The sequence below is a fragment of the Bufo gargarizans genome, chromosome 2 (assembly GCF_014858855.1).
Source record: "Bufo gargarizans isolate SCDJY-AF-19 chromosome 2, ASM1485885v1, whole genome shotgun sequence".
Lineage (NCBI taxonomy): Eukaryota > Metazoa > Chordata > Amphibia > Anura > Bufonidae > Bufo > Bufo gargarizans.
Window position 1 is genome coordinate 61,722,324 of NC_058081.1, and position 72,089 is coordinate 61,794,412.

Here is a 72,089-nt window from a genome sequence, read left to right on the forward strand (position 1 = left end):
GAGCATCGGACCGGTACAGAGGCCTGGAGCCCGGATAGAACGCCTGAACCTCTGGTTCTACTGCCCCGAACTTACACAGATCCAGGCCATGCTGGGATTAGCAGTGCTGCAGGGATCATGGTGCGACATCTGGGACCCCCCCCCCCAAGTGTTGGGATCTTGTCATGAAGGACAATGTGAAGTTTATATCTGGTCATGTGACAACACGATCCTTACACAGGAGTAATAGGGATTGGAATGGCAAGTGTGTTAGGCCTCATGCACACGACCGTTGTGTGCATCCGCGTCCGTTCCGTCATTTTTCACAGTTTAGCGGAGGTCTCATTCATTTCTACGGAGCTGTGAAAAAAAAAAAACAGATAGTCCTCCGTTTTTTCTCCGCGTCCGTGATTTCAGTCCATCCAAAAAATATAACCCGTCCTATTCTTGTCAGTGGAAAACGGAGGATGGACCCATTCAAGTCAATGGGTCCGTCAAAAAAAAAAAAAAACGGATGCACAACTGGTATGTCATCAGTGTCCGTTTTTTTCTACAAGACCTTGGTGCAATAAAATTACACTTTTCATTAACCTTCCTTTTTTTTCCCCTGTCAGACAAAAAAAAAAAAGAAAGACACAAGGAAACACAACTGTGTTAATGAAAAGTGTAATCCGTCCCCCATTTTCCCCTGACAAGAATAGGACAGGTTATATTTTTTTGACGGACTGGAATCACGGACGCAGAGAAAAAACAGAGGACTATCTGTTTTTTTTCACAGCTCCATATAAATGAATGGAACCTCTGCTAAACTGTGAAAAATGACGGAACAGACGCGGGTGCACACAATGGTCGTGTGCATGAGGCCTTAAAGGAATATTCCCACCACTTTCTGACTGGTAGAGGTGTCACCTCTGGGGCCCTCAGGATCCGGAGAATGAGGGGCTGCAGCGCTGGCATCGTGCTCTGTCTCCTATACAGTCTTTCCCTGCATTGAAGCTCTCCCGGTCGCCACCTCCCCCCCCCCCACATGGAGCCTGCTGCAGTGTCCTGCACAGCGTGTGGCCAGAAGTGCTGCCCTGCAGGGAAACCGTAGAAGCTGACACAGCATTAAAGGGCTACATCACAATAACGTATCCCCCATCCATAGAATTGGCCCCCTCCGCTCACTAGATGGGGACCAATACACACATGCGCGCTGCCGCTCTATTCAACTTTATGGAGCTGCCAAAGACAGCCAATCGCTTGCACTTAGCGGGGGCCCTAGCGGTCGGACGTCCACCAATCAGGATAAGGGATAAGCTGTTGTAGTGGAACATCCCCTGTAAACAGCACCACGGTTCGTTCATTCTCAGAATCGTGGGGTTTCCAGAGGATGGACCTCCACTGATCAAAAAAGTGATGGTGTATCCTAGCAATGTGTCATGGCAATACCCCTTTAAATATGACACTTCCTATTTCTAGGACTTTTCCTGAATCTTGCAAATGAGAAGTTTTTCACAATCGATATCTACGACCAGCAATTGGGGGCAGCTTCGTAATATGCATCTCATCCAGATGTTCTGTGTCGGCGCCGCAGATACCAGAGAAAGTCGTGGACGCCTAATTCTTATTGTACAGCAAACAAGACATTAGGACTTGTCTCCTGAATCTGACCGAGCGGCCTACAGGAGGGCAGGCTCAGGAAGACAGTAGCTCCGGATCTGAAGAGCTGTACATGGGGCAGATTCAGTGGTCAGCCCTCCTGACCTGTCTGCGGCATGCGGCAGGTCATTTAAGGATTCAACCAGGCAGAGAAAAGGAAGCCCAAGATTGTTCAATAAAGTCTCAAGTAAACGACTCGCCTCAACATGCTCAAGATTACAGGAAAAGAGGTCCTCCTCCACCCACCAATCCCTGACGCCATGAAGAATGAGATGCAGCCTGAGATATCCAGGTTCTTGCATTCCGCATAAACTAACACTTTTCTTAGAACTCCACACTAGGCACTCCTCTGTTATTCCTCCTCGGACACTACTATTCCCATTGTGAATAGAGTCCCTACACGTTATCCGCTCTGATTAGACCGTTTCAGAGCGAATAGAGAAACATTCCCATTAATTCTGCCGAGGTTTTTTTTTTTTTGGTTTTCATATTACATGTTCACTGTGCGCTAAAACTGACATGACGTCCGTATTCTGCAGCTCAATAGGATTGCGGCGATACCAAACTTGTATAGTTTTTATTTTGTTTTATTACTTTAACCCCTTCGTGACCACGCACATTTTTTTTCAAAATTGCATTCCAAGAGCTATAACTTTTTAGTTTTTTTCATCAATATACCTTTACGAGGCCTTATTTTTTGCAGGACGAGTTATAGTTTTTAATGCATCATTCATTTGGGTACATGTAATCATTGATTAACACCAGCTTTGTTTACGTCAGTAAAAAGGGCGTATTGGTGGTCACTAAGGGGTTAAAAAAAAATTACACATTTTCTGTGCATCGCCATAATTTTTTTGAATCTCCATCCACAGAGCTGTATGAGGGACGAACTGTAGTTTTTATTGGTACCATGTTTAGGGTACATACTACTTTTTGATCACTGTTAATTCAATTTTTTGGGGGGGGACAAAAAAAATTATTAGAAAATTGCATATTTTTATTTTTTTTCCCCATTACGGTGTTCACCGCACAGAAAAAAATATTTTTATACTGTACAGTTCAGACATTTTAAAACACAGCACTACCTCTTCTCTGTATATTTTTATATGTAAATCAGGGAAAGGGGGTGATTTGAACTTTTTATATTTTTTTTTACTTTTTACTCAATTTTTATCCCCCTTAGGGGGCTATAACCTCAGATCGTCTGATCTCTTGTCCCATAGGCCATAACAGAAAACTATGATGGTCTATGAGATTCCTTGTGCAATTTACCATAACAAGCCTGGGAACCTTCAGAAGACCCAGAACATCATGGGAACCGATCGGAGCCCCGCAACTGTTCCTGCAGAGGCTCCTATTGGAGCCAGAGGGAGTCCCTTCCCTGTGCTTAACCTCACAGATTCTGGGATGGCTATTGACCATGGCACCTGAGGGGTTCAGTGACCAGTTTCAATGTCATCACCGATCCCGGTCATTGCAGCCGGGTGCCAGCTGTATTATACAGCCGGTACCCGTCATGTATAGAGCAGGCTCAGCGCAGGGGTTGTCTGAGATTTGGATAATGATAGCCTATCCTCAGCATAGGTCGTCATCAGTATCTGATGAGTGAGGGTTCAACTCCCAGCACCCCATCGATGAGCCGTTTGAAGAAGCGGTCATACTCTGGTGAGTGCCGCAGCCTCGGATTCATCAGACACATTGCCTAGGAGCACCTCAGTCCCATTCAAGTTAATGGTCCTGAGCTGCAATACCAAGTACAGCCACTAGACAATGTACTTGCTGTGCGCTTGGTACACTGCGAGGAGGCCACGACACTCACTACAGCGCCACAGTCTCTTCAATTGCTCATCAGAGGGAGTGGCAGGAGCCAGACCCCCACCGATAAGATATTTGTGACCTATCCTGAAGATACCAAAAAAAAAAAAAACTTTAAAACACAGTTTATACATACATTTTCAAGAGGAATAACAGAGGAATTCCACAAAGCAGAGCTCTAAGAAAACAGTTTCATATTTTTAGTTATTTTATGGGGAATACAGGTAATTACTAAGACAGACATGTCGGGAAAGAGGACACATCCTCTATAAAAGGGGCAATAGATGAATTCATATATTTGAAATTAGGATTCAGTGATCAAGATAAAATATTCTTTTTTTTGTTTTTAAAAAAAAAGTCCCTCTTTTTTGGCCAGAAATATGAAGGTCATTTGCCACTGCCAAAGCTTATTCAGTGTGAGAAGAGATGACTAGCACCAAAGGCGAAGCCTGTGCCAAATGACAAGACTTGTGATTAGTGCCCCAGATTGTGCTGGGATTTCCTGCTGTGATAGAATGCCTCCGTATGTGAGGCAAAAAAAAATCACCCATGCACTGAAAAAGGTAAAAATCCATATAAAAAATAATCATGCTGCGGAAAGAAAATCTGCACTGCATCTCCACGTGGACCTGTTAAGATCTCATCCACCTTGCGGTGAACGTAAAACGATGCAGATTTTCTCTGCACATCCGCAACATATCTGCTACATGTGTACCTACCCTTAGCGGCAGAAGGAGCTGCATCAACTACTGCCATGGCTGCTGTAGATACATCCACAGGCTTCGCCTATAGCTCAGACTAAGAGCTAAGTAGTCCCTATTCCATGCAGGTACAGTTTCAAGTTCACAAATCCTTTCATCATAAAATACACTATAAAAATAAATCAATAAGAAATAAATCCCCCGAGCCTTTGCACACACTCCGATAGTTCCTACGTGGTACGCACTCCGAGAATTTCATTCATTCATTATCAGAAGCCTGGCATTCAGCACGGCCTTACAGTGCACCAGAGGCATTTGTAGAGGATCCCACAGCTCAGACGTTAGGTCCACTGGGTGACGACCGCTCAGGCCGTACCGCAGGTCCTAGAGGAGAGCTCTTCTTTACTGACACATCCATATTCTCGCTTGCAATCTGTAAAGTGACACGTAGACGTCCTCGGTTCTTCTTACACTCCATTGGCGCTGGCTTTTGCCTGTAGGAACAAACAGTAAGATCAGTGTCCCGAAAGATCCCAGGACACGGCAGTAGACCAAGATTAAAAGGGTTGTCCAAGATACCGATAATTAAAAATCTCCAGCAAGCCCTCCCCCACCAATTTTCTAAGATAAAAAAAATCATGTTTTACTTAAAGGGTTGTCTCATTTTAGCAAATGACATTTATCATGTAGAGCAGTTAATACCAGGCACTTACTAATGTATTGTCATTGTCCATATTGCCTCCTTTGCTGGCTGGATTCATTTTTCCATCATATTATACACTGCTTGTATCCAGGGGTTATGATCACCCCTCAAATCAGGCAGCGGCGGTCGTGCTTGTAAACTATAGGAAAAAGCACTGGCTTCTCTGGTGCCCGGGACCATGGGAGCAGATCCCGTCCCAGCCACCGCGTATCTGCCCTGCAGCGTTCTCTGTAATCCCTGGATACAAGCAGTGTATAATGTGATGGAAAAATTAATCCAGCCAGCAAAGGAGGCAATATGGACAATGACAATACATTAGTAAGAGGCTTGTAGTAAGTTTCTCTACATGATAAATGCTATTTGCTGAAGTGAGACAACCCCTTTAACTCCTTCTCCAGCGCAGTTTTCTGTGGTGCTGGTCCGGTCGTCCTGCCACTAGAGAACGTCACTGGAAAAATTTGTGAATATAACATGATTTTAAAAATGTATTTTAGGTAACTGGGGGACTTATCAGAGATTTTTTAATCATCATGGACAACCCTTTTAGCACAACCAATAAACAGCAGTCACTATGAATCCACCAGAAACTAGTGACATCACTGGTGACTTGAAATGTGGACTTCTAGGGCAATACACAGGGTCACCTAAGTGTCCTAAAGGGGGATTTCCATCTCAGACCTTGGCGAGACATCTCTAGGATAGGACATCTGTGTCAGGATAGCGGATCCCGGAGGTGGGGCCTGCACCTATCTCCAGAACAGAGCCACTGATGTGAAGGAGAGCACACCGCACAAGCGTAGCAGCTTCATTGCTATAGGAGTTCTGAAAACAGCCAAGTGCTGGCTCTGATGTTTCCGTGGCAGTGAGTGGAGAAGTGGCCACGCATGTGTGGCATGCTCTCCATTCACTACTGCGGGACTTCCAAAAATAGCCGTGCGTGGCTATTTCAGAACTCTCATAGCAATGAATGGAGAGCACACTGTGCAAGCGCTGTGAGCTCTCCTTCCCTTTTGGGGGCACCATTCTGGAGACTCGCACCTATCTGACACTGATGGCATATCCTAGCGATGTCTCACCAATGCCTGGGGTGGGAATATCCCTTTAGAGGATGCAGTATGGGACCCTTTCATACACAAGTACGTGTTTCTATTGCAAGCCACTGATATACAGGGTAGTCATCCACCAGGTGGCGCTAGAGTGTCAGCTTCAGTCCTCCTGAATAAGTTGTGACACAACTGTACGTCCACTGCAATAAGCCTCATGTGCTGTTGTCAGAGCCGGAAGATTACACAGAGATGTCGGCACCGCTTATCTCTTCCGGCAGAACCACTCTATTGCACATAACAGTTCTGGAAAGTTACTTTTACTGTGCCAACTGCTGACGGAGGTACATCCTCGCTTTAAACCAAGATAAAATAAGAGGTTTTTTTCAGCAGCTGCAGTTCGTCTTCTACAGTTCTGCATCCCATCCCATCAGAGAGGAGACCCTTGTATTCTGTGCAGGCGCTGAATAGCAAATGGATGCATCTAGCGCTGAGAAACCTGAGCAAGCGGCTGCTGCCACCTTACAGGCCGTGGATGCGGAGGGTGACAAATAAGTTTGGATTACCTGATGTCGGGGCAGCTGGGGGTCAGTATACAGCCCTGTATGCTTGTAATGCCATTTTGAAAAGTTAAATTAGAAATTGGCCAGCCCCTTTAAAGTGGTTTTCCAAGTGTTTCATACTGATGACCTAAACTCAAAACTGGTCATCGGTATCTGATCGATGGGGGTCCCACACCTGGCACCCCCAGGATCAGCTTGTTACCCTAGGCCAGTGACGTCACGGTCATCGTCGCAGTGCAGTTCCATTCAAGTGAATGAGTTGCACACCTACAATCCAATGAATGGTGCTGTGTGTGTAAGGAGGACTGGGCTTCTTCAAACAGCTGATTGGTGGGGGTGCTAGGAGTCGGACCCCCACTTATCAGATACTGATGACTTATCCTGAGGAGTCATCAGCATAAAACACTCTGAAAACCCCTTTGAGAGGTTTTCCACCTGGGACAATACCTCATTTTTAGAAGAGTCCCTTGGCAATAAGCAGCGCGCACAGTTTCACCCTGCCAGTGAAAAAGCAGTAAGTGTTCAGCTTTCCTTCAGCATCACCACAGGGGTTATCCCATCACAGACAATGGGGGCATATCGCTAGGAAATGCCCCCATTGTCTGGTAGGTGCAGGTGCCAACTCTGGGACCCGCACCTACACAGAGAACAGAGTGGGGTGTCTGGAGGACCCGGGTTTCCCGGAGTCCGGCCACCACCAAGCGCTCTCCCCATTCAAGTGAATGGGAGTGCACTGTGCTAGCGTGGCCACCGCTCCCATTCATTTCTATGGGGCCAACGTAAATAGCCGAGCCAGCGCTCGGCTATTTTCGGCGGCTCCATAAAAATGAATAGAGATCGGCTGGGCATGCGCAGTCACGCGCCGCCACGTTCTCGGTGTAGGACCCGCACCTATAAGACAATGGGGGCATATCCTAGCATATCCTTTAAGCATTACACAGTGTCCATTCACATCAATGAGCCATTCGTGCAAGGCCTCATGCACATGACCGTATTTTTGGTCCATGTCCAATCCACATATTTTGCGGATCACACACACAAACCTATTCATTTCTAAGGCCCCCCCGCGTATTTGTGCGCGCGTTTGTGTAATTGACTGCAGTGTTGTCCAATGAGTCTATGGCCAAAACGTGCGACAAACGCCCCAAAAAAAGCTCAAGAACTTGTTTATGCGTCGGGCGTTTTACAGCGCGTTCAAACGCGCTGTAAAACGCTCAAGTGTGAACCAGGGCCATAGGGAAGCATTGGTTTTCACCCGTTGAGCGTTTTACAGCGCGTTTGAACGCGCTGTAAAACGCTCAGGTGTGAACTTAGGGTAAGAGTTGAGGATCCTGAGCAGAGGCCTCTATTAACTCATATAGCATATAAGACACAGGGTTTTCCAACAGCCCCTTAAAGGGAACCCGTCACCTCCAAAAACCATCTGAAGCCGCCAGCAGTACCTGAGAGTAGCCAGCCGTGTGTTTCTGACGATTGTTTTGTTACTGAAGGCAGATGTGGCAAAAGCTCTAAAAACGTCCCTTTATCCCCTGCCCGGCGCGCTTCGCCACACATGCTTGAAGTCCAGGGGGCAGCGGCCTCCTTGCCTCAAGTCACGGTAAACGCGCCCCCTTCCCTGCCCCTTCGCTGTGACTGACGGCGCTTATGCAGAGAGTTTGGCAAATCCAGCCAAACTGCCGGCTGTCAGTCACAGCGAAGGGGCAGGGAAGGGGGCGCGTTTACCGTGACTTGAGGCAAGGAGGCCGCTGCCCCCTGGACTTCAAGCAGGTGCGAAGAAGCGCGCCGGCAGGGGATAAAGGGACGTTTTTAGTACTTTTGCTGCATCTGCCTTCAGGAAGAAAGGCATCATCAGAAACATGCTGCTGGCTACACGCAGGTACTGCTGGCGGCTTCAGATGGTTTTGGGAGGTGACAGGTTCCCTTCAAACAGTGTCTCCATCACAAAGCTCGACATTACAGTAAACGCACGGCAGTGGAAGCTCTGAGACAGAGTTCCCCTTTAACAGAATCACACAGACATAAATCCCTAATGCTTTATTGGTACAACTTACACTTTCTTTGGCCTGGAGTGTAGGGTCCTGGATGAGGGTTTTTGGTGTAATGTTCTCCGCCTGTAGGATCAGTAGAAACAATAAGAAATGCAGTTACCGGCTATAGCTGCATCACATCACCAATACAGCCAAATGATGGCACCAAGGCAAGCGATTGTGGCCTGCCATCTACAGTGACAGGGTCAGCAGCACATCTAGGCCTCTTTCTGGGAAAGCTGGGTGGCAAAATCAGTTGGATCTGTAACGGCCACCATACTGATTGCCACCTAACCTCAAGAAATAAGACAGACGTTTCAGACTAGAACAGTGGACAGCAACCTTCGGCCCTCCAGCTGTTTTGAAACTACAATTCCCAGCATGCTCCATTCACTTCTATTGGAGTTCTGAGACAAACACAGCAAGTGTGCATGCTGGGAGTTGTAGTTTCACAACAGCTGGAGTGCCGGAGGTTGCCTACCCCTGGACTAGAAGATGCACACTTTAGTAATAAAAAAATAAAAATAAAATCAGAGCTCTGCCCAATCATACAGGGCTGTTCTCGATACTGATCTATATAAGACAAGACCGAGGATTAGGCCACCAGACACTACCCCATCTGTATCCTAAACCTCAAGGGATTTAAATATTAAAAGGGGTATTCCAGCAGAATAAAAAGGTCTGGAATTCTGTAAAAAAAAAAAATATATAGATATACAGTGGGATGCGAAAGTTTGGGCAACCTTGTTAATCGTTATGATTTTCCTGTATAAATCGTTGGTTGTTACGATAAAAAATGTCAGTTAAATATATCATATAGGAGACGCACACAGTGATATTTGAGAAGTGAAATGACGTTTATTGGATTTACAGAAAGTGTGCTATAATTGTTTAAACAAAATTAGGCAGGTGCATAGATTTGGGCACCACAAAAAAAGAAATTAAATCAATATTTAGTAGATCCTCCTTTTGCAGAAATTACAGCCTCTAAACGCTTCCTGTAGGTTCCAATGAGAGTCTGGATTCTGGTTGAAGGTATTTTGGACCATTCCTCTTTACAAAACGTCTTTAGTTCATTCAGGTTTGATGGCTTCCGATCATGGACAGCTCTCTAAGTCACACCACAGATTTTCAGTTATATTCAGGTCTGGGGACTGAGATGGCCATTCCAGAACGTTGTACTTCGTGTTCCTCTGCATAAATGCCTTAGTGGATTTTGAGCAGTGTTTAGGGTCATTGTCTTGTTGAAAGATCCAGCCCCGGCGCAGCTTCAGCTTTGTCACTGATTCCTGGACATTGGTCTCCAGAATCTCCAGAACCTCCATGCATCACGCCCCTTGTTATGGCCAAATAACTCAATTTTAGTTTCATCAGTCCACAGCACCTTATTCCAAAATGAAGCTGGCTTGTCCAAATGTGCTTTAGCCCACCTCAAGTGGCACTTTTTGTGCTGTGGGCGTAGAAAAGGCTTCCTCTGCATCACTCTCGCATACAGCATCTTCTTGTGTAAAGTGCGCCGAACGGTTGAACGATGCACAGTGACTCCATCTGCAGCAAGATGATGTTGTAGGTCTTTGGTGCTGGTCTGTGGGTTGACTCTGACTGTTCTCACCATTCGTCGCTTCTGTCTATCCGAGGTTTTTCTTGGTCTGCCACTTCGAGCCTTAACTTGAACTGAGCCTGTGGTCTTCCATTTCCCCAATATGTTCCTAACTGTGGAAACAGACGGCGGAAATCTCTGAGACAGCTTCTGTATCCTTCCCCTAAACCATGATGGTGAACAATCTTTGTCTTCAGGCCATTTGAGAGTTGTTTTGAGACCCCCATGTTGCTACTCTTCAGAGAAAATTAAAAGAGGAAGGAAACTTACAATTGACCCCCCTAAATACTCTTTCTCATAATTGGATTCACCTGTGTATGTAGGTCAGGGGTCACAGAGCTTACCAAGCCAATTTGAGTTCCAATAATTAGTTCTAAAGGTTTTGGAATCAATAAAATGACAACAACAACAGTGCCCAAATTTATGCACCTGCCTGATTGTGTTTAAACAATTATAGCACACTTTCTGTAAATCCAATAAACTTCATTTCACTTCTCAGATATCACTGTGTGTGTCTCCTATATGATATATTTAACTGACATTTCTTATTGTAACAACCAACGATTTATACAGGAAAATCATGACGATTAACAAGGTTGCCCAAACTTTCGCATCCCACTGTATTATATCCAACCAGTGATTAGTTGCCTTGCTGTGTCAGGACAGGAAGAGCACCGGAAACCGGCTGTGCAGGCGACACGTGAGGATGGGTACGGATTTTCAAAGAAAAATATACTTTTTACTTAGTTTTTTATGTTACCTGTTAAAGGGTTGGCCACTTGCTGGCTACTTGTGACCAATGTGTGTAAGATAACTATATAACACTTGTTAATATCTTCGTTCATGTTCTATGCAGTTTTCTTTATTTCATGAGTCATGTCCCCTTGTTGGGCAGATCTTCTCCTGTCCATAAGACGGCCGCTGATGGAGGGTCATGTGACCAGGCAAATCACCCCTCCGGGTGATGTCTCCTGCATTCAAACACACTGGACAGGGAAGAAATCATTGACGCTATTTGCCTGGTCACGTGACCCTCCATCAGCGGCCATCTTATGGACAGGACCTCTGTGTGGGCAGCACACAAGACTTGGTAAAGGGGCATACCTTATGAACTATAGAAAATGGGGAATCATTTCAACTAAGGCTATATTCGTAAGTGCCATATAACCATCTTCTATAAATACTGGGCAATAGTAACCAAAAAGTGGCCATCCCCTTTAATAGAATTATTTAGGAATCGGACATCACGAGAGACTGTGGCCCAGATTTAATAAATAGAAGACTTAAAGGGGTTGTTTCACGTCAGCAAATAGCATTTAGGCTACTTTCACACTTGCGCTTTCCCTTTCCGCTATTGACATCTGTTATAGGATCTCAATAGCGGAAGAAAAACGCTTCAGTTTTGTCCCCATTCCTTGTCAATGGGGACAAAACTGAACAGAACAGTGCACTAGAATGCATTCCGTTCCGTTTGGTTGCGTCCTCATCGCGGACAGAAAAACGCTGCAAGCTGCGTTTTTTCTGTCCAGCATGGGATGCGGAGCAAGACGGATCCGTCATGACACACAATGCAAGTCAATGGTACCAGATCCGTTTTCTAGGACACAAAAAAAAAAAAACGGATCTGGCGCCCATTGACTTACAATGGTTTTAGTGACGGATCAGTCATGGCTATTTTAGGGATAGTGACAGAAGTGTTTTTGCTGAACCCTGCCGGATCCAGCAAAAACGGTAGTGTGAAAGTAGCCTCATTATGTAGAGGAAGTTACAAGGCACTTACTAATTTACTGTTATTATCTATATTGCATCCGTTTCTGGCTAGACTCACTTTCCCATCACATTATACACTGCTCGTTTCCATGGTTATGACCACCCTGCAGCAGTGGTCGTGCTTGCACACTATAGGAAAAAGCACCGGCCTATGTGCAGTCCCACGCGGTCCCAGCCACCAGAGAGGACGGCACTTTTTCCTATATTGTGCAAGCACGACCACCGCTGCTGGATTGCAGGGTGGTCGTAACCATGTGAAATGAGCAGTGTATAATGTGATGGAAAAATGAATCCAGCCAGTAAAGGAAACAATATGGACAATCACAATACATTAGGAGGTGCCTGGTATTAACTTTCTCTACACAATAAATGCTATTTGCTGAAGTGAGACAACCCGTTTAAGCCTCCTTCACACCTCAGCGAGTCACGGACATGTGTTTTCCATGTTCTCCTCAGACCCACTGATTTCAATGTGTTCATTTACACATCACAGATTTTCCACTGACTGTGGGTTGGTTGAAAAACCAGGGAGACCATGCGTTTATGAGTCTGTGGAAACTACTGACACAGCACAGGTGGCATCTGTGTTCTGCTGGCGATTTTCACGGACCATTGGTAGGAGATGCTCTGTTTTTAGCCTAACAGGGTCCATGTAATATGGATGATACACGAAGGGCAAAAAACACACAAGGACCAAAAACTGGCCATTTTTTCCACAGATTTTATCAAGAACACAAGAGCTTGAAAGAGGCCTTAGAGCGGCGCTCTGGGCCTGCACAGATCTATCACAGGGGCTCAGGCTGGATGGGGAATCTGCGTAGAAATCCTAGATGTGCCAAATTCTGCCAAACTGCACCAGCTTTTCAGACACATTCTAGGCGCACACACATTAGTAAATCTGGGCCCGTATTTGCTGCTTTTCTTAATGAGGGTAAAAGGCCTTTATGTCGTCAGCTATAAATTACCGACAAAACCAGATACAAAAGCTTGACTTTGCGTCACGGTATACAAGGCGATGGTGTATAAGAAGGAATAAGTAAAGGTAATGTGTAAGGCCTGGTAGCGGTCTTACCCCTCACACTGTTCATTACCTGCACGTCTTGTAAGACGGGCGCTGGGTCCGTTAACGTCTCTTTGGAGTCTGGATGCGGTGCTGATGGAGAGCTGCTCTTTGGTGCCTGTGAGAGGCATAAGACATATGTACCATGGATAACAATGGGCAAATATCCTTATACGGGGTTATATACAGGGACGCTGTATCATCTGCACACCCTCAATACAGTAACATATAAACTTTATATTTCCTATGCTTGTCATGCTCTATAGCTGCCCATACATGTGCGTGGGGAGCTCCCGTCTCTCCCCGACAGATGATGATGATGGAGGCAAGGATTGGGCGATCCTTTTGTTTTCCCAGGAGACAAGCCACCACCAGAAGTGTCTCCCCATAGCATACACAGACACGTTCAGCTTAGGGACGCCGGTAGGCATAGCAGTCGGCTGAACGATCAGCTATTGAATGTGTATGCCCAGCTTTACCCTTTGTATCTTAAGGCCTCTTTACACTGCCTAATGTATGGGCAGATTATCGGTAATGGGGGTTCATGTGAACGCTCATTGGCGATAATCTGCCGGTGTAAAGGTGCCGCCGATTACCCGATGAACAAGTGAAACAGTCATTCGTATGGTGAAAGAATATTAGGCGTTATTAGGACGAGCGATAGCATTAGCGATGATTCCTCCCCATACCGTGGAGGAGATCGCTGCATGTAAATGGAGTGGTCTCATTCACCGACGAGCAGGCGATTGTCAGGAGGGAACACTCCCTTCCCGACAAGTTGAGAAGTGTAAAGGGGCCTTAAGGCATGCACGGAAAATGAAGTACTTTCTGCTCCATAGTCACTTATTTTAGAGTGACACGTCTGACACAGATCCTGCACCGCCCAGGCCGACCTTCTGTTCATCCATTAGAAAGATACTCCTCTTTCTTCTCAGATCTTGTATGAAAGATAAAGCCCAGACAGCCTGGGAGTGACGGGATCCTGCTTATGTCATCGCAGCTTGCGCAGGGTTAAGGTGGATTTACACAGCCCGATTTTCTGGCAGATTATCAGTTCCTGCGAACGCTCCTTCCAGACAATCTGGCCATCTAAACGAACAAGCGTTTCACTCGATCCTGTTGTTCGAGCAGGCACCTCAATCATCGTTTCTGGGCAGCAGATTGTGCCATCCATACAGTGATCTGCTGCCGAGAAACAATGATTCTGTATGGGGATGAGGGACTGCAATAGCGATCCCTCATCCTCATACTGTGGAGGAGATCGCTGCATGTAAATGCAGCGGTCTCCTTCGCTTAACAAGCAGCCGACTGTCGGGAAGAAACGCTTCCTATCTGAGGTAACCAATCGGCGGTAACCTCGTGCTGTGTAAACCCACCTTTAGAGACAGGCAGACACGAGCTGGCCCGCCCTCAGGCTGAGAAAGGCAGCTGCAGCATCTGATGTGAACAAGACCCTGAGAAATGCGTGGAAATTGGTGGTGATGACCTGCAGGCACCCAGCATACTGAGGACCAGACCTGCAGATCATGCAGTTTCCCAAGTTATTCTGCAAACTGGAAACATGCCTTAGGGCTCATGCACACGACCACATGTATTTTGCGCTCTGCAAAAAATACGAATGACATCCATGTGCATTCCGTATTTTGCAGAAGGGAACAGCTGACCCTTCATAGAACAGTCCTTTCCTTGTCCTGTAATGCGGACAATAATATGACATGTTCTATTCTTTAGCGAAACGGACATACGGAGCAACTTCTGTCTTTTTTGCGGACCCACTGAAATGAATGGTTCCGCATATGGTCCGCAAAAAATGGAACGGACACGGAAAGAAAATACGTTCGTGTGTATGAGCCCATACGGCGAGAATATTGTCCGACACTAGAGATGACATCTTGCAGACACAAACATGGTAGTATGAGCTTGGTATTATTAAGACAGGCAGGTGTGCCAATGTCTGTGCCCCTCGTTTTCCGTAATTAAGCCCTAAGCAGTGTAGTCATGACAACAATCATCCCCCGATACCATGATGCGCACTTGTGTGTAATCTGCGGAGATCTCCCCTAATAACCATCCGGAGCAGGTGCTTTCAGAGAGAGGGGCGGCAAGATGTTTTTCCTTAATCCTTTAAATGAGAGCAGTGTTTGCAAAGGCTTAAAGGTATAATTAAAGGACAAACCTAGAGCTGGAGATCAGCCAGGCTTGTCAGCGCGCACAATGGCCGTCTCATACCGCACAAAGAAAGGGGGTTTTCCTTATTGCTAGCACTCAGCATGCAGGTGCCATTTTCTATTGCTGTAATATAGGCATTCCAGCTGTTGCAATAGTCCGACTCCCATCATCCCACATCAGTCTGAAGCCATACATACACTGTGCATAGGCTGGGAAAGGTTAGAACTGCAGAGAGGGCGATTTGGGAAGCAGTAAGGCCCTACTAAACTGGACAACCCCTCTGGGTTACAAAAATCTATTGGACACCTTTGGCTCCCAAGTCTAAAAATGTAAGCGTGAACTTATACTTTCTGGTTTCATTGGTGACCACTTTAGTTGCCTTTTGGCACCCTGATGAGGCTAGCTATGGCTTTCCACGCCCAGCGGTATGCCCTTTAAGCCATGCTCCAGTGCAACAGGGAGAGAAATTATGATCATGATGAGATTCTCATTTTTGAGCCCCCCCCCCCCCCCTCCTTTACTTGAAACTGGCTGACCTGTTACATGTGCGCTCAGCAGCTGAAGACATCTGTGTTGGTCCCATCTTCATATGTGCTCGCATTGTGTGAAAAATGATGTTTTAATATATGCAAATGAGCCTCTAGGAGCAACGGGGGCGTTACCGATACACCTAGAGGCTCAGCTCTCTCTGCAACTGCTGCGCCCACTGCTGCACTTTGACAGGGCCAGGCACGATGATGTTTTTACTTCTCAGCCCTGCCAATCAAAGTAGAGAGAGCAGAGCCTCTGAGTGTACCGGCAACACCCCCATTGCTCCTAGGGGCTCAGTTGCAGTAAAAACATCATCATGTCTGGCCTGTCAATCAATGTGCAATGGGAGTGCCAGTTGCAGAGAGAGCAGAGCCTCTAGGTGTAATGGTAACGCCCCCGTTGCTCCTAGAGGCTCATTTGCATATATTAAAACATTTTTCTCAGCAATGCGGACACATAGGAACATGGGACCAACACAGATGCCTTCAGCTGCTAAGTGCACACGTAACAGGTCAGCCAGTGTCATAGGTACAAATCTGATGGCAGATGCTCTTTAAAAGAGATCTGTCAGCAGTTTCATGCTGTCTTGTCTCTGGGCTACAGAAACTGGTGACAGAAACCCTGACTGAAACATAGAGGGGAGGGGGTCACTTTTTTTGTCATCTTCTTAAATTCCCTGGCGAAGCAGCTCCAGTGGGACTTGAGCAGTGTACTCCTCACAGTTCCCCTGCCCTCCCGCGGATGACTGATAGATTTCTTCATGTACTACGTATAGGGAGCAAGCTGCCAATCAGCTGAGAGTAGGTTGGGCAGCTGGGAGCTCATGAATACGAGGACCCCTGAGCGCATACATTGTATTCAGTGGTCCCGCTGGAGCTGCTCAATACTGATGATTAGAGAGGGAGAGAAAAAAGGTAAGTGACCCTGACTTTTGTGGAAAGTTACTGGCACCAGTTTATGCTACCTTCGGACAAGGCAGCATAAAACTGCTGACAGATTCCCTTCAGGCCACCATCACACATTTTTGGTGGGCTTGTAAGAAACACCATAAGATTTATGTTTGTTTTTTTTAACACATCTGTACTGTGTTTCACAGACATCAGCTAATATCTGAAGGTGGTGTCCCCCCTCACCGACGGCTCAAAAAAATGCAGCAAAAAAAAAAAAAATTATGTTAAAAGAAAAACAGAAAATAAAAATATAAAACTTCTTAAAAAGCTTCAACTGAGCGTTGCTAAGGAGAATCGGTCTTTAGCCTAACAAGTCAGGCAGGGCGATGGGCAGTGATCGGACACATTTACATAGTCCGGGACTGGAGTAGTGATAGGAAGCACCTGGAAACATCTCTGGATGTTACACGCAGGTGTCTTCAGTGCGCAGTAATAGCTGAAGACACTCTCCTCAACAGTGCGGTCAGAGCTCTGCTAAGACGACTTTTTACACCAACATCTTTCCCTAATGAATTACGTTACAAAAATACACTATATAAGGGTCCATTCAGACGTCCGTAAGTGTTTTGCGGTCTGCAAATTGTGGATCCGCAAAACACGGATACCAGCCATGTATGTTCCGCATTTTGCAGACCGCACATGGCCGGCGATTGCGGAGAAGAATAGGACATGCTCTATCCTTTTGGTGGAGCCGTGGAACGAAACTACGTCCCTATTAAAATTAATGGGTCCGCACCCGTCCCGCAAAATTGCGGAACAGACGCGGAGCCAGAATTACGGACCTGTGAATAGACCCTGACACTGAAACAACAGTTACACTTTAAGGAGTCCAAGTGCCAAGATCAGCAAGTCGCGTAGCAGCAGTAAATCAGTCATGGTCGCCCTTCCTGCGAGATCACACGGACACAATTGTTGGTGAAACAACTGCACGTATTCCCTTGTGGTTTTGCCTTGGTTTTCTGCTGTTCTACTCCCACAAAATGTTAAGACCTTCTCACAAAGTTGAGGGGCTAACTCACCTCCACGGTCTGTTTCACGGGCAGAATGGGCTTGGGCTTGACATCGGTCAGATACAGGGCTCTGGAGAGCAGCAGGAGAGACGGAGGAACATTCTCCGTTAAATGGAGATCCAGCCACTGGGAAAGAACAGGAGATGTTAATGGTGGTACCATGCAGCGTGCAGGACTGCGCCACTGCTGGGGACGTCAGACAGAAGTCAATACCTGCTTGATCTGATCTCGGAGCTGTTCTTCTGTGAGACCCAGAGACCTCATACCTCGCGTCCTGCTGGCGGCCTGAAGCTCGGCTACAGTCAGGTTGCCCACTCCTTCTTTTGAGATCATCTTAAGAGAAAAGAAACATCTGTAAAACCAATGAATGTTCTTCTAAACTACATCTAAGAGTCCCAGAATTCATGCATATCCTCTGCTAAAGTCAATAGGGCACATTTTCGGCTGCATTTGTCAGTGGCTAGGAGGTAGGTCGCTGCAGAAGAAAACCGTTTTGACTGCAATGGTACAGCAAGCAAGTTCATCTCCTACGTCCTAGGGGCTGTCTAGGATTAGGAAAAAGATGGCTGCTTTCTTCCAGAAACAGCATCACACCTGTCCGCAGGTTGTGTGTGGTACTGCAGTTTCAGCTTCAGTGGACAAGTGTGGTGCCATTTTTGGAGGAAAGCACCCATGTTTATCTCTAATCTTTGACAACCCCTTTAACCCCTTAAGGACCGAGGACGTACCGGTACGCCCTATTTCCCGAGTCCTTAAGGACCGAGGACGTACCGGTACGTCCTGACTTAAAATCTGCATTCCGGCGCCGCGGGGGTTAATCGGAACGGGACGCCGGCTGAAATCATTCAGCCGGCATCCCGTAACAATGCAGGGGGGGGTCATTTGACCCCCCCGTGTCGGCGATCGCAGCAAACCGCAGGTCAATTCAGACCTGCGGTTTGCTGCGCTTTTTGCCGTTTCTGATCCCCGCGGTCCCTGACCGCGGGGATCAGAAACTTCAGAGTGCCTAAAATCAATATTGCGCACCCCCCCCTGCACCCCTGCATGATTTGATGGCGGCGGGTGGTGCAGGGGGGGTGTCGCAGGCAGTGGGGGCGTTGCGGGAGGCGGGCGGTGCGGCAGGCGGGATCGCGATCCCCCGCCCGCCTCCCATTGCATAATCGTTGGCGTCTAGTGGGTTATACCAGGGTGCCAGCACATTGCTGGCACCCTGGTATAAACGGCTGACATCGGTGATGCGATGTCAGCCGTTTAACCCTTTCCATGCAGCGGTCCGTACGGACCGCTGTATGGAAAAGGTTAACAGCGCAAGGAGCTCCCTCCCTCTCCGATCGGGGGGCTGCTGTGCCTTTGCAGCCCCCCGATGGGAGAGGGAGAGAGCCCCCAGAGAGCCCCCCGAAGCCCCGTCCTCACCCTTCCCCGTCTGCGAAGTTGTGACAGACGGGGAAGGTTCCCATGGCAACAGGACGCCTGCTCAGGCGTCCTGCTGTCCATGGTGCTGAACAGATCTGTGCTGAAAGCATAGATCTGTTCAGTGTAAGTAAAATACAGTGCAGAAACCTATATAGTTTCTGTACTGTATTTTACAGACATCAGACCCACTGGATCTTCAAGAACCAAGTGGGTCTGGGTCCAATTTTTTTTAAAAAAAGTGAAAAAAGTTAAGATAAAATAAAAAAACATTTATCACTGAATAAAAATAAAAATAAAAAAATACACTACACATATTAGGTATCGCCGCGTCCGTAACGACCTGATCTATAAAACGGTCATGTTACTTTCCCCGCACGGTGAACGCCATAAAAAAAAAAAAAAAAAACTATGAGAAAATTGAAATTTTGCCCACCTTACTTCCCAAAAAAGGTAATAAAAGTGATCCAAAAAGTCGCATGTACGCCAAAATAGTACCAATAAAACCGTCATCTCATCCCGCAAAAAATGAGACCCTACTCAAGATAATCGCCCAAAAACTGAAAAAACTATGGCTCTTAGACTATGGAAACACTAAAACATGATTTTTTTTGTTTCAAAAATAAAATAATTGTGTAAAACTTTTATAAATAAAAATAAAGTATACATATTAGGTATCGCCGCGTCCGTATCGACCGGCTCTATAAAATTATCACATGACCTAACCCCTCAGGTGAGCACCGTAAAAAAAAAAGAAAAAAAAAGTGTAAAAAAAGCAATTTTTTGCCATCTTACGTCACAAAAAGTGTAATAGCAAGCGATCAAAAAGTCATATGCACCCCAAAATAGTGCCAATCAAACCGTCATCTCATCCCGCAAAAAATTAGACCCTACTCAAGATAATCGCCCAAAAACTGTAAAAACTATGGCTCTTAGACTATGGAGACACTAAACAATTTTTTGGTTTTAAAAATGAAGTTATTGTATAAAACTTACATAAATAAAAAAAATTGTATACATATTAGGTATCGCCGCGTCCGTGACAACCTGCTCTATAAAATTACCACATGATCTAACCTGTCAGATGAATGTTGTAAATAACAAAAAAAAAACGTGCCAAAAAAGCTATTTCTTGTTACCTTGCCGCACAAAAAGTGTAATATAGAGCAACCAAAAATCATATGTACCCTAAACTAGTACCAACAATACTGCCACCCTATTCCGTACTTTCTAAAATGGGGTCACTTTTTTGGAGTTTCTACTCTAGGGGTGCATCAGGGGGGCTTCAAATGGGACATGGTGTCAAAAAAACTGTCCAGCAAAATCTGCCTTCCAAAAACCGTATGGCATTCCTTTCCTTCTGCGCCCTGCCGTGTGCCCGTACAGCAGTTTACGACCACATATGGGGTGTTTCTGTAAACTACAGAATCAGGGCCATAAATAATGAGTTTTGTTTGGCTGTTAACCCTTGCTTTGTAACTGGAAAAAAAATATTAAAATGGAAAATCTGCCAAAAAAGTGAAATTTTGAAATTGTATCTCTATTTTCCATTAAATCTTGTGCAACACCTAAAGGGTTGACAAAGTTTGTAAAATCAGTTTTGAATACCTTGAGGGGTGTAGTTTCTTAGATGGGGTCACTTTTTTGGAGTTTCTACTCTAGGGGTGCATCAGGGGGGCTTCAAATGGGACATGGTGTCAAAAAAACTGTCCAGCAAAATCTGCCTTCCAAAAACCGTATGGCATTCCTTTCCTTCTGCGCCCTACTGTGTGCCCGTACAGCAATTTACGACCACATATGGGGTGTTTCTGTAAACTACAGAATCAGGGCCATAAATAATGAGTTTTGTTTGGCTGTTAACCCTTGCTTTGTAACTGGAAAAAAAATATTAAAATGGAAAATCTGCCAAAAAAGTGAAATTTTGAAATTGTATCTCTATTTTCCATTAAATCTTGTGCAACACCTAAAGGGTTGACAAAGTTTGTAAAATCAGTTTTGAATACCTTGAGGGGTGTAGTTTCTTAGATGGGGTCACTTTTTTGGAGTTTCTACTCTAGGGGTGCATCAGGGGGGCTTCAAATGGGACATGGTGTCAAAAAAACTGTCCAGCAAAATCTGGCTTCCAAAAACCATACGGCGCACCTTTTACTCTACGCCCCGCTGTGTGGCCGTACAGTAGTTTACGGCCACATTTGGGGTGTTTCTGTAAACAGCAGAGTCAGGGCAATAAAGATACAGTCTTGTTTGGCTGTTAACCCTTGCTTTGTTAGTGGAAAAAATGGGTTAAAATGGAAAATTAGGCAAAAAAATGAAATTCTCAAATTTCATCCCAATTTGCCAATAACTCTTGTGCAACACCTAAAGGGTTAACGAAGTTTGTAAAATCAGTTTTGAATACCTTGAGGGGTATAGTTTCTTAGATGGGGTCACTTTATGGAGTTTCTACTCTAGGGGTGCATCAGGGGGCTTCAAATGGGACATGGTGTCAAAAAAACTGTCCAGCAAAATCTGGCTTCCAAAAACCATACGGCGCACCTTTCACTCTACGCCCCGCTGTGTGGCCGTACAGTAGTTTACGGACACATATTGGGTGTTTCTGTAAACAGCAGAGTCAGGGCAATAAAGATACAGTCTTGTTTGGCTGTTAACCCTTGCTTTGTTAGTGGAAAAAATGGGTTAAAATGGAAAATTAGGCAAAAAAATGAAATTCTCAAATTTCATCCCAATTTGCCAATAACTCTTGTGCAACACCTAAAGGGTTAACGGAGTTTGTAAAATCAGTTTTGAATACCTTGAGGGGTGTAGTTTATAGAATGGGGTCATTTTTGGGCGGTTTCTATTATGTAAGCCTCGCAAAGTGACTTCAGAGCTGTAGTGGTCCCTAAAAATTGGGTTTTTGTAAATTTCTGAAAAATTTCAAGATTTGCTTCTAAACTTCTAAGCCTTGTAACATCCCCAAAAAATAAAATATCATTCCCAAAATAATTCAAACATGAAGTAGACATATGGGGAATGTTAAGTCATCACAATTTTTGGGGGTATTACTATGTATTACAGAAGTAGAGAAACTGAAACTTTGAAATTTGCTAATTTTTCAAAATTTTTGGTAAATTAGGTATTTTATTATGCAAAAAAATTAATTTTTTTGACTTTATTTTACCAGTGTCATGAAGTACAATATGTGACGAAAAAACAATCTCAGAATGGCCTGGATAAGTCAAAGCGTTTTAAAGTTATCAGCACTTAAAGTGACACTGGTCAGATTTGCAAAAAATGGCCTGGTCCTTAAGGTGAAAATGAGCCCGGTCCTTAAGGGGTTAAGCCGCACCCTTAACAAGTTTGGTACTAAAAACAAAAGTTTTTCAGGGTGCCAGGTTTTTAGTAGGGTATTCTCTTCATTGGTTTGCAGGAACTAAAAACAGGCGATTTGAAGGAGAAGAGACAAAATGTGATGCAAGATCACTGCATAAAAAAAATATATTTGTTGTTAGACTTAAAGGGGTTTTCCAACCCCATGAAATGTTGCCAAACCCCTGCTGATGCTTCCATGGGTCTCTATTTACTGGGCTCCGGAGATGACATGTCAAGCCGACATTGCTCACACTAGCTGCGTTGCATGGTGCAGAAGAAAGCCACCACATGCGTGTGCGTTCCCCTTGTGAGCAGAGAATTAAAGGGGTTGTGTCATCTCATACATTGGGGGCATATCGCTTATGCCCCCTATCTCTGGGACCCGTACCTATCTCTAAGACGGAGCCTGCAAAGAGAAGGAAAGCGGACTACGCATGTGCGCCCATCCTTCATTCATTTCTATAGGACTCCGGAAAACAGCCAAGCACTGGCTTGGCTATTTCCGCCAGCCACATAGAAGTGAATAGAGTGGTGGCCGTTCTTGCACGGTGCACTTCTTATTTAATTCTATGGGACTTCCGAAAATAGCTCAGCGCGCTGCTTGGCTATTTTTAGCACTCCCATATATATGAATGGAGGGTGGCCGCGCATGCGTAGTCCACTCTCCTTCTCTTTGCAGGGCCCAGTTTTAGGGATAGCTGCAGGTCCCTATCAGACATATCCTAGCAATATGCCCCCAATGTATGAGATGGGCCAACCCCTTTCATTTCGGATCTGAACATGTGCCAGTCCTGCTTTAACTTCCGGTATCATTGAAGAGAGAACCAGCGCAGGTGCAAAACAGAAGTGGATTCTCTGCCCACACAAGGGAAGACCTGCTCATGCGCCTGTCAGTAAGACTTTGTAGCAAACCAACGATCCGACAGCTGGCTTCACAAGACACTTGGTAGGTATAGTAAGGTTCAGAGGACACTTACCTCGTCATCGGCCTTTATGGATCGAAGCTTCATCAGCAGCTGGAACCGTAATAAGTTATTGGTGCCAATTGGTGGCAGCTCAAGCAGTCGGCACAGCGCCGCCAGCTGGGACCTCTCCAGGTGCTCCAGGGTCAGCTCGTCCTCAAACAGCTTAGAGAAGCGCACAATCTCTTGCGTGGTGGGCTGCTCGCCTGTGACTCGCACCTGGAACAACACAACTCTGGTATTGGAAAATTGACTTTAATGGCATTAAGCTGCAATACCAGACACAGCCCGAGGCAAAAGTGGCGCTATTTAAAAAAATAAAATAAATCCCTTTTATCTCAAAGAACTCCTGACATATATACATTATATACATTTTAGACATCACTGTATTCCTCGTGAAATAATTCTGCAGCTTAGAGCTCCGTGTTGTGCCATTCCTCCGTTATCCCCTAGAAATGTATGAATAAATTCACAACTTGCTGTTACCAGTTAGGAGTCGCTACCTACAAAGTCTGCAAAACCATTGCGGACTCCCCCCTCAGACATGTCGTCCATTTATTCCCCAGGAGGAATAACAGAGGAAAACATCAAAGCAGAGTCCCAAGAATAGATGCTGCGGCATTCTTATTTCATGGAGAATACAAGCTCTTACTAAACCAGATATGTCAGTAGAGGTGACCCGTCCTCTTTAACCTCTTCACCCCTGGAGGATTTTTAGTTTTTGCATTTTCATTCTTCAACTCCCTGCCTTTATGGGGCCATAACCTTTTTTTTTTTTTTTCCCCCCCATTCACATCGATGTATGAAGAAGTATTTTTTGCAGGACAAGTTGTACTTTCTAATGGCACCATTTACTATCACATACAATGTAGCTGGAAAAAGAAGTCCAAATAGGATGGAATTAAAAAAAAAAACAAAAAAAAAAAAAAGCCACTTCGACACAGTTTTAAGGTTTTTGTGTTTATGGCGTTCCCTATGTGGTAAAACTGACCTGTTACCTGCATTCTCTGGGTCGGTAGGATTACAACGATATCACATATGTATATATAGTTTTATCAAGTGTTTTAATACTGAAATAAAGTGAAAAAAAAAAAATATATATGAGCCATATTCTGACCCCCCATAACCTTTTTTGCAATTATGTGTACGGAGCTGTTTTTTGTGGGGCGATATGTAGTTCATCAATAACATTTAGGGGTGCATATGACTTTTTAATCACTTTATTTTTTTTTTCCATCTCGCCATATGGGATAAATAATTTCAATATATGGGTGTTTTTGCACGCAGTGATCCCCATGATGTTTAGTTTCTATTTTTTCTTATCTATTTTTAGATTTTCACACTTTTTAAAAGTTCCCACAGGGAACTTGTACATGTAATGATGAGATTGCTTCTCTCTTAGACTCCAATGCATTAGCACTGGAGTCTGAGAATTCCACCATGTTCCTATGGAGCCCTAGGACACAGGAACATTTTTGCAGCAGCCTCGGATCACTCAGCAGGACCGAGGCTACTGCACACAGTATCTGGTTCCCCCCGATCTCCGCTAGGGGGAGCCATTGCAGGCCTGGGAGGGCACGCTCCTGGGTTTTTCAGCTCCCAGATGCTGTGGTCAAATTTGACCACAGCATCTGAGGGGATAAATGACATTAGCCCCGGGTGTCTGCTGTTTAAAACAGCAATGGCGCCCACTGCTCTGACGAGTGGGATCCATCTTTAAAGACCGCCCAGCTCCGTAAATTACTGCTTTGCTCAAAGCATGACAAACCTGCTGGACGTAGGAAGAAAACTGCTGCTGTCTGTCCCCTCCGGTCTCTGCCTTGTTCCTTCGGGCCATCTCCGAGATCGTCTCCTGAAGAAACTTGGCCATCTCCAATTTGGCTCCCAGCTTCTTTTTCATCTTCTCCTCCTGATAAAAGTGCACAAGCCCCGAGAGATCACAATGAGATCACCATCCACAATGTACTGATATTATCCAATACGTAAGATGCAGCTCCAGCCTAAAGGCTCATGCACACAGCTGTATGTAATTTGCGGTCTGCAAAACACGGATCCGCAAAAAAATAAAAATAAAATAAAAAAATGACATCCATGTTGCATCTGTTTTTTTTTTTGCAGATCCATTGTAACAATGCCTGTCCTTGTCCGCAAAACGGACAAGAATAGGACATACTAAATTTTTTTGCGGAACGGACTTGCGGACATACCGATCTCATTTCCAGTCATTTCCAGTTTTTTTTGCTGCCCCATTGAAATGAATGGTTCCGCATAACGGAACGCACAAAAAATACATTCGTGTGCATTAGCCCCAAGACTGGCCATACAGCTATTCTTTCCCAACCGCCCACATGCGTGCAGTCTCAGAGACAGCGGCATACGCCACCGTCCCGACTATCGCCCTGTGTATTAGCCCTAGTTCTACTACTACAGTACCTTCAGCTCCTATACAAGCTGGGAACATTTCAACCAACCTTTTTCGACTCTGTTTCGAAGGTGGAAGGTAACATCTCAGGGAAGAGCTTCAGAAATACCGGCAGCAGAAACTCCATGAACGGGACTATAACAAAGACCATGAACGGAACCAGCCGGAACAGGTCAGCGCATGTCCGCATTAACTGGAGGACACAAGAAACACCCGGCACATAGTGTCAGAAGATGTGGACAACGCGTTTCTAGACATTGCTAAAGTACAAGGAAATTCAGCAAAGATTATTATTATTATTACAACTATCCAGAAATCAAAAGCTTTAAAGAGGACCTGTCACCGCTCCTGACACGCCTGTTTTAATAGCTACATACATTGTAATAACAATTCTGGAGCATCTATTCTCATGGCTTTATGTTGTACCATTCCTCTATTATTTCTATTAGAAGTCATGAATGAATTACTAGCAGTCTGCAGTAAGGGAACAGAGGGGCGGTAACCAGTTGGGGGGGGTGTACCTGCACAGACTCACTCTATCCAATCAGTGCTGCCATTGTCAGACTGTGCAGAAATAGCTGAAGATAACGCTTGAATTGTTATTTGGGGCGGTTTTGTAGACCACGTATTAACCTACCCGTCTTCTCTCCCTCCTGGTGAGGATCTGGCCATGGAGCAGCCTCCACACCATGCGAGCAGCCACTTTGGTGTCTATCCAGAGCAGACGAAACCCATGGTAAAAGTGTTTGATCTCATCCACCACTCTCTGGCCTAGAGACTTGGGGATCACCTGAGGTGACTTCTCAGGCACTTCGGTGGGAGGTGTCGATGGCGGTACGTTCTGCAGCTGTAACACTGAGGTGTGGAAATGCCGGTTGTTGATGGTTGGGTACATGAAATTTGTATGAGTCGCGCATCTCGCCATGGGGGGCAGGTGCCCATTTTGGTGATGGGATAAGGTGGAGAAGAGTGGACAGCTGTTCTTCTGAAGGACAAGACGGCAACTCCTGTAAACGATGGATCACATCAGTAAAAATACACCAGACCTCAGTTTATGTAAAAATGTCTTAGTTCTAGGGACTGGCGGAAGCTACAGGCCCAAAGCATGAAGCTGCACTACTGAAATTAACCAGCGTCGGTCATCAAAATCTGTGAAGTACAGAATTCTCATCAGAATCTTGAACTTCATCATATCACCATCTAATCCCAAACTGACTCGTCTACAGTACACAACGTCTCCATGACTAGGATGAGTTTTCTGAAGTCAGAATCAATCAGTAGTGCAGCCCCAGGCTTTAGGCCTGTATCTTCAAGTGATTAGATTATGTATAGAAACGGTTTTCACAAGGACACTGAAGGGTACCTCCAGTTATAAACAAGTTTCCAGAAGAAGAAACTCTGTAATATATCTTATTAAAGAACAATGCTTCCCCCGAGCTTCTTTCCTCCTCTTTCCCTTCACCCAGCCTTGTATCTCTTGTAGCACCCTCTCCATCTCCAGGTTCACATACAAAAGTCTATGTAAAGAGGAGGAGGAGGGAGGCGAGGAGGCTACTGCCAGCTACTAAGTAATTTAAAACCTCACTCTGAACAGTCTTATCTTACTAGATATAGTAGAGTCAAAAGTGCTGCAGAGCTAAGAACTGCAGTTTGTGTGACTCTCATTTCTCCCATCCTCTTCTTTCTCCCATAGACGTCAATATTAATAGCAGGAAAGAACAAAGCAGCCTGATAAAAGCAGATAGAAGCCTTTTTCTTTAATAGTATAGTATATATTACAAAGTTTCTTATATTCACATGCACTATTCATTGATGAAAAGCTGGTTTATAACTGGACGTATCATTTTATCACCCCTTTATGACCAAAAGTTTTGTTTTCATTGTCGCATTCCAAGAGCTGTAACTTTTATTTTTCCCTCTTCCGAGCGCTTCCGATCCGTGCCTCCGTTTCGCCAAAAGATACTAAATGTTCTATCTTTTGCCGTATCTTTCAGATCGCGGACACCTTGAAGTCAATGGGTCCGCATCCGCACCACAGAGTGCACAAGGCTGGTGCCCGTGCATTGCAGACCGCAGTTTGCGGTCCGCGGCACAGGCACAGAGCACTTACCTCTGTCTGAAAGGACCTAGCACTCAGAGAAGCTGCACTCCCCCTGCATGCAGAGCCTGCCACAGTGTCTAGGACAGGGATGTCAAAATGGCAGCCCTCCAGCTGTTTCAGAACTACAACTCCCACCATGCCCTGAAAGCTGTAGCCTGTCCTGGCACGATGGAAGTTGTAGTTTCACAACAACTGGAGGGCCATGAGTTTGACACACCTGGTCTAGATGAGGTGTGTCAACAAGATGGAGGTCGAACCAAAGATCAGGAGACTGTTGGGGAAGTTTTAGGACTGCGCACCAAAGGTCCTGGACTGAAGTAGTCAGAGAGTACGTAGTGTGGTCTAGACAGAGAGATGGCAGGAAGAGGGAGATTGCCAGAATAGGGGGTGAGGGGAGCATGTCACAGCCAGCAGGGGCTGGAGGAACAGAGAAGCCAAGAGATAGCAGGCCATAGTCAGGAGGGACAAGGTGGAGAGCACAAGTTGGCCTTTGTGAGCAGCATGCCCTGTACTGAATGAGTTGGAATCCCACCGGTCATACAAGAAGATGGCAGCGTCTTTTGCATTGTGATCAGTCACCATCTAGGGATCTGTGCGAGTGGTGACGTCTTACCGGGATCTGAGAGAAGCCAGAACGACACTGCAGCTGTACGAAGCCATCACTTTACTTCAGACCTGTAGAGATAAAAAGAAACAGCGTTACCGCCTGAGAGAGATCACCACTATGTCACCACTACAGCCCCCCCACCGGTAGTCACCCAGCTTTCCCAGACTTCTGCATATTTCTCCCGTACAACAGCCGGTAGTGACGCCAGCAGGAGCTTTGGGTGAGATAAGCAGCCGCCAGATCCATGTGGTGTCGCTGATCTCCAGTGAGATGTACTTGTAAACCCAGTGAATGTAGCACGGATGCTCGGAATCAGCTAGTCAGAAAGCAAACCGTCCGTACATTTGAGGATAGCAGCACCCCGAGGTCAGGGGATCACTGAAAACAGTACATCAAAGGGACTAATGCCCCAAATGAAAATGTCCTGTTGGTGGTTGCCCTAACCTCCACACCCCCAGTGATGCCACCAGCATCTTCAGTGACGTAACCAGCATCCCCCAGCGACGTCCCCAGTGCCCCCCAGCGACGTAACCAGCATCGCCCATCCCCCAGCGACATTACTAGCGAGGTCACCAGCAACCTCCAGAGACGTCACCAGCGTTCCCCAGAGACGTCACCAACGTCCCCCATCCCCAAGGAACGTAACCAGCATCCCCCAGCAACACCACCAGCATCCCCCAGCAACACCACCAGCATCCCCCAGCGACATCACCGGCGTCCCCCAGCGACGTCAAGGGACCTCCCCCATCCCCCAGCGACGTCACCAGTGTCTCCCAGCGACGTCACCAGCGCCTCCGCAGCGACGTTACCGGCGTCCCCCAGCGACGTCACCGGACCTCCCCCATAAGTGTCACCAGCGTCCCCCAGCGATGTCATCGGACCTCCCCCATCGACGATCCCCGGGTCCCCCAGCGACGTCACCAGGATCCTCCAGCGACGTCACCAGGGTCCCCCAGCGACGTCACCAGCGTCCCCCAGCGACGTCACCAGCGTCCCCCAGCGACGTCACCAGCGTCCCCCAGCGACGTCACCAGCGTCCCCCAGCGACGTCACCGGACCTCCCCCATAAATGTCACCAGCGTCCCCCAGCAACGTCACCAGCGTCCCCAAGCGATGTCATCGGACCTCCCCCATCAATGTCACCAGCGTCCCCCAGCGACGTCACCAGGGTCCCCCAGCGACGTCACCAGGGTCCCCCAGCGACGTCACCAGCGTCCCCCAGCGACGTCACCAGCGTCCCCCAGCGACGTCACCAGCGTCCCCCAGCGACGTCACCAGCGTCCCCCAGCGACGTCACCAGCGTCCCCCAGCGACGTCACCAGCGTCCCCCAGCGACGTCACCAGCGTCCCCCAGCGAAGTCACCAGCGTCCCCCAGCGACGTCACCAGGGTTCCCCAGCGACGTCACCAGCGTCCCCCAGCGAAGTCACCAGTGTCCCCCAGCGAAGTCACCAGGGTCCCCCAGCGACATCACCAGCGTCCCCCAGCGACCCCCAGCGACGTCACCAGCGTCCCCCAGCGACGTCACCAGCGTCCCCCAGCGACGTCACCAGCGTCCCCCAGCGACGTCACCCCTCTTTTTGACCCAAGTCGCTCTTTGCTCCTTAAATGTCCCTCTTTTTGATCTGAGGTATAGATTTGTATTATGACATCCACAATATTGACCCAGAAAGTGTTTCTCCAGTTCCTCTCTGTGTATTAGACCCATCTTTTATATTATTTATTGAAGGTGGGATTTTAGGAATTTCTATATTCAGAATATGTTTGTGCTATTTCGTAAGAGAAAACTATTGAAGTGTATGGATATGCAGGAAAAATGGGTCTTTCACACAATGAACCATAAGTGTAACTCTTTGACCATCCCAAAAGTTGTGAGGTCATGTTACCAGCACCCCCCACCCCCCCAATAACATCACCAGCACCCCCAGTGACGTCACCTTCTGAGAACTGGAAGCAACCCCTTAAAAAAGACGACCTGGTAACATCTACAAGATCACCATTATGCTGTACATACCTCACCAGGTCTGTAGTCCATGCCCCGGACGAATCTTCCTCCGGTTACGTCTTCCCTTGCAGTCCCCGGTGTCCCCTGACTGCACTTCCCCGGTCTCCCCCTTCACCTCTCCCTATCACCTCCTACACGACCGGGCCACAGTCATCAACAACCAGGCCACCGGCAGACGCGTCTCAGCCAATAGGAAAGCGCGCAGCGCCTCCACAACCTCTTTTGCGGACCAATCGCTGATGAGCGGGGGCGGGGCGTACAGCTCTCAGTGAGTAGTTGTTAGGTGATAGTCTGAACCCAGGACGTCAGCTCTCTTGCCCTTAATAGAAGCAGCTTCGGTGTCTGATCTGCGCATGCTCAGAAAGGGCAGCGCTACTGTGTATAGGAAATTGCTGGTAAAATAGACTTCCAATGTATTATCAGCTCCAATTATGGGTTAAGGACGTGTAATCACAGGGTTAAAACTGTCATGTATTAATATAACATTAATAATATAATAATAATAATAATAATAATAATAATAAATAGAATGATGCCACACTACTAAATGTATGGATGATTCAAACCCCAATATGTAAAGCATAGTAGACACTGTATACATGTTTTTATATATAATATCAATATCTATAGCTAAAAAATATTATTATTTTCTTTTGGGGGGGGGGGGGTTACAGCAAAAAAAAAACTAACTAAAAAAAAAAAAAAGCCAAATACTTGGAGCATCTGGCTGGACCATGGTTGATCAGAATTCTGGAAAGGAAATTTGTGTGGATATCCTGCCAGTGGTTACTGGAAAGCTAGCTCATATCATAGCAAAGTATATAACCATACAGTCCACAAATAACACCACTAGGGATGAGCGGACCTGTGAATGTTTGGGATCATCGGGTTCGGCTGAACTTCGGGTTACAGTTCGGGTTCGGGACCCGAACTTGACCCAAACTCAAACCTGAACCTGAACCCCATTAAATTCAATGGGGACCCGAACTTTGGGGCACTAAAATGGCTGTAAAATAGACATAGTAAGGGCTAGAGGGCTGCAAAAGGAAGCAACATCGGGGTAAGAGCAGGACAGTTGCCCTGCAAACAAATGTGGATAAGGAAATGACTTCTAATAACATAAAATAGAAAGAAAAAAAAATCTTGAACTAAGAGGCGGCGTATGAGTATAACAATGGTTAGGTGCGGGCGGTATCCATGATTAGCTCATTTTAATGACTGTGAGCTTGTCCACATTGGCTGTGGACAGGCGGCTGCGCTTGTCTATGATACTTGTCTGTGGACAAGCTGCTGAACACACGTTCAGATAATACACTGGCTGCAGGGCAGGACAGCACCTCCAAGGCATAAAAGGCAAGCTCAGGCCATGTGCCCAATTTGGAGACCCAGAAGCTGAATGGGGCAGACCCATAAGTCAGTACGTGTAGGCGTGTGCACATATAATGCTCCACCATGTTGCTGAAATGCTGCCTCCTGCTAAGACGTTTCGTATCAGCTGGTGGTGCTGGTTGTTGTGGCGTGCTGACAGCTTTTCCACATTTCGGCCATGCTAACCCTGCCTTCTGAGGTGCTGGCGGTGCCCCAGCTGAGTTGGCGACTTCTTCCTCCTCCTCTGCCTTTGCCTTGTGCTTCCACTGAGCCCCCGCTGTCAGGTGGGAATGCCACCACCAGCGTGTCTACCAGCGTGTGCTTGTACCCGCGCATCTTCCGATCACGCTCCAGTGACGGAATTAAGGACGGTACGTTGTCCTTGTAACGGGCCACCCAGTAATCAGCACTGGATAGAATGTGGGCAACTCGGAAGTCGTTGCGGAGACACTGCAGCATGTAGTCGCTCATGTGTGCTAGGCTGCCCAGAGGCAACGACAAGCTGTCCTCTGTGGGAGGTGCATCGTCCGTGTCCTCTGTATCCCCCCAGCCACACACCAGTGATGCCCATAAGCTCCCTTGGGGGCCACCCTGCTGTGAACACGGTTTCTCCTCCTCATCCTGCAGAACTGTGCCCTGGCTGGACAGTTGTGTACCTGGCCTCTGTTGGTGCAGAAACCCACCCTCCGGGCCACTTGTGAATGACTGGCCTGATAACCGTGGAAATGATCCCTCTTCCTCCTCCTCCTCTTCCTCCTGGTCCACATCCTCTTCCATCATCGCCCAAAGTGTTTTTCAAGGAGACATAGACGTGGCATTGTAATGCTGAAGACTGCGTCATCGTCACTGGCCATGTTGGTGGAGTACTCGAAACAGCGCAACAGGGCACACAGGTCTCGCATGGAGGCCCAGTCATTGGTGGTGAAGTGGTGCTGTTCTGTAGTGCGACTGACCCGTGCGTGCTGCAGCTGAAACTCCACTATGGCCTGCTGCTGCTCGCACAGTCTGTCCAGCATGTGCAAGGTGGAGTTCCACCTGATGGGCACGTCGCATATGAGGCGGTGAGTGGGAAGGCCGAAGTTACGCTGCAGCGCAGACAGGCGAGCAGCAACAGGGTGAGAACGCCAGAAGCGCGCACAGACGGCCCGCACATTCTGCAGCAGCTCTGACATATTGCAGCATCTGACATATGTGTGTAAAAAGGGACACTTTAAATATCTGTGTATTTACAATGTATGGTATTTCCTATTATCAGGCTGGCATTATCATTGCACCCATTTGCCCCTAGGTGGTGCTGGTGCCACATCATATTTATAGCTTGGGGTGTGTCTAGAGCAGGGTAGTGTATTGTAGTGAGAGAGGAAAGTAAGTGTATGGAGGAGAGAAACAGGCCTTATCCACTATGTAGCTGCAAAACTAAGAGTAGTTACAGCAGCTTAGCACTGGACAGTAAGTCTACGTCTAAATATAAAGCAAGCCTAGTGAAGGTTAGAGCCGAGTCTGGCCTATGGACTGCACAAGCACAAGTGACCAAGAGAAACTTTCCAAATTCCTGGACACAGCCGGATGACCAAGGCGCCAAGTTGTCCTTATTCACGAGAAGCCTTCCGGGATATAGTGAACCTGAATACTTTAGGAGAGCATCCTGCAAATAATGTCGCAGAGAGTTTGCCTGCCACGAAACACCCTTATTGGATAGCTCGAGATAAGTAGAAAACCGTATATTTTGTACCTGAATGCTATGGAAAGTGAACTTAAAGTAAATCTAATTATTCTTCGCCTAGAGAACTCCCTAACTGACAATTGCCTAAACCTGATAAAAGGAATACTATTGAACCTATTTCTGAGTCATCATCACTCATGCCATACAAATTAACTGTATCTGTACTGACTACCTGAAGACAATTGATTCAGCAAATGTTCAACTGTTTGATTACAACCGACTCCTCATCATTTCTACTACTACACTCAACATTTGTACTTTACGGTGCTGGCGTCACCAACACAGGGGCCCAGCCACCAAAGCACCTTAAGCATCTATACCCTCAAGGGCACCTCTACTTCCATCTGGCTGGTGTTCCCTGCAATAAAGAGTGCCCTGGAGGATTTAGTGCTGTCCTTCCCTCCACTGCACTGCCGGCCCAGAGAGGCTCTGCTAACCGTGAGTAAATGAACTACTACCCCCATCTCCCCTCTGTAACTTATGTGTTGCCCCTGCGGTCCGGTACGTCGCAAGATATGGCGTCACGAACAGGATACAAAATCCTCTGGGCCTTATGAGAATAAGCCCCACTTGTTTACGTGAGAGACTTTATATGTGCATTAATACAGTGGAAACTGTAAACATCTTTATTGAGCCGCAAAAGTGTTTCTGTGGATTACAAACTGCATGGGAATAACATACAAGAACCCCTTTAAAGAATCGCAGTGTCAAAAGTGAGAAAAACTTTTATTTTTGTGTCACTATCACTGTTCGCTGTAAGTGAATAGACTGTCGTTCTTAAACCTAAAATGGCCGCCGGAGGCCTTCTTAATCAATTTGCCGCACCATTACTTTGAGCTACACCCTCCGCTGGAGCAGGAAAGTTTGTTGAGAAGTGAGACCAGCAGCATGGCCGAACAGGACACAGAGCAAGTACCGGAGGCAGCGCAAAATGTTCCGTCTGCGCTCCCTGTACCGGAGGCTAGCAGTGGCAATTCTTGCCGCTCCCCTGATGGTTATCTGTCCGACTTCAGCTGCGGCCCGGAGTAAAGGGGTGCTGCAGGCCCGCATCCAAACAGTGTGGGAACAATACTGGAGAGAAAGAGGAGAGGATCCGCCGTGTCGACTGCCCACCTATTGCACAGGTCAGTCGCTTATAACGGCGCCCGCTACTAATGATCGCCGAAAGGTCCAGTCAGGACCAGGTTGTGCCCCCTTTCATATGGCCAGCAGTACCACATGCCGAAATTTGGGCCAAACTGTCTGCAGAAATCAGGTTTGCTAGGCTCACGTGCACCCACTCGTGTAAGAAATGTAATGAGGGGATTGCGAGAAAACTTTTGGAGGCACCAGTGGAAAACTTCCCGTTCCCGATTAGGAAGCTGGGCCGGGTCCTTTCATTTTGTAAACTAAAAGGTTTTGGATTCATCAGGGATCTGGACCATGGCTGTGATTATTACGTGAACCGCCGGTCAGTTAAGCGCAAAGACTTGCCCAGCCATTTGCACAGTTTGTATGCGGGCGAGATAGTAGAGTTTACCACAGAAGAGGGCACCCGTGGGACTTATGCTACTTGCGTTACACGGCCCAGGCCAGAAACTGAATCATGGGAACCTGCAGAGGACTCCGATTCGGAAGATGATGAGGAACCCGCACTCCCTGCTGCCCCCAATTGCCCGGACGGCAAGTATGTACCGCATTCTACGCCAAGTCAGAACCAGTACATCACTGGCTTTGCAGGAACTAATATTTTATGGCAGCCCGCCATTGCCACGCGGGACCCAGACGTCCGCTCTACAGTGAAACAGCGACTCCCTAAGGCCAAACCAGAGTCAGCACTTGCAGAAAGAACAGTGCGAGAGTGTACCCAACTTTTGCAGCAATTTACTCTGCAACCCCGCCAGGAGACTCCTGTCCACCCTTCAGAATCCAGGCCAAATGCTCAGCCATCCACAGCAGTCATTTCGTCTCTGGTACCAAAACCTACAGCTGCAGTTGAACCAGCTCCAGTTGAAAAACCTGAACTTGGGCCGGAGCCCAGTATCTTTTAACAGGAGAGAGAAAGATCTTCCGTATTTGATGAGGTGAGAAGACACCTAAATCTTCCACTTACTCCTACCAAGTGCTTGACCGAGGGAATGTCTGAGTGTCCTTCCCCGGATTCATGGAAGTCTGTATCACCCCTGGACACTGATATCCCATTCAGTCCAGACCCTTGTACCTAAATAGGTCGGTTGGCCAATATTACAAATGGAGCAGGAGCACTGTTGAGGGTTCTAACAAAGGACTCCCGCTTACTGCAATATCCCAGTTGCACCTTGTTTTGTGCCTTTTATTTCCCTTTTTACCCCCTTCTCAGGTTGTCGGAGACTTTAAATAAAGTTTTATGCAACGTTCAAGGAACTGTACCCAGAAAAACTTTCTTCTGTGCCTTATCTTATGCATCGCACATGCTCTTATAAATCAGAAACTTTTGCACTTTAACCCTTTGGATTAAACATTATTTATATCCCAAATCAGGGATGGACTTTGTCTCAGGACTATTCAATGGACTGTATTGCCCCAAATGTGAGATCACCGCTAGTGATGATCGAGCATGCTCGGCCAAACAACAGTTCACTCGAGCATCGCGTGGTAGGGACATTGCGGTGTTGGGTCGAATACCGCGTGTGCTCGAGCCCCATGCTCGAGTCTCCTCCCCGTACGTTTGTTGGCTACTACTCACTGTAATGCCGTAGCCATGTTGGTTACTGTCATTACAGTGATTGGCTGGCCGGAACGCGTCATCGGGTGCTATAAAGTGGTTTACGTGGACACATGGTTCGGCCAGTCTTAGTCAGGGAGAGCTGTGCTGTAGAAGGGACAGATAGTGTAGAGAATTGCATTTTATTCTTTGGTTAGGCAGGGTTAGTGTTAGAGACCCAAAAGTCCTTTTAAGGACTATTGTTGTGTCTGTCAGCAATATATATTTTTAGCGCAACCTGTGCTAAATTGCGTGCGATTAGATACCCAAAAGTCCTTTTAAGGACTATTCTTGTACAAACCGGATTCCAAAAAAGATGGCAAATGTCAATATTTTATTTGTAATAGAACGTAGATGACAGATCAAACGTTTAATCCGAGTAAATGTATCATTTTAAAGGAAAAATACGTTGATAAAAATTTTCACGGTGTCAACAAATCCCCAAAAAGTTGGGACAAGTAGCAATAAGAGGCTGGAAAAAGTAAATTTGAGCATAACGAAGAGCTGGAAGACCAATTAACACTAATTAGGTCAGTTGGCAACATGATTGGGTATAAAAAGAGCTTCTCAGAGTGGCAGTGTCTCGCAGAAGCCAAGATGGGTAGAGGATCACCAATTCCGACAATGTTGTGCAGAAAGATAGTGGAGCAATATGAGAAAGGTGTTACCCAGCGAAAAATTGCAAAGACTTTGCATCTATCATCATCAACTGTGCATAACATCATCCAAAGATTCAGAGAATCTGGAACAATCTCTGTGCGTAAGGGTCAAGGCCGTAAAACCATACTGGATGCCCGTGATCTCCGGGCCCTTAAACGACACTGCACCACAAACAGGAATGCTACTGTAAAGGAAATCACAGAATGGGCTCAGGAATACTTCCAGAAACCATTGCCAGTGAACACAATCCACCGTGCCGTTGCCAGCTGAAACTCTACAGTGCAAAGAAGAAGCCATTTCTAAGCAAGATCCACAAGCTCAGGCGTTTTCACTGGGCCAGGGATCATTTAAAATGGAGTGTGGCAAAATGGAAGACTGGTCTGTGGTCAGACGAGTCACGATTCGAAGTTCTTTTTGGAAATCTGGGACGCCATGTCATCCGGACCAAAGAGGACAAGGACAACCCAAGTTGTTATCAACGCTCAGTTCAGAAGCCTGCATCTCTGATGGTATAGAGGTTGCATGAGTGCGTGTGGCATGGGCAGCTTGCATGTCTGGAAAGGCACCATCAATGCAGAAAAATATATTCAGGTTCTAGAACAACATATGCTCCCATCCAGACGTCATCTCTTTCAGGGAAGACCCGGCATTTTTCAACAAGATAATGCCAGACCACATTCTGCATCAATCACAACATCATGGCTGCGTAGGAGAAGGATCCGGGTACTGAAATGGCCAGTCTGCAGTCCAGATCTTTCACCTATAGAGAACATTTGGCGCATCATAAAGAGGAAGGTGCAAGAAAGAAGGCCCAAGACGATTGAACAGTTAGAGGCCTGTATTAGACAAGAATGGGAGAGCATTCCTATTTCTAAACTTGAGAAACTGGTCTCCTCGGTCCCCAGACGTCTGTTGAGTGTCGTAAGAAGGGGAGATGCCACACAGTGGTGAAAAAGGCCTTGTCCCAACTGTCATGTTACATGATATTATTTTTTATTATGTACTGTCTCTTTAATGCCTATCTAGTTTGTCTCTTGTGGCATTCCTTAGTTTGCATGCTGCTCAGTCTCCTCCCCCTCTTTGCTGTATCAGCCATTTTAATGCTGTAATTCATCTGACCTGTGTCTATTCTCTATACCTGCATGGAAGAATCGTTCTTTTACCTGTTGTAACTTGCATTCTACGGATCATACGACGAATAAACATCGCCAGATCTTCTTTCATGTGAGTTGGGACTGAGTAAGCTATCTGGAAAGGTGATTTGGGATGAATAATCTCTTCAGGGCAATGAGCTCCATGTGCTACTGAAAACCACATTCATAGCCTTTGCAGCCGATTCAGAATAGTAAAAGAACGTATCCAGCAGCCTGCACAGAGATAACTGCGTCACAGGACAGATCAAAGTGAAGTGTAACTGTGTGTATTGCACGAGAATTCTGCATACAACCCCAGCACAGCTTGTTACAGCTCCTCACAGTATACAGACACTCTTCACTGCTACAGTCAAGCCTGTGTACTGCAGGCCATCATGAGTGGAAAGGGCTCAGTGTGTGATGAAACACCACAGCATGCTTCACACAGAGAAAGTCAGGATGAGGACCCAGAGTTCACTGCATCGACCAAACGCTCTGTGAAACCCACTTGGAAGGTTAAAGAGAACTATGAATCCATGAGAACTGAACTAGCAACCAGTTTGAAGCAGATTTGGGATAAAATCCTCACCCACATTGATGTGATTTCATGTCCCAGCCATGAGGTACTGCAACTAGAGGGCGCCATAAAGCATCTCTCTGCTTCATACGAACTGTACCAGACTACAAGCAACAAATATAAAACTATTCTGCAAAGCATCAACACTGAGGAGTCCTTAGAGCAACTTAACAATGCCCAGCTTCTTAATGAGGAAAGAGAAAGCTTTATCCAGCGAACTAAAGCAAAGGCAGAAGCAAAATTAATGCTGCCACGGGACACTGTATCTCACAAATCTGTATCCACCAGACGTTCTAAAGGTTCCTCTAGATCCCGAAGTTCAAAGCACTCAACGCTTAGTGAACAGCTAATGAATGCCCGCGCCGAAGCAGAGGCTATCAAGGTACGGGCCGCATATGCAAAAAAAAGAGCAGATATGGAGACCGAGGTTGCAGTAATGGAAGCCGAGGCAGCGCATCAAAAGGCAGCAATAGAAGCTCAAACGGCACGTCAAAGGGCAGCAATTGAAGCTTTAAAGGAACAGAGCAACTACGAGGCAGCTGCAGCAAAACTAAAGGTTTTGGAACAAGCTATCGGTGCAGATGAAAATGCTAGCGAAAGGGTCAGCGTCAAGGCAGATGTAGCAGATCCTTTTGAACGCACTAAGAACTATGTTCTAAACCACAGCAGTGAACACTCAATTACCTCCACGTTTCACGGCAACGCAAGGACTTCACCACATCATCAGGTAAAAGCCGTTCCAGCCACTTCCTACATGCAAACCCACCCCAGTGCAGCTCCCGACTGTCATGCTGATCCCGCATATGTCACAAAACGGCACACTAAGCCGCAAGCAAGTCGCCAGCCTCCTGCTAACAGTACTGTTCCAGACCTTCACCCAACAATTCAGCTGAATGCCCTTGCTGCACCATATCTTCCCACGTCTCTTTGCAACGATACCATAAACAATGCGATCCACAACAATCAACCAGCAACCTCCTATGTAAAGTCAGAGGCAACCGATACAACAGAGGTAGTAAAGTACTTACTTCGACATGAGCTCGCCAAGTCAGGCCTAGTAAACTTCGACGACCATCCTGAAAATTATAGAAGCTGAAAGCCGCTTTCAAAACTACATTAGGCGGTATCGGTTTTACTGCCGATCGTGAGCTGGATCTGCTGATCGGGTTGCTTGGCCCACAGTCAACAGAACGTGTCAAGAGCCTCAGGTCAGTTTACATCGACAATCCAACTGCAGGTCTCACCGCAGCATGGGAGCGTCTAGAACAGACTTACGGTAGTCCTGAAGCCATAGAGAATGCATTGCTCAAACGATTGGAAAATTTCCCAAGGATATCTGGTAAGGACAATATAGAGTTCCAGAGACTCAGCGACCTTCTTCTCGAAGTCCAGCTTGCCAAAACTGACCCTAAGCTACCTGGCCTCAGTTACCTGGACACTGCTCGAGGAGTTAACCCTATCATTTGCAAGCTTCCGCATGGCCTACAAGAAAAGTGGATCCAAGTTGGGTCATCATACAAACGGGAAAACAAGGTTTCCTTTCCCCCGTTCTCCTACTTCTGCAATTTCGTCAGGAACATTGCTGACACCAAGAACGATCCTAGTTTTGCATTCAACGAGTTCAATACTCCCTCACCTAAAGGTGACAACCTACATACTAGCTACAGGAACCGCAGAGGTCCCGTGTCCGTTAGGAAGACAGACATTATTCCCACTCCCGCCCCAAACAAGAGCGGCAAGATCGAAAACCCAAACCGATTATGTCCCATCCACAAGAAGCCTCATCCCCTCAAAAAATGTATCGGTTTCAGAAAGAAGCCCCTACAAGAACGAAAGGAACTCCTAAAGACTTTTGGGGTATGTTATAGATGCTGTGCTTCCACCGATCACTTTGCCAAGGAATGTAAAACTCCTATCAAGTGCATAGAGTGCGGTTCCGAGGACCATGTGCAAGCACTCCATCCCCTTGAGTCCAATCCTTCACAACATGCAGACCTTCCTCCTGGGCAGAACCACAGCGGGAAGAGTACAGATCACGTACCTAATTCCACCATGGTATTTTCTTCGTGCACTGAAGTCTGTGGGGAAGACCACTGTGACAAATCTTGCGCTAAAATATGCCTAGTGAATATTCATCACAAGGATCAGCCAGAAAAGACTTTAAGGGTGTATGCTATCTTAGACGATCAAAGCAATCGATCGCTTGCACGATCCGAACTGTTCGATCTATTTTGCACAAAAGGAGAGGTTCACCCTTACACCTTAGGCACTTGTAGTGGAACTACAGAGGTTTTTGGAAGAAGGGCTCATGGATTTATTGTGTCCTCCCTAGAAAATAACCTACAATTACCCTTACCTACACTTGTAGAGTGTAACCAGATACCAGCCAACAAAGAAGAAATACCTACACCAGAAGTTGCCTTCTACCACCCTCATCTAAGGTCAATAGCCAGTGAAAACCCACCACTTGACAAAGATGCTAAAATCCTTCTTCTGCTGGGAAGAGATATTCTAAGGATCCACAAGGTACACAGGCAGGTCAGCGGACCTCCAGAGGCCCCATTCGCCCAGTACCTGGACTTAGGCTGGGTCATCATAGGCAACGTCTGTATAGGCAAAATGAAAAGGCCTACTAACATTTCTTCATTCAAGACAAATGTATTGCCAAATGGTCGTAATACTCACTTTGAGCCATGCCCACATCACTACTGGGTGAAGGAGAAGGTAACTAGCTGCAAGTTGCAACATCGCAACACAAACCTTTCCCCCACCTACGATGACAGCTTTGGTTCTACAGTTTTCAATGTAAGCAGTGAAGACGACAAGTTGGCTCCTTCGGCAGAAGACAAAGAATTCCTTAAAGTAATGGACAATGAGTTCTTTCAGGAAGATTCCAATAGCTGGGTAGCACCCCTACCCTTTCGCCTCCCGAGAGAGAAGCTACCAAACAATCTACATCAAGCAGTCAAAAGATTCTCCTCCTTAAAGCGTACCTTAAGCAGGAAGCCAGAGATGGAAAGACATTTTGTGGACTTCATACAGAATATCTTTGACAGGGGTCATGCCGAACCCGCACCCCCATTGAAAGAAGGAGAAGAATGCTGGTACCTCCCTTCCTTCGGTGTGTATCACCCACGAAAGCCAGACCAAATCAGAGTTGTCTTTGACTCCAGTGCCCAACATGAAGGCTTCTCACTTAACGACATGCTCCTCACAGGGCCTAACTTGAACAACAACCTCATTGGAGTCCTAATTCGCTTTCGTCAAGAACCTGTAGCGGTGATGGCCGACATTCAACAAATGTTCCACTGCTTCATCGTCAAGGAAGATAACAGGAATTACCTCAGGTTTCTATGGCACAAGGACAACGACATCAACAAAGAGGTAATTGATTACCGAATGAGGGTACATGTCTTTGGGAACAGCCCTTCCCCAGCTGTAGCAATCTATGGACTAAAAAAGACAGCTCAGCTTGGAGAAGCTGAGTATGGATCCGATGCTCGTCAATTTGTTGAAAGGAACTTTTACGTAGATGACGGGCTCAAATCCTTTCCTACTGCTAAAGAAGCAATTAATCTTCTTACCAGAACAAAAGAGATGCTAGCTGTAGCAAACTTGAGACTTCACAAAATTATATCTAACAGCCAAGAGCTAATGAATGCATTTCACCCTGAGGACTATGCTGCCAGTGTGAAAGACCTTGACCTTGGGTCAGACGCACCCCCTATGCAGAGAAGTCTAGGTCTGCTGTGGAACATCAAAGTAGACACATTCGCCTTCCAGGTGTCAACCTGTGACAAACCCTTCACCAAGAGAGGAGTCTTGTCCGTAGTGAACAGCATCTACGACCCACTGGGATTTATAGCCCCAGTCACCATCCAAGGTAAGATGTTATTAAGACAGCTTACTACTGATAACATAGATTGGGACACTCCGTTACCTATTGAGAAACAACGAAGATGGGAGAAATGGAGAGGTTCTCTGAAGACATTAGAACAGCTCCAAATTCCACGTTGCTATGCCCCAGTCTCCATCTCAGCCGCTGTCCAGAGGGAAATCCATATTTTCTCTGATGCATCAGTTGAAGCTATAGCTGCAGTGGCCTATTTGAAGACCTCAGGAGTTAATGGAGACATACACTGCAACTTTGTTCTAGGCAAGACGAAGCTAACACCAAAACCCGCACATACCATACCCAGACTTGAACTTTGTGCAGCTGTGCTAGCAGTGGAAATAGCTGAAGTCATAAAGAGTGAAATGGACATTAACATTGATTCCTTCACATTTTACACAGACAGCAAGATAGTGCTTGGTTACATTTACAACCAAACTAAACAATTTTACGTGTACGTCAGCAATAGAGTAGAACGTATCAGAAGGTTCTCCTTGCCAAAGCAATGGCATCATATTCCCACTGACCTTAATCCTGCCGATTGTGGGACAAGAGCTATATCTCCAGTAGCTCTCCTCGACTGCTTGTGGCTGTCGCCTCCAAGATTTCTTTCTGAAAACTCCTACTCAATTCCCACGGACACTACCTATGAACTGGTACATCCTGACGATGATAAAGAAATCAGGTCTATGTACACCACACTGTGTACCTCTGCGAGTTCAGAACAAAAACTAAAGTCGCATCGTTTTGAACGTTTCTCAACCTGGTCATCAGCTGTTAGGACCATTGCTTATTTGATACACATTGCCCATTGTTTTAAATGGAGCTCAACTTCAGAATGTCATGGCTGGCATATCTGTACCAACCTCCCTACTGCAACGGAAATTGAAAAGGCGGAAAGGGTAATCATTCGCTGTGTACAACAAGAAGTGTACAGGGAAGAGTTGCACAGATTCAAAGGTGGAATACCTCTATCAAAGGGTAGTTCACTATTTAATCTGAACCCTGTAGTCGATGACAATCAGTTGCTACGAGTTGGAGGCCGAATAGAGAAATCTGACCTGTGCAGCAAGGAACAAAACCCCGTCATCATACCAGGTCAGCACCACATTGCCACTCTTCTAATACGGCACCATCACGAACTAATACAGCACCAAGGCCGACAATTTACAGAAGGTGCTATCAGGTCAGCTGGCTTGTGGATTGTTGGAATGAAGAGATGTGTTTCTTCCCTGCTTTTTAAATGCGTCAAGTGTCGCAAGTTAAGAGGTAGACACCAACTACAACAAATGGCAAGCCTGCCATTTGATCGCCTGAGTACAGACCCACCTTTCACCTACGTTGGAGTTGATGTATTTGGTCCATGGACTGTGGTAACTCGTAGGACTCGCGGTGGAGCAGCCAATAGCAAGAGGTGGGCCGTGTTGTTTACCTGTCTCAGCGTACGAGCTGTACATATCGAGGTGATCGAGTCAATGGATTCGTCTTGTTTCATCAACGCTTTACGAAGATTCTTCTCCATCCGAGGACCTGTCAAACAACTAAGATCCGACTGTGGTACCAACTTCGTTGGAGCCTGTAAAGAACTTCAACTAGACAATTTCTTAGCAAACAATGGATGTACTTGGCTGTTTAATTCACCACATTCTTCGCATATGGGAGGATCCTGGGAGCGAATGATTGGAATCGCTCGAAGAATTCTCGATTCCATGTTGCAGGACCACAAGTCTTCACTATTGACTCACGAGACTTTGAGTACCTTTCTCTCAGAAGTATCCGCCATCATTAATGCAAGGCCTCTAGTACCAGTATCTTCCGATCCTGATGCTCCAATGATCCTTACCCCAGCCACACTCCTTACTCAGAAGGTTGGAACTACCGTGATATCTTCTGCCGAGATTGACCCGAAGGATATCTATAGGCGTCAATGGAAACGGGTGCAACACCTAGCCAATGTGTTTTGGCACCGCTGGAGAATGGAGTACCTGCATACCCTTCAAAGCCGTTCCAAATGGCAAACACCCAAGCCTAACCTCAAAGTAGGAGACCTTGTTCTTCTGAAAGATAAAGAAGTCTGTCGCAATGAGTGGCCTATGGGTCTTGTAACAGGCGTAATGCCCAGCGATGACGGAAAGGTTCGAAAGGTTGAAGTTAAGATAACTAAAGGAGGTTCTGCTCGGACTTTCTCACGACCAATCACGGAATTGGTGCTTCTTCTCCCAAGTGAGTGACTTAGGCAGGAGTACCGGCTATACCTGTTATGGCGGGGAGAATATCACTATCACTATTGACTGTGCTACTGTTGAAGTCCCACCATTACAAACGATAGACCGCAGGACTCAAGCCATCTGTTTTTTGGACGTCATGTTTCATTGTTCATTTACTGCATACCTTCTTGTGTTTGCGGGTATCTCGTATCTATGGTTTACACACCAGTTTTACCTTTAACGTTTCTTCCCCTACAGGTTCAAGTTGGACTTATCTTTATATATGTAATAGACTTTGAAATCTAAAGATTTCAGGCGGGGAGTGTCATGTTACATGATATTATTTTTTATTATGTACTGTCTCTTTAATGCCTATCTAGTTTGTCTCTTGTGGCATTCCTTAGTTTGCATGCTGCTCAGTCTCCTCCCCCTCTTTGCTGTATCAGCCATTTTAATGCTGTAATTCATCTGACCTGTGTCTATTCTCTATACCTGCATGGAAGAATCGTTCTTTTACCTGTTGTAACTTGCATTCTACGGATCATACGACGAATAAACATCGCCAGATCTTGTTTCATGTGAGTTGGGACTGAGTAAGCTATCTGGAAAGGTGATTTGGGATGAATAATCTCTTCAGGGCAATGAGCTCCATGTGCTACTGAAAACCACATTCATAGCCTTTGCAGCCGATTCAGAATACCAACCTTTTTGGGATTTGTTGACACCATGAAATCCTGATTCAACATATTTTTCCCTTAAAATGGTAGATTTTCTCAGTTTAAACTTTTGTTCCGTGATTTATGTTCTATTCTGAATAAAATATTAGAAGTTGGCACCTCCACATCATTGCATTCAGTTTTTATTCACGATTTGTATAGTGTCCCAACTTTTTTGGAATCCGGTTTGTATCTGGAAGCAATATATATTATTAGCGCAACCTGCGCTAAATAGCTTGCAATTATTTGGCCGCTGCAGATAGCGACGTTATCTGCGCTACATCTCCCGTGTAACGTGTGCACAGCCTAAAAATATCTGTGACATCCAGTGTACTTTTTCCGTAGACGGTGTCCACTGTGGACAGTTACATTACCTGCGCTACATCTCCTATATAACGTTTGCGCATCCTAAAAATATGTGTGACATCCAGTGTACTTTTTCCATAGACTCTGCGGACAGTGAAATTACCTGCGCTACATTTCCTGTATAACATGGGTGCATCCTAAAAATATCTGTGACATCCAATGTACTTTTTCTGTAGACGCTGCAGACAGCAACATTATCTACCCTGCATCTCCTGTTTAACGTGTGCGCATACTAAAAATATCTGTGACATCCAGTGTACTTTTTACGTAGACGGTATCCGCTGCGGATGGTTATATTACCTGCGCTACATCTCCTGTATAACGTTTGCACATCCTAAATATCAGTGACATTCAGTTTAATATTTTTGCACATACACTTACAAAACCTGCTCTACTGTACGTGTGACATACACTGAACAAAAATATAAACGCACCACTTATGGTTTTGCTCCCATTTTGCATGAGCTGAACTGAAAGATCTGAAACATTTTCTACATACACAAAAGACCCATTACTCTCAAATATTGTTCACAAATCTGTCTAAATCTGTGTTAGTGAGCACTTCTCCCACCTCACAGGTGTGGCATATCAAGGTACTGATTAGACAGCATGAATATTGCACAGGTGTGCCTTAGACTGCCCACAATGAAAGACCACTCTGAAATGTGCACAGTTTTACCTTATTGGGGGAGGGGGGTCAGAAAACCAGTCAGTATCTGGTGTGCTCACCATTTGCCTCACGCAGTGAAACACATCTCCGTCGCATAGAGTTGATCAGGTTGTTGATTGTGGCCTGTGGAATGTTGGTCCGCTCCTCTTCAATAACTGTGCGAAGTTGCAGAATATTGTCAGGAACTGGAACACGCTGTCGTATACGCCGATCCAGAGCATCCCAAACATGCTCAATGGGTGACATGTCTGGTGAGTATGCTGGCCATGCAAGAACTGGGATGTTTTCAGCTTCCAGCAATTGCGTACAGATCCTTGCAATATGGCGCTGTGCATTATCATGCTGCAACATGAGGTGATGGTCAGGGATGAATGGCACAACCATGGGCCTCATGATTTCGTCACGGTATCTCTGTGCATTCAAAATGCCATCAACAGTGTTTGTTGTCCATAACATACGCCTGCCCATACCACAACCCCACCGCCACCATGGGCCACTCGATCCACAACATTGACGTCAGCAAACTGCTTACCCACACGACGCCACACACGCTGTCTGCCATCTGCCCTGAACAGTGAAAACCGTAACTCATCTGTGAACAGAACACCTCGCTAACATGCCAGACGCCATCGAATGTGAGCATTTGCCCACTCAAGTCGGTTACGACGACGAACTGCAGTCAGGTCCAGACTCTGATGAGAACGACGATGAGCTTCTGTGAGATGGTTTCTGACAGTTTTCTCAGAAATTCTTTAATTATTCAAACCGATTGTTGCTGCAGCTATCCGGGTGGCTGGTCTCAGATGATCATGGAGATGAACATGCTGGATGTGGAGGTCCTGGGCTGGTGAGGTTGGTTACACGTGGTCAGCGGTTTGAGGCCAGTTTGATGTACTGCCAAATTTTCTGAAACGCCTTTGGACACAGCTTATGGTAGAGAAATGAGCATTCATTGCATGGGCAACAGCTCTGGTAGACATTCCTGCAGTCAGCATGCCAATTGCACGCTCCCTCAAACATTGCGACATCTGTGGCATGGTGCTGTGTGATCAAACTGCACATTTCAGAGTGGTCTTTTATTGTGGGCAGTCTAAGGCACACCTGTGCAATCTTCATTCTGTCTAATCAGCACCTTGATATGTTACACCTGTGAGCTGGGATGGATTATCTCGGCAAAGGAGAAGTGCCTACTAACACATTTGGGAACAATATTTGAGAGTAATGGGTCTTTTGTGTATGTAGAAAATGTTTCAAATCTTTAAATTCAGCTCATGCAAAATGGGAGCTGTCACTGCCAGTTCTGTAAGAAGATCTGTTAGATGTTCTTCTCTACCTGCATGACGTTCTTTGTTTTGGTTTCACTTTGTCATCTCCTTTCCTTCTCCCAGTTGTCACCTATTTACACTAATTGTCTCCCTTTATATTCCCTCCCATACTGCCTCACTTTGCGGTTTATACTTCTTCCTGGATTGTGTTCACTGCTCGAGGCTGCTTCTGCTGATTCCTCAGATAAGTCTGTTTCCTTTATTTGTGTTTCCGTGCTGGCTTGATTCTAGGTAACCCTGACTCCGTCCGTATTAAGTGCAGGGAGCCGGTGGTCGTGTCCCCTCACTAATATAGGGTTTTCAGGTGTCACATAGTATTAGTTACGTGGACATGCAATCGTCTACCATAAAGACCTTTGCATGGGCATAGCAGTCAGGGAGAGCTCTAGGGGTTTGATAGGGCTCACCCATATGCTCCTTAGTTTGGGATCAAGCCAGTCGGATGTTTATTTATAAGTTCCAGCTTTCTGCAACACCATCCGTGACATTATAAACCGCCATAACCGTCTTAAGCATGGATCCGGTTTCAGCCTTGATTGACCGCATGCAGGGTCTTTCGCTGGAGGTAGCAGATCTCCGTAAAACTGTGTCTCAGTTTCAGGTGACCGGTTCTGCTGGCGTTCATGGAGTTTGTTCCGAGCCTAAGATCTCGCTTCCGGATACGTTCTCCGGGGGTAGTGAGAATTTTGTTTGCTTTAGAGGGGCTTGCAAACTCCATTTTCGCCTACTTCCCCATTCCTCTGGTGATGAGGAGCAGAGGGTGTGGATCATCATCTCGCTGCTCAGGGATAACGCTCAGTCTTGGGCCTTTTTGCTGCCGGTCAGGGCACGGCCCCTCCGATCGGTGGATGAATTTGTTGTAGCCCTGGGGCAGATATATGATGATCTGGATCGTATTGCTGAATCTAAACTGCGATTTTTGTAGATAGTGGAGCAGCTGTCAATCTCATTGATAATCAATTTTCAGGGGTCACATAGTATTAGGTACGTGGGCATGCAATCGTCTACCATAAAGACCTTTGCATGGGCATAGCAGTCAGGGAGAGCCCTAGGGGTTTGATAGGGCTCACCCATATGCTCCTTAGTTTGGGATCAAGCCAGTCGGATGTTTATTTATAAGTTCCAGCTTTCTGCAACACCATCCGTGACAGGGAGCAAAACTGAAAGTGTCGCGTTTATATTTCGGTTCAGTGTACTTGCAAGCATATATACCATTTAATATGCAGAAGGTGATCAGTAAGGGACTGGGAAGTGGCCGTGCTGCTGATGGTGCACGAAGAGGCCGTGGCCCTGGGCGCAGTGAAACTGTGCCTGCTGCCAGAGCACAAGAGACACACTCATCCACAATACCTAGCTTCATGTCCCAGTTTTCAGGGCGGCGCAGAACACCACTCTCGAAGTCACACCAGTGCGACCAGGTGGTCGGTTGGATTGCAGCAGATAATGCTTCCAGTCGGTTAAGCACCACCCTGTCTTCCACAAAGTCCAGTCTCAGTAGCCAAGAGTCTGGTCAACAGAATCCTCACCCTGATCCCCCTTCCTCCCACCATGGAGAGTCTTGGCAAACAAGTGATCCCACACTCGGATATTCGGAGGACCTCTTTTCATCGTCATTCCTTAATTTCGACCTCTCGCCAAGCCCGCTTGAAGAAGGACATGAGGAGATTGTGTGCACTGATGCCCAAACTCTTGAGCATCCACAGTCACAAGAAGATGACGGTGGGGAACGGCATTTAGTGTTTCACGAGGTGGATGATGATGATGAGACACAGTTGCCAATAAGTCAACAGCAATTAGTGTCTTAAGAGGTTGATCATGAGGAGGAGACACAGTTGTCAATAAGTGAGGTTGTTATAAGGTCAACAAGTCAGGAGAATAACCAGAGTGAGGAAGTGGAAGAGGAGGTGGTGGACGATGAAATCACTGACCCAACCTGGGAAGGTGGCAAGCCAAGCAAGGACAGCAGTACAGAGGGGGAGGAATCTGCAGCACCGCAACAGGCTGGAAGAGGCAGTGGGGTGGCAAAAGGGAGAAGGCGGGCAACACCAAACAGGCCCACAACTGTTCCCCGGAGCACAACCTTGTGGAACTCTCCCTTGCCAAGTGCTAGGTGCCCTGCAGTCTAGCGCTTTTTTGAGGAAAAGTGCAGACGATAAAAGAATTGTCATTTGCAACCTGTGCCATACCAAAATGAGCAGGGGGCGTCAACACTAGCAACCTCACCACCACCAGCATGATCCGCCACATGGCATCAAAGCACCCTAATAGGTGGGTCGAATGCCTGGGTCCACAATCAGTGTCTGCAGGTCACACCACTGCCTCCTCTTACCCTGTGTTACATGCTGACCAATCCCCTGTCCAAGACGCAGGCTCAGATGCCTCCTGCACTGCTCCTGGACCTTTACAAGCACCATCATCTAGCACTTCTGTGTCCCAGTGCAGCGTACAGATGTCCATACCCCAGGCTTTTGAACGAAAGTGCAAATACCCAGCCACCCACCTACAGGCCATAGCACTTAATGCGCACCTTTCCAAATTACTGGCCCTGGAAATGTTTCCTTTTAGGCTTGTGGACACTGAGGCTTTCCACAGTCTGATGGCAGCGGCGGTCCCTCAATACTCAGTCCCCAGCCGCCACTATTTTTCCCGGTGTGCCGTCCCCGCCTTACACCAGCATGTGTCCCGTAACATCACCTGTGCCCTGACCAACGTAGTTATTGGGAAGGTCCACATAACTATGGAAACATGGACAAGTGATTGTGGCCATAGACGCTATATTTCCCTTACGGCACACTGGGTGAATGTTGTGGAGACCGGGAGCGAGTCGTACCCTGGGATGGCACAGGTGCTACCGACGCCAAGGGTTGCGGGCCCTACATCCATCAGGGTTTCCACCGCCACCTACGTTAGTGGTTCCAAACCCCCCTTCTCCTCCTCCACTTCCACCTCTGAATTATCATCTTGCAGCACCAGTCAGCCATCAGTCAGTAGCTGGAAGCAGTGTAGCACTGCCATGGGGAAGCGGCAACATGCCGTGCTTAAAATAATATGTTTACGTGACAAACAGCACACCGCCTAAGAGCTGTGGCAGGGTATAAGGGACCAGACTGAGCTGTGGCTCTCGCCACTCAACCTACAACCAGGCATGGTTGTGTTTGATAATGGCCGTAACTTGGTGGTGGCTTTGGAGCTCGGCAAGCTCTGACACATCTCATGCCTAGCCCACGTGTTCAACTTACTGGTTCAGCGGTTTCTCAAAACCTACCCTAAGTTGCCTGAGCTACTGGTAAAGGTGCGCCGTGTGTGTGCCCATTTCCAAAAGTCATCTACAGCTGCTGCCGGTCTGGCAACGCTGCAGCAGCGATTGCAATTGCCAGCTCCCCAACTGTTGTGCGTAGTGAGCACGCACTAGAACTCCGCGTTCCACATGTTGGCCAGGCTTTGTGAGCAGCAGAGGGCAGCTGCAACATGGTCGTCGCATTTCCAGTCAGCTTCCGCTCTTCACAAGCGACGAGTGGGCATGGATGTCTGACCTCTGTGAGGTTTTACACAAAATTTTAGGAATCAACACAGATGGGGAGCTGCGATGCCGCTATTATCAGTGTAACCATCCCACTTCTGTGTCTACTGAAACGCTCGCTGCTCACAATGAAGGAGGATGCTTTGCATGTGGAAGAGGTGGAAATGGGGGAAGACAGTACACAAGGTCATAGCCAGACCACCCTCCATTCGTCTTCTCAGCGTGAATTGGATGATGATAAAGAGTAGGAGGAGCAGTAGACAGTTGCCTCCGCTACAGAGGGTAGAACCCACAGCAGGTTTATTCCATCTGTTCAGCGTGTATAGGCCGAAGAGGTGGAAGAGGATGAGGAGATTGAGAGTCATCCTCCTGATGAGGACAGTGAAGTCTCGTTTGTTGAGACTCTGGCACACATATTATGCTGCCTTTCCCGTGACGCTCTCGTTATATGCATTTTGGCCAACACTGATTACTGGTTGTTCACCCTTCTTGACACCCGCTACAAAGAGAACTTCTCATCTCTCATTCCTGTGGTGGAGAGGACTAGCAAAATGGTGCAATACCAGAAGGTCCTTGTGGAAAAATTGCCCCAAAAGTTTCCAGCTGACAACAGAGTACGTAGTTCCTTGGGCAACCAGCACCCAGCCAGCAACCTTACCCTGATGCGCGGCCTAGTGTCACAAGAAGAGAAAAGTTTTGGAAGATGGTGAAGGAGTACATAGCAGACCGTGTCAGCGCCCTCAATGATCCCTCTGTGCATAGGCGTGCGCACAGGGTGTGCCGGGTGTGCCTGGGCACACCCTAATCACACCCCTGTGCTCCGCCTCCTGCACTGCCAGCCGCCCCGCACTAGTGTCCGACCGCACAGCTGCTTCATCATAGACTAGACATACTAGTCTACATACTGCTGGATCGGATGCTGGTCTCATCTGTAGTGTAATCCATCCAGTCCAGACTCCACACCCACTGCTCCGCTGTGCTGTGCTCCGCCTCCTGGTCTCAGTCTCCCGGCGTCGTAACGTCACTCACTCCGACGTCACGCGCCTGCTCCGCCTGCTTCTAAAGTGGGAGGAGCATGCACGTGCGGCGTGACGGAGCGAGTGACGTCACGTTATGCTGCTGCCGGCTGCCTATTTTGAATGTGAAGAGCGGGAGCCTGCCTGCCCGCGCCCAGTGTGCCTAACTGCCCATGCCCAGTAGGCCAGTAGTGAATGGATTCTGATCTTCTTTTGTGCCCTGCCAGCAGTCTGCCACAGTAAAAAGAAAAAGTCAGGAGAGGAGTCCTGACTTTCCCCGGTAAGTTAGTGAAGTGTCAAGTGATAGATAAGGATTATGGATTATTAGATAGTAGTATACATACTAGTACATACTTTGCACAAGTTTATTATTTACAACTTAAAGGGAACCTGTCACCAAAAAATCGCTTATTAAGCTGTTAATACTATAAACAGCTTAATAAGCAATTTTTTTGGTGACAGGTTCCCTTTAAGTTGTAAATAATAAACTTGTGCAAAGTATGTACTAGTATGTAGTACCTTATAGTGCTGCAGAGTAGTTTCCTAATGCCTTTTTCTTCGTTTAGCCGCATTTAGCCTCCTTGAGAAATCAATGTTTTATTCAGTCGCTGCCCCGTGCTTCAAGTCAGGTTTGAAGTCAAGGGGGCAGCGGCCTAGGCGTCTCGAATGCTGCTCTCCCCACCTCCCGCCGCCCTTATTGACATGCCGGATCTCAGTGCCGGGACCATGCTCCCAGCCCGCATGCGCAGTAAAGGGCTGCTGTAGCGCGATCCCGGCTCGTACACTCAGCCGGCTTCAGTTTCGCTACTGCGCATGCGCCCGGCATCTTCTGTAACTGCGCTAGTATGTAAGGCTGGCATGCACAGTAGCGAAACTGAAGCCGGCTGAGTGTACGAGCCAGAGACGGGATCGCGCTACAGGCTACAGCAGCCCTTTACTGCGCATGCGGGCTGGGAGCGCAGTCCTGGCACTGAGATCCGGCGTGTCAATAAAGGCGGCGGGAGGCGGGGAGAGCAGGATTGGAGACGCCTAGGCCGCTGCCCCCTTGACTTCAAACCTGACTTGAAGCACGGGGCAGCAGCTGAATAAAACATTGATTTCTCAAGGAGGCTAAATGCGGCTAAACGAAGAAAAAGTGCATTAGGAAAGTACTCTGCAGCACTATAAGGTACTATTAACAGCTTAATAAGCAATTTTTTTGGGGACAGGTTCCCTTTAAGCTCACTTACATAAGGAACACAGGGTCCGTCTTACAATAGTTGCCGGCCTCCACCCCCTGTTGGGGGTCAGTCACTGTCAGGGACACTGTTATGGGGGGGGGGGGGTAGATATCTGTGGATTATAATGACACATATAGCACAAGATGCTGGCGCTGCTATATATGTGTGTCATCCAAACATCCACAGATCCCCCCGGCCCCCCATAACAGTGTCATCCACAGATCCCCCGGCCCCCCATAACAGTGTCATCCACAGATCCCCCCACATCTGTGTCAGATTCCACACAGATGATCATGCTCCCACGCGCGCGTGGCGTGTGTTTGTGCTTTAGGGTGCACACCCTAATGCAATAGGCTGCGCACGCCTATGCCTCTGTGCCTTACAACTACTAGGTGTCCAAGCTGGACACGTGGCACAAACTGGCGCTCTATGCCTTGGAGGTGCTGGCCTGCCCTGCCACCAGAGTTTTGTCAGAGCGGGTATTTATCGCTGCTGGGGGTATAATAACTGATAAGCGCATCCGACTGTCAACTGAAAATGCTGACCGGTTGACTCTTATAAAAATAAACAAGGCCTGGATTAACCCTGACTTCTCTACTTCACCAGAGGAAAGCGGCTGAACATAAAGGCACTTTAAATGTGGCTTTTATGGTGTATTGAATACACTGTATTCCCATGCACCCCTTCCACCACAAAAAAGGGTATATGGTTCAATCTTCCTTTTCTCCTCCTCCTCCATCATATCAACGTGCTTATTAGGCTGCCCTCGCTCTTAAGGTTTTAGAGGGTCAGATCAGCAGCAGACCCTCACCCCTAATTTTTTCCATGGTCAGATCAGCAGCAGGCCCCCGCCCCTAATGTTTTTGAGGGTCACCAGCAGGCTCTTGCTCCTAATGTTTTTGAGGGTCACCAGCAGGCCATCAATCATAATTTTTCAATTGTGTGTATGATGCCCTCCTTTATGTGTAATAAAGTGTGTATTGGAGTGTCGGTTCCTTGTAATTTTTGGCAGCCTCATTTAATTGTACCACAATGTGAATGAGGCCCTCCTTTATGTGATATACAGGTTGTATCGGTGCCTCTTCCTTGTAATTTTTGGCAGCACTTGCACTTTATATACAAGTAAATATACAGGAAAGAATGTTTCCTAACAATTTTTCCTCTAAAATCGATTTTATCTTCGGTTTGGTTCGTATTATTGTCAGTCTGTAAAAGTGGCGTACTACTCGGACAACATCGTTCCCAGCAGCTACCTTGGAGTCCAAGATGCATCCAGACATCCTCCCCATGCTGTTCCAGAACCATTTCAGTGGTGTTTCCATCAATTTCTGACCTTTTCCTATGGACCAGACACCCTCCCCTCTTCAGAGCAGGGGGTGCTTGGCTTAATGAGTGGGTTCTCCCATTGATTTCCATTGTTCTCAGGTGCTCAGTTACTCCTACTAACAACACTCATTTTATTGCAAGTGAGCCAGGATCCAGGAGTCCAGCCGTACCCAGGTAGGAGACACCGTTGACATTACACAGAGACACTATCCCCCTCTGGCATTCCTCACCTGGTACGTGAGTTACTACATCTTAAAGGGCCCTGCAACAGTACCCTGTGCACATTGCAATTGGCGTCACGAACAACTCATAGACTTATATACATCTAGCCTGACCCACTGCATATTTGGCCACCGTACCAGTGTCCTGCTCATTGCACTACTGTCACTCCAGAAGGGGAGGAAGAGGCCGAGACCGCAGCAGAAGAGGAAGCAGGATAATCCAGAGACCTTTTGTGGTTTTTGAGATGTCTACTCCACTGCAGCTCGTGCTTTTCATTTAGATGCCGGATCACGCAGGTGGTGCTCAGGTTTAGAACATTTATGCCTCGCTTCAGGCTCTGATTGCACAGCGTCTTGTCGTCAGCTTATTGTCTGAAGAACTGCCACGCCAGGGAACTCCTTGGAGCTGGCTTTGGTGTGCTCAATCAATGGGTGCGGTGGGCAGTAGCAGAGATACTGGCTAGGGGATGACCACTCTGCTTTTGCACCCTGCTCCCTCTTTTGCTGTCCGTCTGGTGCTGTGTGACCACCACCTCTTCCTCCTCACTCGCATGACCTTGATTCCATGTGGGGTCTAGGACCTCATCATCCTCCACATCATCTTTCATCCACTCTTCACCCCTGCCCTCCTTGCCGGTCTGCACACTGCAGAAAGCCGCAACAGTTGGCACCTGTGTTTCGTCATCATCAGAGACGTGCTGCGGTGATGCTCCCATATCCACATCTTGAAACATAAGTGGTTGGGCATCAGTGCACTAAATCTCTTCCACTTCTGGGGCAGGGCTAGGTGGATGGCCCACGGAAACCCTGCCAGCAGAGTCATCAAAAAGCATAAGAGACTGCTACATGACTTGGGGCTCAGACTGTTTGGCTGATTTGCAAGGGGGTGAGGTGAAAGACAGATGCCCATGGGCTGCAGGTGCCAACTCTGGGGTTTCAGCAGTGACCGGGTGGGAGACAATGTGAAGGAACTGGAGGCACTGTCAGCCACCCAATCTACTACCGCCTCTACTTGTTCTGGCCTCACCATTCATAAACCGGTATTCGGGCCTACAAAATGACGCTGAACGTCTTGTCGCCTACGTTCACCTGAGGAAGGCGTTTCATTTGGGCGTGTAGCTGGCACAGATCGACGTAATCCTCTGCCTGTAACTGGAACTTCAACAACACCAGCAGCACCACGACCAGGGCCATGTCCCTTATTTGATGCTGCAAAGAAAAAGGGGGTCAGTCAGCACGTCCCAATGCGCAGGGGCACGTTGCTATGGCTGAGAACAACACTGTAAAACAAAACATGCAATGCAACAGCTCTCTGCAAACCAAATGAAGTACAAAAATGCATAATAATTGCTAATGCTATACTTATAAATTAGAGATGCTTGGCAAATCATTTTGAGACCGTCTGCCGCACGTCAAGGTGTTCTCTGTAAGACGGGTTCCTAACACTAATTATACCTGTTATGTGCCATGATGGCTACCATACAATTCAGGGAGTGTAGGTTCCACATGCATGCTGGGCCTTTTTTCATTTCTGTCATCTTTGGTGCCAAAATGGCCTCCATTATATCCAAGGAATGCAGGTACCAACATGCTCTCCTCATTCTTTGAGGTCACCCACCGAACCGAACTAACAGACAGATTAACTATATTAACCACTTCAGCCCCGCTAGCTGAAACCCCCTTCATGACCAGACCACTTTTTACACTTCGGCACTACACTACTTTCACCGTTTATTGCTCGGTCATGCAACTTACCACCCAAATGAATTTTACCTCCTTTTCTTCTCACTAATGGAGCTTTAATTTGGTGGTATTTTATTGCTGCTGACATTTTTACTTTTTTTGTTATTAATCAAAATGTAACGATTTTTTGCAAAAAAATGACATTTTTCACTTTCAGCTGTAAAATTTTGCCAAAAAAACGACATCCATATATAAATTTTTCACCAAATTTATTGTTCTACATGTCTTTGATAAAAAAAAAATGTTTGGGCAAAAAAAAAAATGGTTTGGGTAAAAGTTATAGCGTTTACACACTATGGTACAAAAATGTGAATTTCCGCTTTTTGAAGCAGCTCTGACTTTCTGAGCACCTGTCATGATTCCTGAGGTTCTACAATGCCCAAACAGTAGAAAAAAACCACAAATGACCCCATTTCGGAAAGTAGACACCCTAAGGTATTCGCTGATGGGCATAGTGAGTTCATAGAACTTTTTATTTTTTGTCACAAGTTAGCGGAAAATGATGATGATTTTTTTATTTATTTTTTTCTTACAAAGTCTCATATTCCACTAACTTGCGGCAAAAAATAAAAAATTCTAGGAACTCACCATGCCCCTCACGGAATACCTTGGGGTGTCTTCTTTTTGTTGCCAAGGTGGGCAAAGGGGCACATATTCCAAAGTGCACCTTTCGGATTTCACCGGTCATTTTTTACAGATTTTGATTGCAAGGTACTTCTCACACATTTAGGCCCCTAAATTGCCAGGGCAGTATAACTACCCCACAAGTGACCCCATTTTGGAAAGAAGACACCCCAAGGTATTCCGTGAGGGGCACGGCGAGTTCCTAGAATTTATTTTTTTTTGTCACAAGTTAGCGGAAAATTATGATTTTTTTTTTTCTCTTTTTTCCTTACAAAGTCTCATATTCCACTAACTTGCGACAAAAAATTCTAGGAACTCACCATGCCCCTCACGGAATACCTTGGGGTGTCTTCTTTCCAAAATGGGGTCACTTGTGGCGTAGTTATACTGCCCTGGCAATTTAGGGGCCCAAATGTGTGAGAAGTACTTTGCAATCAAAATCTGTAAAAAATGACCGGTGAAATCCGAAAGGTGCACTTTGGAATATGTGCCCCTTTGCCCACCTAGGCAGCAAAAAAGTGTCACACATCTAGTATCGCCGTACTCAGAAGAAGTTGGGGAATGTGTTTTGGGGTGTCATTTTACATATACCCATGCTGGGTGAGAAAAATATCTTGGTCAAATGCCAACTTTGTATAAAAAAATGGGAAAAGTTGTCTTTTGCCAGTTCGCGCGGTACCACAGGCGCCAATCCGTTCTAGAAACAAATGCCTAAAGAGGGCCACACTTGTGTAAAAATTGTCCACATAAAGATGGTACCCCTTGCTGAATAAGGGTGACATCAAGTCCCAGACTGTCTTCCCACTGCTCCCCAGGTAGTCAGGGCAACCGACCGGCTCCAGGGTCTGATCTTTTCCCTCATAGATCCGAAATTTGTGGGTATAGCCTGTGGCCCTTTCACAGAGCTTATACAATTTGACCCCATACCGGGCGCGCTTGCTTGGGATGTATTGTTTGAAGCCAAGGCACCCGGTAAAATGTATCAGGGACTCGTCTACGCAGATGTTTTGCTCTGGGGTATTCAAATCTGCAAATTTCAGGTTGAAATGGTCTATGAGGGGCCGAATTTTGTGGAGCCGGTCAAAAGCAGGGTGGCCTCTGGGACGGGAGGCGGTGTTGTCGCTAAAGTGCAGGAAACGCAGGATGGCCTCAAAACGTGCCCTGGACATAGCAGCAGAGAACATGGGCATGTGATAAATTGGGTTCGTGGACCAATATGACCGCAATTCATGCTTTTTAGTTAGACCCATGTTGAGGAGGAGGCCCAGAAAAGTTTTAATTTCGGAAACTTGGACTGGTTTCCACCGGAAAGGCTGGGCATAAAAGCTTCCCGGGTTAGCGGTTATAAATTGTGTGGCATACCTGTTTGTTTCGGCCACAACTATGTCTAAGAGCTCCGCAGTCAAGAACAGCTCAAAAAATCCCAGGGCCGAACCGATCTGAGCTGTCTCAACCCAAATTCCAGACTGGGCAGTGAAAGGGAAAACTACAGGTGCGGCTGAAGTTGGGGACTGCCAATCAGGGTTTGCCAGCACCTCTGGGATTCTAGGGGCTCTACGGGCACGTCTTTGCGGTGGCTGCGACGGGGTCACTACTGCACGTGCCACCGTACCAGCTTCAACTGCCCTTCTGGTGCTCGCCACTTCACCATGTTGTACGGCAGTGCTGGTACTAGGTCCAGGATGGGCTGCGCTGCTGGTGTATGCCTCACCACGTAATCCGACAGCACCAGCCCCACTCTGCTGCTCTTGAAGCGGATCCTGCGCAACCTGTGGTCTAGCGACACGGGGCCGGGTACGCCTGGTGCTATCAGGGACCTCAGCCTCCTCGTCCGAACTTTGGGTCAGAGAGCCGCTGCTTTCTACAGGTTCGTATTCTGACCCGCTAGATTCATCAGATGAGGGTTCCCATTCCTCATCCGACTGGGTCAGAAGCCTGTAGGCCTCTTCAGAAGAATACCTCTTCAGAAGAATACCCCCTGTTTGACATTTTGGGCAACTAAATTTAGGGGTATTCCCTGAGACTACCCAAGAAAAAAAAGCAAGCGTGTCTTACAAAGGGGAGGCTAGCGAAGTACCGGAGGCCGCTGCGGTTGATAAAAAATATCAAAACTAATTTTTTTATCGCCGCAGTGCGTGTAAAGTGATTGTGCAGTGTTAAAAAAAATAAAAAATTTTTGTCACTGCGGTGGGGCGGGCGTGGGCAAACACTGCGTTTTGGGTGGAGGGCGAACTAAAGTGACACTAATACAATTATAGATCTGACCGTGATCAGTTTTGATCACTTCCAGATACTATAAAAGTACAAATGCTGATTAGCGATACGCTAATCAGCGAATAACGGACTGCGGTGCGGTGGGCTGGGCGCTAACCGATCCCTAAACTACCTAACCAAGGGGCCTAAACTATACCTAAAACCTAACGGTCAATACCAGTGGAAAAAAAAAGTGACAGTTTGCACTGATCACTTTTTTCCTTTCACTAGTGATTGACAAAGGGGTGATCAAAGGGTTAATTGGGGTTCAGGGGGGTGATAAGGGGTGATCTGGGGCTAAGGTGTCCTGTTTGGTGTACTCACTGTGTAGCCTGCTCCTCTGCTGGATCCAACCGACGAAAAGAACCAGCAGAGGAGCAGGCAGCCATATAACAGATCATATTTACTAATATGATCTGTTATCTGGCACTCTGATTGGATTTTTTAAAAATCATCAGCTTGCCAGCCGCGATCATTGGCTGGCAAGCTGATGACGATTTACTCCTTGAGAGAAATGCCAGCCCGAACTGCGCATGCGCGGGCCGGCAAAGCGCGTCATCTCGAACCCAAACTTTTCTGGCAAAGTTCGGGTTCGGGTCCGGGTCCTTGAACTCGCAAAGTTCGCTCAACACTAAATACCACTATACAGTGCCCAAATATCCCATCATACTGTGCTCCAAGAGGACACGTCCCCTCTCCTGACATGTCTGTTTTACTAACTAATTGCATTCCTCATCTAATAACAATGACATCCTCTATTATTCCGGCTAGAAGTTATATGAATGAATCGCCATATAACAATTCTGTAGCCTTTATTCTTGTATGTTGTGCCATTCCTCTTTTATTCCTGCTAGACATTATGAATGTCTAGCAATTTATAATAAGGGTATGACCAAACTGTATAGTTGTGACGTGGCTCTGCTGCGTTCCAGTACCACGCGGCTAAAAGTGGGCTACAATTAAAATAATTAAAATAATGAACACCGCACTGTTTAGTGGGACTGTATTAATAGTCCTGCTGTGAAACGACCGTGGCATGTGGTCATACCCTAAAGGTCCATATACAGTACCCCAGTACCTTTATTAGGGCAAATCTTTACTGGCACCAGTACAGATATTGTCGGGTAATAATATTCAATTAAGAATTATTAATTATGGTCATAAAAATAATTAACCATGGAAAAATAAAATGTATAAAATTTGTCATAAATTCTTATAATCATGACCTGGTGAATTGTGGACGACCTAATCGATACAATTCACATCTGAGTCCCACTATTTCCTCAGATAATAAGTTCTTTTTGACGTGAGATAAAGTTAATGATAAAAATGTAGTTCTGCATTATACAATAATACACAGGTTTATAAAAATATGCAGATTTATTGGTTACAAGATTATAAACATAAATAAGTAAATAAACACAATGATACATGCAAATTAATATATATATAGAGTTGATATAAAGCATTACAAGCTTAACAATACATGTGAGTGGAAATAACTTGTCACATTATAACCAAGCTAATAGGTTAGGACAGTGGTCAGCAACCTGCGGCTCTAGAGCCACATGCGGCTCTTTAGCCCCCTGATATTGGCTCTTCCAGGTGCGGGCTCACATGTACAGTGCGATAGCATTTTCGTTGCCCGTAGCAAAAATAGGTAGGAGGGTGAAGACCAGGAAGCTGTGAAGGCTCTGTACTCACCGCTTCCTGGTCCTCGGTTGTAGGCTGTGCAGGGCTGCGCACAGTGTGAGGCGCTCTGTGACGTCAATCTGTGCACGCCAGTTCACAGCACAGCCGACAGCAGGAGGAACACAGAGCGCGGGTGGTGAGGAGCAGCGGCATCCAGGAGCCGGAGAGGTAAGTGCTTTTTTTATTTTATGAAACTTGGGGCTGATCTGAGGCAATGAGGTGATGAGAATCATAATGGGGGATATGAGAGGCATCATGGATGATGAGAGGCATCATGGATGATAATGGTTATGATGAGAGGCATCATGGTTGATAATGGGGATGATGAGAGGCATGGGGCTCTTATCTGAGGTCTGATTGAGGGGGTCATTTACTTTGGGGTCTGAGCTGACATCTGATCTCAGGGAGGTCTTATTAACATTGAGGTTCTGCTTAAGTGCTTGAGGCATAAGGTCACTGACTTTTTGAATGTTCGTATTGCGCTTCAAACAATACCTTCATGGGAATAGGGGTTCTAAGTTAGTCTCCAACCTTATTAACCCCTTAAGGACTCAGCCCTATTTCACCTTAAGGACTTGGCCATTTTTTGCAAATCTGACCAGTGTCCCTTTAAGTGCTCATAACTTTAAAACACTTTGACTTATCCAGGCCATTCTGAGATTGTTTTTTCGTCACATATTGTACTTCATGACACTGGTAAAATGAAGTCAAAAAAATTATTTTTTTTGCATAAAAAAATACCTAATTTACAAAAAATTTGGAAAAATTTGCAAATTTCAAAGTTTCAGTTTCTCTACTTCTGTAATACATAGTAATACCCCCAAAAATTGTGATGACTTTACATTCCCCATATGTCTACTTCAGGTTGGAATTATTTTGGGAATGATATTTTATTTTTTGGGGATGTTACAAGGTTTAGAACTTTAGAAGCAAATATTGAAATTTTTCAGAAATTTACAAAAACCCAATTTTTAGGGACCAGTACAGCTCTGAAGTCACTTTGCGAGGCTTACATAATAGAAACCACCCAAAAATGACCCCATTCTATAAACTACACCCCTCAAGGTATTCAAAACTGATTTTACAAACTTTGTTAACCCTTTAGGTGTTGCACAAGAGTTATTGGCAAATGGGGATGAAATTTGAGAATTTCATTTTTTTGCCTAATTTTCCATTTTAACCCATTTTTTCCACTAACAAAGCAAGGGTAAACAGCCAAACAAGACTGTATCTTTATTGCCCTGACTCTGCCGTTTACAGAAACACCCCATATGTGGCCGTAAACTACTGTACGGCCACACAGCAGAGCGTAGAGTGAAAGGTGTGCCGTTTGGTTTTTGGAAGCCAAATTTTGCTGGACTGGTTTTTTGACACCATGTCCCATTTGAAGCCCCCTGATGCACCCCTAGAGTAGAAACTCCATAAAAGTGACCCTATCTAAGAAACTACACCCCTCAAGGTATTCAAAACTGATTTTAAAAACTTTGTTAACCCTTTAGGTGTTGCACAAGATATAATGGAAAATAGAGATACAATTTCAAAATTTCACTTTTTTGGCAGATTTTCCATTTTAATATATTTTTTCAAGTAACAAAGCAAGGGTTAACAGCCAAACAAAACTCATTATTTATGGCCCTAATTCTGTAGTTTACAGAAACACCCCATATGTGGTCGTAAACTGCTGTACGGGCACACGGCAGGGCGCAGAAGGAAAGGAATGCCATACGGTTTTTGGAAGGCAGATTTTGCTGGACTGGTTTTTTTACACCATGTCCCATTTGAAGCCCCCTGATGCACCCCTAGAGTAGAAACTCCAAAAAAGTGACCCCATTTTAGAAACTACGGGATAAGGTGGCAGTTTTCTTGGTACTAGTTTAGGGTACATATGATTTTTGGTTGCTCTATATTACACTTTTTGTGCGGCAAGGTAACAAGAAATAGCTTTTTTGGCACCGTTTTTTTTTTTTGTTATTTACAACATTCATCTGAAAGGTTAGATCATGTGGTAATTTTATAGAGCAGGTTCTCACGGACGCGGCGATACCTAATATGTATACTTTTTTTTTATTTATGTAAGTTTTACACAATGATTTCATTGTTAAAACAAAAAAAGTTTTAGTTTCTCCATAGTCTAAGAGCCATAGTTTTTTCAGTTTTTGGGCGATTATCTTATGTAGGGTCTCATTTTTTGCGGGATGAGATGGCTGTCTTATTGGCACTATTTTGGGGTGCATATGAATTTTTGATCGCTTGCTATTGCACTTTTTGTGACGTAAGATGACAAAAAATTGCTTTTTTTAAACCGTTTTTATTTTTATTTTTTTACGGTGGTCACCTGAGGGGTTAACTCATGTGATATTTTTATAGAGCCGGTCGATACGGACGAGGAGATACCTAATATGTATACTTTTTTTTATTTATGTAAGTTTTACACAATGATTTAATTTTTGAAACAAAAAAAATGATGTTTTAGTGTTTCCATAGTCTAAGAGCCATAGTTTTTTCAGTTTTTGGGCGATAATCTTGGGTAGGGTCTCATTTTTTGCGGGATGAGATGCCGGTTTGATTGGCACTATTTTGGCGTACATGCGACTTTTTTGATCACTTTTATTACCTTTTTTGGGAAGTAAGGTGGGCAAAATTTAAATTTTCTCATAGTTTTTATTTTTTTATTTTTATGGCGTTCACCGTGCGGGGAAAGTAACATGACCGTTTTATAGATCAGGTCGTTACGGACGCGGCGATACCAAACATGTGTAGGGAATTTTATTTTTTTCATTTTTAATTAGTGATAAATGTGTTTTTTGATTTTCACTTTTTTTTCACTTTTTCTTACTTTTTTTTTGACCCAGACCCACTTGGTTCTTGAAGATCCAGTGGGTCTGGTGTCTGCATAATACAGTACAGAACCTATATATGTTTCTGTACTGTATTTTACTTACACTGAACAGATCTATGCTTTCAGCACAGATCTGTTCAGCACCATGGACAGCAGGACGCCTGAGCAGGCGTCCTGTTGCCATGGGAACCTTCCCCGTCTGCCACAACTTCGCAGACGGGGAAGGGTAAGGACTGGGGCTTCGGGGGGCTGTCTGGGGGCTCTCTCCCTCTCCCATCGGGGGGCTGCAAAGGCACAGCAGCCCCCCGATGGGAGAGGGAGGGAGCCGCATCTTACTGTTAACTCTTTCCATACAGCGGTCCGTATGGACCGCTGTATGGAAAGGGTTAAACAGCTGACATCCATTCACAGATGTCAGCCGTTTATACCAGGGTGCCAGCAATGTGCTGGCACCCTGGTATACCCACTAGAAGCCAACGATTATTCGGCGGGAGGCGCCCGCAACACCCCCCCTGCACCTCCCACCAGGCTAAAATCATGCAGGGGTGCAGGGGGGGTGATCACTATAGATTTGTGCCACACGCGGCGATCAGAACCAGCAGAAATAGCAACAAACCGCAGGTCTGAATTGACCTGCGGTTTGCTGCGATCGCCGATACGGGGGGGTCACAGGACCCCCCCAGGCGTTGTGACAGGATGCCGGCTGAATGATTTCAGCCGGCATCCTGTGCGGATTAACCCCTGGGGCGCCACAATCTCAATTTAAACTCATGACGTACCGGTACGTCATGGGTCCTTAAGGACTCGGGAAACATGCCGTACCGGTACGTCATGGGTCCCTAAGGGGTTAAGAACCAAAGAAATAAATCCTTTATTCAAGCCATCAAATCAGCCTCAGGCCCCCGACTTATTAATACTCCAGCGATAGCTCAGGAGTTTTGCTCCTTTTATTAAAATCTGTATAACCTCCCAATACCCCTCACCAGCCAGTAAATCGAGACATGCACGTCGGAGTTCCTTAGCTCTATTAACATCCCAAGAATTTCTGAGGTCGATATACATCAGCTGCTTCAACCGTTTACAACGGAAGAGGTAGAAAAGGTTCTAATGTCTATCCCTTCAGGCAGGAGTCCCGGACCTGACGGTTTTCCAAGCTCATATTACAAAAAGTATAAAGATATTTTAGTCCCACATTTTGTCACGGCATGCAATCTTCTCCTTACAGGTGGCTCTCTGACCCCACAAGCCTAGGAAGCGCACATAACGATTATCCATAAAGAAGGGAAGGATAAGGAAGCATGTGGAAGTTACAGGCCGATTTCACTGCTGAACACCGATTTGAAGTGGTGGACTAAACTGCTTAACAGCAGGATGTCAGGGTTGCTCCCTGGGCTTGTGGGTGAAGAACAGGTAGGTTTTGTTGCAGGTAGAGAGGGTAGGCATAATATCAGTAGAGTCATACATGCGATCACCCACGCCATCAAATCTAAGTCCCCTCTTGTACTCCTGGGCACAGATGCGGAGAAGGCGTTCGATAGGGTTAGCTGGGCCTATATGGAGAAAGTACTACAAGCCTTTGGCTTCCCTGAAGGCCTCATCAGAGCTATCTATACTCTATACTCTGCACCATCTGTGAGAGTACTAGTCAACGGCACCCTATCGAACGCCTTCCAAATTAGAAACGGTACTCGTCAAGGATGCCCATTATCCCCCACCTTGTTTGTACTCACCCTAGAGACGCTTCTTCTTAAGTTCTGCCAATCCCCCACGATCAAAGAAGTGAAACTAGGCAGATTTACTGCTCCTGATGATTTACTGCTCCTGTTGTCAAATCCTGAAGAGGCTTTGCTGGAGGTTATGCAGATTTTCGAAACTTTTGGGGTTATCTCAAATTTTAAGATAAATTTCGATAAGTCGGAGGCCCTTGGAGTTTCCCTCCCAGCTGTCCTGCGTACTAAGGTCAAAGCCCTCACACCATTCAAGTGGCCTACACAAGCAATAAAATATTTGGGGGTGACGATCCCGATGGACCCCAAGTTGTTGTTTAGTCTTAATTTCCCCCCGCTACTCTCCAAAGTCACCTCTATTCTCTCTAAGAGCAGCTCTCCTTTCCTAACCTGGCTAGGCAGGAAAAATGTCCTCACCACCTACATCCTGCCGCTGATAATGTACACCTTGAGAGCCCTACCCATATCGGTACCTGTTAGTTTCATTAATAAACTACAATCCATCATGAGCAGTTATTTGTGGGATAAGAAGCGCACTAGAATGTCCTTTCGCCTTCTTTCCCGAAGAAAAAAACATGGGGGTATTTTCCTCCCTGACCTATCAACCTATATACAGGCTATTAGTTTGGAAAGGTGGCTTAAACTGGCCAGACAAGAGACATTCTGTATGCATGTAGATTTAGAATTGGCCCTGTTGGGGAAGGAATTGTTCTATAGGTTATGGACACCTGAGAGGACAGGAGAAGGGACCAAAGTAGATAGCGTACTCACCAGAGGAATGCTGCATATTTGCCATAAGTCTTTGGTCTTAACATCTGCTCAGGACAAGATTTCTCCCTTAGCTCCTATCTCAGTTATCCCCACACTACTGTTCCCACAAATTAAATCTCCATCAGACATTTGGCTATCAATGTCACATCACAGATTAGGAGATTTGAAAGGGTTACAGATCACTTCCGACTTCTATACTGCCCTCTCGGATGTACCTGCCCTTGGTAAAGATTTCATTCAAAGAAATGACTTTGAGAATGCTTGTAGGCAGTTTATGATTTCCAAATTTACCCCTCTCCCTGATCCATCATGGTTGGAGAATTATGTTCTGCTGCCAAATTTACCTCATAAATGCACCACCCTCATTTATAGGCAGATTCTAAGTGAGAGCTATTCTAGCGTACCGCCCTTGGTTGCTGAGTGGGGAAAAGAACTCCACCTTGAATTTAGTGACACTGACAGTAAATGGATTCAGAAATCTTCTCACGGCTTTTCCAAGTGCATTAAAATTCAAGAAAACTCTGTTAAGACAGCGTTGCGTTGGTACAGAATCCCCGAGTTCCTTTTTTTCAAATTTCAAAAGAGATTTCAAACATTGAGGTTCTGATTAGTGGTCTGACCTGAGGTGTAATGAAAAATATTTTTTTCCATATTGTCCTCCTCTAAAACCTATGTGCGTCTTATAGGGTAAAACGTTGTGGAGAGAAAGAAGATGTAGTGTCGAGGATTGAGAAAGGTATGTTCAGATGGTTAGGAATACCCTTATGAAGTAAATAACAATGTACCTTCCTATATATTTGAAGTTTAAAAAATTTGGCTCTCAAAAAAATAAAAATCGCTGTTTTGTCGATATTTGGCTCATTTTACTAATAAGGTTGCCCACCACTGGGTTAGGATATCAAAATAGGAACATAAGTTATATACATTCAATTCTGTTAAGAGGAAACCTCATGATATCCGGACGGGCATGTCTAATCCTAGACATCAATATGGAATGCTAAATTCATTCTGCCCCCCTCTAACCAACTACACATCACATGACTTCAAGATGGGAAAATCCATTCAAGGATATAACTTAGAAGAGATAACTGTATCCTTCCGCCCCATCCTGGACTATTTTCACACATATGACTTTGGTAAGAATATTAAGACAAATAACAGGGATCTAGGATCTTTGCTAGACCATATCTTAAATGGGAAGGACTTGAAACAAGTCTTTCCTGTGGGAATCCATCATTTAGCTTGGCGAAGAATGTTCTATCTATCTATCTATCTATATATATATATATATATATATATATATATATATATATAGATATATATGTAAGCAAATCATTTAATGCTTTGCTAGATTATGAGTCTTGATTCTTCTGCAGGTAGAATGAAGCCTCACAATATCCTAAGACTACATCTCAATATGGAGATGATCAATTAATTAATTTATTAATTAATTTATTTATTTATTTGCCAATCTAGATGGTATAATTTCACCCACACTATCCAATTAGTCTTAATAAAATGAAATATCATTTTGTGTCTCTTACCAAGTCCTAGTAGGAATCTCACTTCTGCTCCTAGGAAAGCTGGGTGGTCCATCATCCAGCGCATCTCACCATGGCTTTCATCTTGATAGACCCCTCTAGGGAGCTCGACTTGTCTCTCTCTTTCTTTCTTTTTTTATTTTCCTCCTTTCTCTAATGTGTGCTTTCTTATCCAAAAACTTATCAATGATCACACCCTTCCAGATTAGGGTTTTCCAATCACATGGGATGAGTGTGCTCATATGGCAATGATCCTATGAGATCATATTTACCCAGAATGCAATATCGTTGCGAATGGTGTCATGACATCCACCTGTCTCCAGATGGCACTGTTGTGTAACATAATAACATCAGAATTATGCTACACATTATACCTTTGACCTTTGCAACCTACATAAATGAGGAGGGATACTTCTTTGACACCCTGAAACTAGTTTCCGAGACGTAGTGGGACCATCTTGACTTTCCCAGACTCTTGAATTTATGGGTTTGATAAGAAATACAATGGGTGTTACACTCACACTGTGGTTTAGTATATTCTAACTGTCCAAACGACTGATTCATTATGGTTAGAATTACATCAATCCCTCTGAGTAAATCCCATTTGCAGAAAACCAACGTAAATGCTTTCCATATATCCTAAGAATACATTTTCCTTTAGTGGGATACACATGGCATCAAGTATATATATATATATATCTCAATACCTTGTTATAACATGTGCCAATATAGAATAGATTTTATATATGATTTATCAATTCGTTTATGCTAAAACTAAATAAATCCACTATCTGTATACAAAGGTTATACTTTCTATTATTTGACTAAACATACACACCAGATGTCTCTCATGAAGCAGTGCTACCTCCCTCATAGCCCTGTAATGAGGTAAAATCACTCCCTTCAGATAAACCTACATCTGTGGTAATAACTTTTAATGAACAATTCTCTCTGTATTCAATATGAACCTTATACATACTGAACTTTCATGAACCTCTTTCGGCCATCTTTGAATAAATAGGAATATGGGCTTTTATAGATACATATATATATATATATATATATATATATATATATATATATATTCAAATCCACTATAACTAGGATATATGGATAAATGTCTTGTCTTTAAACATAAATCTGTAAGGAAGCAAGTACTCCCTCAAACTGGTATAATTATAGAGAAAAATATAAGAATACACTTTAGGAAAATGTGGCCTTTCCATGAGCTCACACAAAATAGTGGACATATCACAAAATGGCAGATGCCACACTATTTAACGTAGCAATTCATGTTTGATTCATTTCAGGCCTATAATTATCCCGACAATATGGAGGCAGATTGGTTGGTTGCATACTGGGTGATAATAGTAGTCTAGTGATAGGTGTCTTGGCTGTAATCCCTCACCATGCAGCAGTGTTGTCAATGCTGAAGGTAGCAGTTCACTCTGCTGTCTAGCGTCTCAAGACTTTACTTGAGGACAATTTGAGTTGTTCTCCCTGTAGAATCTGTAAAAGGAGCAGGAGCTCTGACACGGGCCTCCTCTCCCTTCTGTCTCTAGACAGGAACTCCCCCTCTTCGCAGGAAGCAGGTCCAGCTCTCTCCTACCAAAAGGGAAATAAACGGGTGATCAACCTAATTCCTTGCTGGAACTACAGCCAGGAACAAACAATAAAATATATAACAATGCAAACTATATACAAATTGAAGTACCCCGGCTCTGGGGTACTACACATGCAGCACAGTCAGTATGAGTGTCAAGCAGCAGAGGGTCACATCTGATAGTCAGGCAATGATTGGTACATCAGCAAACAGAAGAATGATGCTCCTTCACAAGGCTAGTACTAGGCACCCACCCACGGGGGAAGTTGCCTTACATACACAAGGGTGGCTAACCATAGGCATAGATTAGGGTCGGTCAGGGGTGCAACACCAATGAGGCCAGGTGAGCACCAGGTAGGGGCACAAGAGGGGCAGCTGAAGGGCCATGGGCTGAAGGGAAAGGGTTAGGTTAAAAAATTGGCATTGGGGAGAGAGGGGCGCCATTTCAGTTTTTTGCTTCAGGCAGCAGACAGGCTAGGTGCAACCCTAATTAGGGGGCATACGTGCTGGCCCTTTAAGAGCCAGAAATAGTGTGCACATCCAACAGGCAGACTGAGGCACTGCCAGTGTGGAGTGGACGGATCAGAGCTACTTCAGTGGCCTTGCCTGCACGGAAGACCTATCAAGAGAACAGAGATGTCATACTGTTATCCCAGTTCTACACCTACTATAATCATGACGATTACCCTTCAGTTAACATCTTCCTCTCACAGCAGCAGTAAATTGACATAATATTAACTATCTATATAGGAGTTTTATCTCTGCTACTGACGGACATGATTTTGTGATTTTATTTTTTCAATGGCATGGTACTGCCAAAAAGAAAATACAAGAAAAACAGCCAAAAATTCTTTAAAAAAAATATTTTCTATGAATATTGAGTTTAAGAATACCCCCCTTCTGATGGAAGTGTCCCTTTAAGATATTGTTGTTTACTGTCCACTTCTGGTTAGCAGTTGGATACTTGTATTAGGCCTGTTTCACATTTGTGTTGTTGTGGCATTCCAGTTTTAAGATTCGGCAGAGGATCTCAAAACTGCACCAAAACTGATCAGGCTGCGAAACGGAACAAACCGGATCCGGCATGAAATTGAATGGAAGTCAATGGTGCTGGATCCGTTTTATTATTAGTTTAAAAAAAAAACATCCAGCACCCATTGACTTACAATGATTTTCATATCGGCCGAAACGAATGAATCCGGATGTATTAAATGGCACGGATACATTTTATTCCGGATTTGAGATCCTCTGCCGGATCGCAAAACCGGAATTGACAACGCAAGTGTGAAACAGGCTTTACACTACAGCAGAATCATTTCCATTGGCCACATGTAAAGCTGCCCTATGTACGAGACATATTCTCAGTATACGGGGCTGCTGTGGGGACCCCCAGGAAGCATAACTGCCTCCATCTTTAAGAACCTCCTTTAGGGTCTATTCACACATCTGTATTTTTGGCTTCGCATCCGTTCTGCAATGTTGCGGAACGTGTGCAATTCCATTAACTTCAATGGGGCCTCAAAAGATGCGGACAACACACCGCGTGTTAAGCGCATCCGTAGTTTCGTTCCACGTCCCCGCAATAAAGATGGAGCATGTCCCGTTCTTGCAGACAAGAATAGGCATTTCTATCATAGTGCCGGCCATGTGCGGTCTGCAAAATGCAATTTGCGGACCACGAAGCACGGACGTCTGAATAGACCTTAGGTGCAAGATCGTTCAACACGCGTGTATTCTGTGCTGTAATAGACAAGCGAGATGTTATAGTAGTTCTGTCCATAGTTTTTATGTGGAGAACAGAAAATTGCTCCAGATTTACTAATATATCTGTGCCAAAAAGTTACAGAAAGTGGCGCAATTTGGTGCATCTACAGTTTCTTAACTTTTTTTGTGCTTGACAAGGGTGCGCTCAAAGTATGCCAAAAAATAGCTGGTAGTCCAAGAAAAGTGTCTATTCCTGCTCCACATGTATCATCCAGCCTGAGCCCCTGTGATAGATCTGTGGAGGTCTAGACAGTGTTACAGCGGTGGGTGTGGACCTACTGTGGCAACCAACTGGTCTGATGGTGGGCTAAGGGCTCATGCACACGACCGTATGCCCTCCGAGACATATGGTCCTTAAGCGGGCCATATGTCCCGGAGCGGCATACATTGTGCACACGGGAGCGCACAGCATCATAGGTTACTATGATAGTGTGCGCATTGGGCCGCCCGC

General features: G+C 45.9%; 1 protein-coding gene across 1 annotated transcript; it reads right to left on the reverse strand.

The window, feature by feature from the left end:
• Positions 1–3,630: 3,630 nt before the first annotated feature.
• LETM2 (leucine zipper and EF-hand containing transmembrane protein 2) lies at positions 3,631–30,569 on the reverse strand. The gene is made up of 11 exons (XM_044279033.1): positions 30,429–30,569; positions 28,422–28,483; positions 26,345–26,714; positions 25,757–25,900; positions 25,054–25,194; positions 23,301–23,504; positions 17,776–17,895; positions 17,572–17,688; positions 12,934–13,020; positions 8,497–8,556; positions 3,631–4,630 (listed from the first exon to the last, which is right to left on the reverse strand). Exons 2-11 carry the CDS (start codon positions 28,466–28,468, stop codon positions 4,604–4,606), a joined length of 1,317 nt encoding a protein of 438 aa, XP_044134968.1. The 5' UTR covers positions 28,469–28,483; positions 30,429–30,569; the 3' UTR covers positions 3,631–4,603.
• Between the last annotated feature and the right edge of the window lie 41,520 nt (positions 30,570–72,089).

Excerpts from the sequence above, each read along its gene's own strand:
- LETM2 (XM_044279033.1), bottom strand. The coding sequence starts at position 28,468 with ATGGCTTCGTACAGCTGCAGTGTCGTTCTGGCTTCTCTCAGATCCCG. Across the intron at positions 25,195-25,756 it reads TCGAAACAGAGTCGAAAAAG|GAGGAGAAGATGAAAAAGAA; the intron begins GTTGGTTGAAAT and ends CACTTTTATCAG. Across the intron at positions 8,557-12,933 it reads CCGTCTTACAAGACGTGCAG|GCGGAGAACATTACACCAAA; the intron begins GTAATGAACAGT and ends CTGATCCTACAG.